Below are 67,114 nucleotides of genomic sequence, written 5' to 3'. Positions count from 1 at the left end.
TTGTTGATTTTTTTAAGATCAATTTTCACAAAAAGCGATGAAAATAATAATGAGTAAAATCGAGTTGGGCTGTGTAACTTATCATTTCATAAAAAGGAAAGAGTTTTTTTTACCAGAGTCCATCGAAACATCCTGCACATATTTGCACTTTTCGTTTTTACGTGGCATTTTGTCTTGCAGATATGTACAGATTTTCTTTGATCCAGAATGTCAGAATATAGTTTAGTGTCACTTTCTGGTGTTTGGGTATAATTTAGAGTTTTGATGTATTCTAGGACCTATAGTAAAATTTTATGGCGAACAAAGTTCTATAATATTTTGATCTGATTCCATCACATTTCATAGAACTTTTTAAATATTTGTGGAAAAAGAGACCCTTTATGACTCGCACGAGGGTTAATTTTTTTAAGAAAAATATTCCTCACATTCTTGTCAGTAAAGTTTCCAAATACATTATACACCTAAAGTGCAAGGATTCCAAGTAATCTCAACTCGAATATTTTCAAAACTGTAGAAATGGTAGAAGTGTGCAACCCCATTTTAGTTTCTTGGTTTTTTGGCAAAATTGATACCGACATTTCCTTGGTATGTAATGGAAATAGAGCTTTCATTTCTTTGGTAACTTATAGTGGAATTTAGGGGAGAACATTTTTGTCTTTGACGCCATTCATCTAAAATGATGCTTTGTATGACAATTTAGCCAAAACTCACATGAAGTACGGCCTTAACCCTAATTTTTTTCAATTTTGCATATTTCTGGAGTTTTAGTAAGGTATAGAGTTTTGGTGTATTCTAGGACCTATAGTAGAAATTGATGGCGAACAAATTTGTAGAATATTTTGATCTGACACGATCTCATTTTATATGAGAAGGGACCAAAAAGACCCCTTTAATGACCGTCTAAGGGTTAAAAATAGGAAAAATGAAATCAGCGACCCGAAAAACATAAGAACCATTCATTTTTGCAGTTTTGGCCAGGTTTTCGGAAAATTGGCCTCAGTGCGGTGGGCGCATTCTGAGAGCAAGGGAGCGTAAATGTCACTGTGAAACACATTGAAATGTATGCTCACTTGCTCTCAGCAAGCGCTCACTGGCTATTTCTAACATATATAAACATTTCTACCTTGAGACAAATCCTGGAAAAGACCCAAGAAATGCAGATCGACACCTTCCATCTTTTCGTCGATTATAAAGCAGCATTCGACAGCCCTATACGTTCAAAGATGTTCCAAGCCATGTCTGATTTTGGTATTCCTGCAAAGCTCATTCGGCTTTGTAGAATGACATTAACTGAGACGAGATCCTCAGTTAAAATAGGAAAGAACCTCTCCGAAGAGTTTATTACCAAAAGATGTTTCAGACAAGGAGACGGCCTGTCGTGTGATCTATTCAACATCCTGCTGGAAAAGGTCATACGAGACGCGAAGGTCAAAAGAAATGGAACGATATACACGAACAGCCATATGTTCCTGGCTAATGCCGACGACATTGACATCATGCGTCGATCGGTAAAGGAAGTAACTGACACCTTTACAAAAGTCGAAAGAGAATCTGCTAAAGTTGGTCTGGCAGTAAACGGCGAAAAAACCAAGTTGATGGTATCGACGCGTAATTTTACCACAAACCCCGCACCATTTGTGAATGTTGGTACCTACAATTTTGAGGTAGTAAAGGACTTTGTCTACCTCGGCACCGCCATAAACACAACAAATAACATCAGTTGTGAAATACGAAGAAGAATAGTGTTGGCTTACATATGCTACTTTGGGCTGAGTAAACAGTTTAGGAATAAAGCCACCTCTCGTCAAACAAAAGTAACACTTTATAAAACACTGATACTACCCGTGCTAATGTATGGTTCCGAAGCATGGGTACTTGCTCAAGCAGATAAGGCAGTGCTTGGTGTGTTCGAGAGAAAAATTCTTCGAAAGATCTACGGGCCAATCTGTGTTGACGGCGAATATCGGCGTCGTATGAACAACGAGCTGTACCAACTATACAATGACATCAATGTAGTTGAACAAATCGAGATACAATGATTGCGATGGCTAGGCCATGCTATAAGAATGAGTGATGATGAACCCGCTAAAAAGGCGTATAAATACGGGCCGCATGGAGGTTCTCGCAGATCTGGAAGGCCAAAGCTTCGTTGGAGCGAACAAGTGAAACGAGATATCAGTAAACTACATATCCCAGATTGGGAAAATACAGCAGCAAACAGAGAGGATTGGAGATTTTTTCTTAGTATGGCTTATGGAACAAATGTTCTATAAAAGGCCAGCTAAGTAAGTAGTAAACATTTCTAAATGGTGGTTTTTTTTTATTGAAGGACATAGAAAAAAGGCGAAACAACAAAGACACATAGGTACATACAAAATTCCAAAGAAATACATAACACACTTTCATAAAAGAAAAACTGAATGAAATAACTTATAAAAAGTCGCGCTTTTAAAAAGAAAAAAATATATAAAAACATCGTTGAACGCTTCTCCTTGGTTGTGAAATAAAACACATTTTCCTCAAAGTTGAAATCATCAGCGGAAATCGGCATCTGTAGTGCGATTCTGTAACTCCTTAACGACAGAATTAACGACGAATGTCGGTAGTTAACGATAATTTTCGGTAAGTGCTATTCTGTATACCAATTTTAACGATTTTTGTCGGTAAATTTTGTCGTTAATTACCGAAAATTATTGTTAAGTTAACAACCAAAAAAAAGTAGTTGTTAAGTCTTAACGACAGTACATTATTGCAATATTTCTTTTAACAACGGCGTTTTATATGAACATATGCCATGTCAATAAAGACGGTACACAAGGTAAATTCCGCCTTATTGAGAAAAATCTTCTTAAGACATTTACATAAGGGTTAACTATGTAGAATAACAGGAGGAAGCTTCGTCACTGTTGTACTTTCGCCGGCGCCGATTTTATTGAAGCAGCATAAAGATCACCAAAGAGCAAGTTGTAGATCTTCGATTAACTCATAACTTTCCCTTAGAGGATCTACATGTAGCATCAATTAAATTGGCGCTGACGAAAGCGCAACAGTGGCGAAGCTGCCCCATGCTACCCTTTCCTTATTATTAAAGAGGTAAACCGTTAGCTAAATCTTCAAAAGAACTCAAGGCCTATACCAATGCCCTTAACACTATTTTTCGACGAGGCCAAAACGTGTATGGTGTTCCTACAACCTACTTTGTTCTGTGGTAATATTATAGATTTAAACTCAGCATCACTAATAATCAGAATGCTAAAAATTTCATATATATTCGGATTTTCGAACTTTTCATACACTACGCTATAAGAAATTCCATTTGATGTGGGCGTGAATTGAATATGTGAATTTATAAACTCAAATGATGGTAACGTGGATCCACGTACATCATTGTAGGGGTTTAAGTCATGTCAAATTTCAAAGCTAAATATTCATATGGCAAAAATAACTCTTCGTTTTATTGCGGTGTTAAAAATTTATTTATCTGTACATTCATAAAAATACAATTAACTACAAAGTGACCTTTTGACCAATGATTCTGATTACACTGTCCTGCCCACTTCAAACTTATAATCCTGGAATAAAACCACGAAAATCTATGAGATTTATTTACCTCCTAGAAGTAAATACATACATACACACTTGACGCTTTACAAGTTGAAAGTAGACTTGTGTTACGCCTTGTTGGAATACTTGCAGATACTTACAGTGAGTGTCAAAAATATTCGGTTTTCAATTTCACCAATAATAACACCTCAGTATTTTAGAACTCCATACCCAATATTCAAAAAACCAAATACTTAAAAAATGTTGGTCCTGGGGCAATTAAAAAATGTATGTAACATGGATCCATGGTAACCCTATAAGCGAGAATAACAAAGAAGAAGTTGTTAACCCTGTTTTCTATGCGTCAAAAATATTCGGTTTTTCTAATTTTTGTTAAATATTTTGACAAAAAACCGGTCAATATCGAAATTTTTCCGCAATATGAGTATAAATTTCAATAATTGCGAACAGAATCTTTGTTCCTATGTGCAAAAATATTATATTTCAAAGCAAATTATTTCAATTTAGGGCTAAGGAAAAACGCTATCCTAGAAAAGAGAAAATTGTTTATATTTCTTTATAAAAACGGCAGAAATAAAGGAAATTTTTGCTTATTTTTAAATATTTAGTCGAATATAGTTGATATAATGTGCAAAAGTCACGAAAATACAGAAATAATCGATTTCGTGAAACAAATAAGCCAGCCAAACCAAGGACGGGGAGGGAAGGTAGAGGAATCTCCTGAAAATTTACGGCTAAACCGCCCTTAATTTTCTCGAAATTGGTCACCGAGTCCTAAATGACTTTCAGAAGATAGAAAATATGCACTTACATTCCAAAAAATCGAAAGGATAAAGCCTTTCATGGCCTTGTAACACATCACACACCATCGGCTTATTTACATAACCAAAAATCTAGTTCAAATTTCGCCTTAATGTACCTACAAAACTTGATGTACATCAGAAACTTGGTGAAATGGAGTTAGTTTTGAATGTCTGAGCAGGAAAATCAATATACCACCAGGTTTCCGGCCTTTCTGTGTACTCCAACACAAAAAGTACGGAGGAACTTCTAGGAGACATGTATTTATCAATGACTTATGATGTGTTACAAGGCCATGAAAGGCTTTATCCTTACGATTTTTTGGAATGTAAGTGTATATTTGCTATCTTCTGAAAGTCATTTAGGGCTTTGTGATCAATTTCAAGAAAATTAAGGGCGGTTTAGCCGTAGTTTTTCGGGAGATTCCTCTACCCTCCCTCCCAGTCCTTGGTTTGGCTGGCTTATTTGTTTCACGAAATCGATTATTTCTATATTTTCGTGACTTTTGCACATTATTTCAAATATATTCGACTAAATATTCAAAAATAAGCAAAAATTCCCTTTATTTCTGCCGTTTTTATAAAGAAATATAAACAGTTTTCTCTTTTCTAGGATAGCGTTTTTCCTTACCCCCAAAATTTTAATAATTTGCTATGAAATATAATATTTTTGCCCACAGGAGCAGAGATTCTGTTCGCTATTATTGAAATTTATACTCATATTGCGGAAAAATTTCGATATGGAACGGTTTTTTGCCAAAATATTTAAAAAAAAGTTACAAAAACCGAATATTTATCACGCATATAAAACAGGGTTAACAACTTCTTTGTTATTCTCGCTTATAGGGTTGCCACGGATCCATGCTACATAAATTTTTTAATAGCCACAGGACCAACATTTTTTTTAGTATTTGATTTCTTGGTTATTGGATATGGACTTCTAAAATACTGAGGTGTTATTATTGGTAAAATTGAAAACCGAATATTTTTGACACTCACTGTATGTTAGGCGCATTTCTTCAAAAAACGGACCTTTCTCCCCCTTACGCGTTTTTTGCCTGTATTTGCGAAGAAACAATATTTTTAATTCAAAAATACATTAATAAATATCAAAATATAATATTTGACAATTTGTCTTTCCATCGATATTCGTCGGTATGTGCTAACGATTTCTACAATCGTTAACATAAAGTTACAGAATAGCACATTCGTTAACTCAACCGAATATTTTTGCTAACTACCGATGTCGGTTCGTTATTAAAAAAAGTTACAGAATCGCACTACTGGAATCAAATGATTATATAATGCAATAAATAGGTACATTCATATCTCAATGTATATTTGAGAAAATCGGAATATCCTTACCCCACATATGAAGTAGCAATACTTCATATACAAACTTTATTTCATAAAACTCTTCAGATTTTTTAATCAAATCGAGTAATCTATTAAACTGAATTTATTGTCCCTAATTAGCTGGCCGCCACTGTATGTATATGAAAAATGTATTGATGTAATTACCAATATTAAATGCGATTTCTTCCTTGTCCAATAAAATATTTCCATTCACCTTTTTGACACAAAGAAATTATGTTCGGATCCAAACATATATTTGTTTGCAATCAATCCCAAACAAATATTTGTTTGGATCCAAACATATTTCTAACATATATTTTTCAGCGTGTACACTCAGCATTTATGCTAAGAAGGGTATATACACTTTCTTAGGGCAAAACGTGCCTCATCGAAATAGTGGTTTTAGACCCCAAGTATGTTTGGACTAAATCCGTTTCAGACAATTTGGAGTCGATTTAGCAATGTAGGATCCGTCTGTCCGTCCGTTTGTCTGGCTGGTGCCCACAATAACTCTCAATCGAATCAATCTATTCGCACCAAATTTTGGGTATTGTAATATTTTCTCCAAACTTAGTTTAAGTTCGAAGATATCGGGGCACTCCTTCACGTACCTCCCGCACAAAAGTTCCAAAATGTTCGGAAATATTGTGCGCACAATAACTCTTGAATTGAGTTACCGATTTGGTCCATACTTTACATATCCTAATATATCTACCAATTGGATCAGGTCCGAATATGGACTTTCTGTCCACTCCTTCGGGTACGTCCCACACAAAATTTCGGATAAGGCCTGCTCTCGAATCACTTTGATTTTTGTTGAAGCAACCTGCATTCGATGTCTCCATTACGGCGGTAATTTTTTTTCAGGGCCAAGTCCATACTTCTTGAGAAAACAGCCCGAAAGTTGTAAAAAACCCTATGGCACCACATGAAGTGGCTGGAGTGCACGGTAACTCTCGAAGCTTTGAGCTTTTATCCTAGTCCATATTTTGGTCGGGAAGTTCATACGCCCAAAATTCCGAAAACCCCCTAAATACAAAAGTTTTCGAGAAAAAAGTATTTCAACTCACACAGGCCGAGGGTATATCTCTGTCGACAAAGTCGTAAAAGTATATGGTATGTTCCAGAACTGCAATAATCTACTAATTTTTATACCCTTAGCCTTTAGGCTAAAGAGGGTATCTACACTTTGATACGACCAAAAATGTGCCTCATCGAAATAATGGTTTTAGAACCCAAGTATGTTTGTACGATATCCGTTTCAGACAATTTTGAGTAGATCTAGCAATGTCCGTCCGTCTGTCTGTCTGGCAGGCTGGTGCGCACGATAACTCTCGAACGGATCAATCGATTCGGTTTAAATTTTGGGTATCGAAATATTTTGTCCAGAATCGATTTAAGTTCGAAGATGGGCCATATAGGTCCACTCCTTCAGGTAGGTGTAGGGAATAACCGATTTGGTCCATACTTTGCACATCGTGTAATTTCTACCAAACTTAGATGAGGTTCCAATATGGACTCAATCGGTCCACTCCTTCGGGTACCTCCCACACAAAATTTCGGAAAAGTACAGTTTAGGACCTGGTCTCGAATCGCTTTGATTTTTGTTTACGCAAGTTGTATTCGCTGTCCTCTATACGACGCTGTAAGTTTCATTAGGGGCAAGTCCATACTTCCTGAGAAAATAGCCTGAAAGTTACAAAAAACCCTATGACACCGTGTGTAGTGGTTGGAGCGCAAGATAACTCTCGAATGGATCTGCCGATTCGGTCCAAAATTTGGCTTTCGTAATATTTTGTCCAAACTTAGTTAAAGTTCAAAGATGGATTATATCGGTCCACTCCTTCCGCTACCTCCCCGACAAAATTTCGAAAATGTTCGGAAAATTTGTGCGTAAGATAACTCTTGAAGGGAGTAACCGATTTGGTCCATACTTTGCACATTATGAAATTTCTACCAGACTTAGATGAGGTTCCAATATGGACTCAATTGGTAAACTCCTTCGAGTACCTCCCACACAAAATTTCGGAAAAGTTCAGTTTAGGACCTGCTCTCGAATCGCCGTGGTTTTTTTGTAACATCTTGTATTCACTGTTCCCTATACGAAGGTACAAGTTTCCTCAGCGGCAAGTCCATACTTCCTGAAAAAATAGCCTGAAAGTTGAAAAACAAACCCTATGACACCATGTTTATGGGTGGAAGCGCAAGATAATTCTCGAACGGAAATGCCGATTCCGGCCAAAATTTGGCCTTTGTAATATTGTTTTTAAACTTACTTTAAGTTCGTAGATACCCCACAAAATTTCAAAAATATTCGGAAAAATTGTGCGCACGATAACTCTTGATGGGAGTGACCGATTTGGTCAATACTTTACACATTCTCATAATATCTACCAAATATAGGCCAGGTTCGAATATGGACTATAATTGTCTACTCCATCCCGTACCTCCCACACAAAATATTGGATAAGTTCACTTTATGACCTTCTATTGAATCACTTTGATTTTTGTTGAAGCAACTTACATTCGCTGCCTCAATAACGATGGTAAAAGTTGTTTCAGGGGCAAGTCCATACTTCTTTAGAAAACAGCCCGAAGGTTGTAAAAACCCCATTATGGCACCCCCATGGTCTATGTCGGTCCATTCCTTTAAGTACCTTTTTCGCAAAATGTTTGAACTTTAATCCTAATCAACATTTTTGTCGGTCGACCAAAATTTTGAAACCCCCTAACTACATAAGTTTTTTGTGAAAACAGTGTTTCAATTTGCACAGGCTGAGGGTATATCTCTGTCGGCAAAGCCGACTGATACTTTTTTACTTGTTACTATTTTTTTCGATAACATAAGGGAAAAAATGTTATCGTAGTAAAAAGTAGTAGCTTCTTGCAGGTTCTGGTACAGAGCAATACTTGTTCCTTTATGTTATCGAAAAAAATAGTAAAAATTAATAGATTATTGTAGATTCAGTTCAGGAACAGACCAGTGTCTACAGAAGCAGCCTTTCTTTCAGAATAGGTCTATAGAAGCATCCTTTCTTTAAGAAAGGGTCTATAGAAGCACCCTTTCTTTCAGAATGGGTCTACAGAAGCACCCTTTATTTTAGAAAGGTTCTTCAGAAGCAACCTTTCGTTCAAAAAGGGTCTAAGGAAGTAGAATTTCTTTCAGAAAGGGTCTAAAGAAGCAACCTTTCTTTCAGAATGGCTCTATAGAAGCATCCTTTACTTAAGAAAGGGTCTATAGAGACACCCTTTCTTTAAGCACACTTTCTTTTAGAAAGTTTCTTCAGAAACAGTCTATCAGAAAGGGTTATAGAAGCAGCCATTCATTAAAAAAGGGTCCAGAGAAGCCTCCTTTCTTTCAGAAAGGGTCTATAGAAGCAGCATTTCTTTCGGAATGGGTCTATAGAACCAGCTTTTCTTTCGGAATGGGTCTATAGAAGCATGTTTTCTTTCAGAGAGGGTCCACAGAAGCACCCTTTCTTTCAGAGTGGGTCTACAGAAGCACCCTTCCTTTTAGAAAGGGTCTTCAAAAGCAGTCCTTCTTCAGAAAGGGTCGACAGAAGCAACCTTTCTTTCAAAAAGGGTCTAAAGAAGTAGCATTTCTTTCAGAAAGGTTCTAAAAAAGCAGCCTTTCTTTCAGAATTACTCTAAAGAAGCATCCTTTCTATAAGAAAGGGTCTACAGAAGCACCCTTTCTATCAGAATGGGTCTTTCAGAATGGCTATATAGAGACACCCTTTCTTTAAGCACACTTTCTTTTAAAAAGGTTCTTCAGAAGCAGTCTTTCTATCAGAAAGGGTCTACAGAAGCATTCTTTCTTTCAAAAAGGGTCTAACGAAGTAGCGTTTCTTTTAGAAAGGTTCTAAAGGAGCAGCCTTTCTATCAGAAGGGGTTTACAGAAGCATCCTTTCTTTATGAAAGTTTATATAGAAGCATCCTTTCTTTATGAAAGGTTATATAGAAGCACCCTTTCTTTAAGCTGCCTTTCTATCAGAAAGGGTTATAGAAGCAGCCTTTCTTTAAAAAGGGTCCGCAGAAGCATCCTTTCTTTCAGAAAGGGTATATAGAAGCAGCCTTTCTTTCGGAATGGGTCTATAGAAACATGTTTTCTTTCAGAGAAGGTCCACAGAAGCACCCTTTCTTTCAGAATGGGTCTACAGAAGCACCCTTTCTTTTAGAAAAGTTCTTCAGAAGCAGTCTTTCTATCAGAAAGGGTCTACAGAAGCAACCTTTCTTTCAAAAGGGTTTAAAGAAGCAGCTTTTCTTTTAGAATGGATTAACAGATGCAGCCTTTCTTCAGAATGGTTCTATAAAAGCATCCTTTCTTTAAAGAAGGGTCCACAGAAGCATGTTTTCTTTCAGAGATGGTCCACAGAAGCATCCTTTCTTTTAGAAAGGCCCTTCAGAAGCAGTCCTTCTATCAGAAAGGGTCTACAGAACCAACCTTTATTTCAAAAAGGATCTACAGAAGCAACCTTTCTTTCGAAAAGGGTCTAAGGAAGTAGCATTTCTTTCAGAAATGTCCTAAAGAAGCAGTCTTTTTATCAGAAGGGGTTTACAGAAGCAGCCTTTCTTTCAGAGTGACTCTATAGAAGCATCCTTTCTTTAAGATAGGGTCTATAGAAGCACACTTTCTTTAAAAGAGGGTTTATAGAGACACCCTTTCTTTAAGCACACTTTCTTTTAGGAAGGTTCTTCAGAAGCAGTCTTTCTATCAGAAAAGGTTATAGAACCAGCCTTAAAAAAGGTCCGCAGAAGCATTCTTTCTTTCAGAAATTGTCTTTAGAAGCACCCTTTCTTTCGAATAGGGTCTATAGAAGCAGCATTTCTTTCAGAATGGGTCTATAGAAGCATGTTTTCTTTCAGAGAGAGTCCACAGAAGCACCCTTTCTTTTAGAAAGCAGTCTTTCTATCAGAAAGGGTCTTCAGAAGCAGTCTTTCTATCAGAAAGGGTCTACAGAAGCATCCTTTCTTTCAAAAAGGGTCTAACGAAGTAGCGTTTCTTTCAGAAAGGTTCTAAAGGAGCAGCCTTTCTATCAGAAGGGGTTTACAGAAGCATCCTTTCTTTATGAAAGGTTATATAGAAGCATCCTTTCTTTATGAAAGGTTATATAGAAGCATCCTTTCTTTATGAAAGGTTATATAGAAGCATCCTTTCTTTATGAAAGGTTATATAGAAGCATCCTTTCTTTATGAAAGGTTATATAGAAGCATCCTTTCTTTATGAAAGGTTATATAGAAGCACCCTTTCTTTAAGCAGCCTTTCTATCAGAAAGGGTTATAGAAGCAGCCTTTCTTGAAAAAGGGTCCGCAGGAGCATCCTTTCTTTCAGAAAGGGTCTATAGAAGCACCCTTTTTTCGGAATGGGTCTATAGAAGCATGTTTTCTTTCAGAGAGGGTCCACAGAATCACCCTTTCTTTCAGAATGGATCTACAGAAGCAACCTTTCTTTCAAAAGGGTCTAAAGAAGCAGCTTTTCTTTTAGAATGGATTAACAGATGCAGCCTTTCTTCAGAATGGTTCTATAAAAGCACCCTTTCTTTAAGCAGCCTTTCTTTAAAGAAGGGTCCACAGAAGCATGTTTTCTTTCAGAGATGGTCCACAGAAGCATCCTTTCTTTTAGAAAGGCCCTTCAGAAGCAGTCCTTCTATCAAAAAGGGTCTACAGAAGCAACCTATCTTTCAAAAAGGGTCTAAAGAAGTAGCATTACTTTCAGAAAGGTTCTAAAGAAGCAGCCTCTCAATCAGAAGGTGTTTACAGAAGCAGCCTTTCTTTCAGAATGACTCTATAGAAGCATCCTTTCTTTAAGAAAGGGTATACAGAAGCACTCTATAGAAGGATCCTTTCTTGAAGAAATGGTCTACAGAAGCACCCTTTCTTTCAGTTTAGTAGCATTATACCCTAATACTGTATTACTCATGCAAAGACTTTTCGTGACTGTATACCAAAATAATTTTATTACTGCAGCGATGTCATATCCCACAAGGTAGGTGTTAATCCCACGATGGCGGGTTCTTCAATACCGGCTTGACCAGGAACCACACAACACCCGTGTTCCGGCCAGCGGTTGCTCCGTGACGGGACGGAGGAAAATCCAGGATCAATTTATATGTGCTCAGTTTGTCGCATCCACCACACTCAAACTTCGGTGAGATGCAATAGATGCCGGGAGGGGGCATATATCAGGGGTTGTTCTGGAACGTCCATGCGACGGACAACGACGGGGACTATGTTGCTGCATGCTGCGTGAACGAGACTGCCCCGCAGTCACCACAACAGCAACCGCATACACAGCACCTAACACCAGAATTTGTTGTTGCTGCTGGTTTGCAATTTAATTGCAATGAACTTCTAAGTTATAATAGCTTTGTTCCAGAACTAAAAAGTTTTTACAATTTTTACGACTTTTACACATTTTACCCGAAAACCCGTTCCCGTACACAAACAAGTTGTAAAATGTTCACTTCTCTTTAAATGAAAATGGCGCTGAATGACTTTAAAAACTTTTATCTCGACAAATTTGAGCGTGTAAAAAAATAGTAACATGGATGCCGGCGTCTAATTGGCTGGTACGCCGACTTTGACATTTGTTCCAGTTTTATTGACGTTTTTTTTCCATTTTTGCGTTCCCGAACTTTTTGAAAAAACTTTTGTGTGGCAACAATTTTTCTCTCTTTTACGAGTTTTACAATTAAAAAGTACGGGAACAAAGCTAATAATAATTGTTCCACAAATATCCCAGACGGGACAAGGGAGACTTCTCACAGAAGTTAGATCGAGGAAATAGTGCACCTCATGAGTCGGAAGAATACCTTGGTCGCAACGCTGCAGTAAACCAAGTTTAATAACAACTGCGGCTTACAGCGTTGTGATGGTTGTGGATGGCACTGTGGAAGGATCGCACCAGAACCCAGCAAAAATCCCCATTACAAACCTCCTTTCCCACCCATTATTTTAACAAGGGCATGTCGCGCGAAATATCTGGTTATTTTGTAACGACTGAAATAGGTAGATGGTAACCACTGAAATAAGTAGATACTGAGTAGATTCTGACTACTTATTTCAGTGGTTACAAAATAACCAGATATTTCGCGCGACATGCCCTTGTTAAAATAATGGGTGGAAAAGGAGGTTTGTAATGAGGATTTTTGCTGGGAAGTGAATGTGGGGAATTAGATTTCCTATTGCACCTGTCTGTTCAATACAGACCTATCTCGCTTGAGCCTGTCTTCTAATGACCCATACATAAAATGTATGGGGGTAGCAGTCAGGTGTAGAACTGTAGAGATAGAGTTGTTTAACGTATACATCCCGCTGATAAATACCTGTACTCCAGTTTATAAGCACAACATTAACATTAGCCCGCTTTATGGAACATCATAACCAGACAGTTGGGGGACTTTAATGCTCATCATGAGTTGTGGCATCTGGTTCTCGGAAGTGATCAAAGGGGTATATTGCTGGCCGAGCAGATTGATAGCTCTAAGTTTTGCACAATCAATGGGGATACCCCTACCAGACTTATCGGTGAGTGTCACGGCTCGCCAGAAATAACCATCGGGACACCTGGTGTGACAAATGACGTCACCTGTCAACCTGTCGTTTCTCTTGAACCAGACCATCTCCCCATAATTGTCTCCATCAGTAGACAGACCGATTTCATCACCTGTGAAAGCCGCACTTTCATAAATCATGGGAAAGAGCTTATATACCTAGTTTCAGAAAGTTCGATAATAACCACTTCAGATTATTGAACTGCCCAACACTTCTGATGCTCGTGTAGCAGAAAGGACGTTCCCAGAAACCATTACTGCTGCAGCCGCTCTTCATATATGTACGTGCTGGTCGAATATACGAAGTGAGACCAAGGGGTCGATTATGGATAGCAACTCAACTTTAGTTGCGTTTCCAGAAGAGAAAATCATGCGATTAAAACGAGCAAAAAGACGGAAATTTTTGTCAAATTCAATCAATATCAGTGTTTTAAACCTTCAGCTATTAATTTATTTGTAAAAACTTTTTTTATACTTATAAATGTTATTGCGGAAACAGAAAATCGTATTACTAAATTTGCTGTGGGCAACGCAACTGGAATTGGGTTGCTATTCATAATCGACCCCCAAATTTCCCAGCAGAGGCGACGAGATTAGGAAATGGGTGTGACGAGCTTCGTCGAGCCAACCCCAGTAACCTCAGAGTCAGGGAGCTGACACTGGAAGTTACCAGGTTGGTCGGTGACCATAAGTGGAACAAGTGGCTAAAATCATCTGAAGAGTTGCAACATTAGAGCCGGAATACGTGAATTGTGGGCAACGGTTAAGTCACTCTCGAACCCTGGAATAAAAGAAGGTTGGACCTCAGTCACGTTTAGTGACGTTACACTGAATGATCCGAAAATGTGCGCAAGTTATCAATCGACAGTTTATCGAACAACCCGGGAGCAACAGGGCGAAGGGAAGAGTATTACTTCGCATTAGGTCTCTTCCTGCCGAGGATAAACAACCACAATTTAATGCTGAAACAGCTGTAGGTGCCGTGCCGTGTTCTCAACCTGCCGCTAGACACCGACATCGTTCCCGAAGTCTGGCGTCAGGTACGTTTGCTGAAATCATTTGTGAAAGGCTGAACTCCTATATGACCGATCTTACGACCTTTTTCCACGCGAGGAATATGCAAATATCCACCACTAAATCTACATAAGTGCAACGCGATTGAAAAGTATTCAAAACTGTCATGTCTACAGTAGACCATCTACATGAGGAGACAAATATTCTTCCGGTACAGCAACACATTGACATACTTTCATCCTAAACACTATATGTTGGATAGGACTCCCCCACCCACACGCATGCAATCGCAGATGCCATAAACAACTATCATGTGAATTCGGTCCTCGGAGAACAGCCATCTATCGCAGCTGAGGAACGTCAGCTGCCACGACAAACCGGAGTAGTTTTAGCTCAACAACGCTCGGAATGGTGTAGTCGTCTAAATTTCTATAGGGCAAGGATCGATGACACCGTGCAAAATATCTGTCCAGCAAGCGGCACAGGCCCGCGCAACACACTGCACCTTTTTAACTGACCAAGGAATTTGAAAGAATTGAAGTTGAAACGTAGCGGCGAGATGACACAGCCTTGTGGAACACCCACTTTTAATTTACGACTCTTCGACTTCGTGACTCTGAATTCCACATATGTATGTCGGCCTGCCGTTAATATACTTACGTTTGGATGGCTTAGCCTTAATTATCGTTTCGCTTACGTCATCTGGTATGACGTGAATGGGAGCTTCTTTTTTAAAAGGTTTTATTTAGCTCACCCCGTTTGTTTTATTTATTCTTGGGTCAAATTTAGTAATTCAAATTTCACCCTCTTCCTGTCAACCGATTAATCTGAAATTTTGTATACACTTTGGATTTTGGTGACAATACAATTATGTTTATTCATTATCATTATAAATTCAAGATGGCGGCCGCTACAAAATGGCGGATAACGTAGGTTTTATCAAACCCATCAATATGGGTATCAAATGAAAGTGCTCAACCAGTAGAATACAATGTACTATATAAAATTAAAATCCAAGATGGCGGCCTCTACAAAATGGCGGATAACTTAGGTTTTATCAATCCCATCAACATGGGTATCAAATGAAAGGTCTCAACAAGTAGAATACAATTTATTATGCAAAATTGAAATCTAAGATGGCCGCCACTACCAAATGGCTGACAAAAATTTTTTATCAATCCCTCCAATATGGGTATCAAATAAAAGGGCTTGACAAGAAGAATACAGTGCACTATACAGTACATTTTATACACCCGAAAGCCATACAGTTTCTAGCTAAGTACAATTACGGGACGGCTGAAAGAAGAATGTTGCCTTTAATACTATCATGGGCTTCTACAATACATAAAATGCAGGGCAGCACTGTGGATCACGCAGTCGTATACTTAGGTGCGAAACTGTTTGAAGAAGGTCAAGCCTACGTGGCTCTTAGTAGAGTAAGATCTTTGCAGGGACTACGTATAGAGGAGTTGGACTGCAATAAACTAACGGGCAAGAAACCTTGCAATAATGAAGCACTAAATGAATTAAACAGAATGCGAAATAAAAACTAAAAACTAGAAAATAAAAATAGGTAAAAAACTTTTTAAGTTAAACGGTTTTATGTTAAACATACATTGCAATGTTTAAGATAAATGTACTAAAAACCAAAAAATAATAAAATAGATACAGTCGTGGGAAATATAAACATATGCATAGACTAAAATAAAACCGTGGGGCACGTCAATTGTCTACAAATTATCGACTTAATGTGCGATAGAAGAATCGTTTAATTCGTCGTTAGGCAGTTGACCCGCAGCAATTTGAAACGCTGCTCGAAAAAATGTAAGCCCACCCAAACGTAGCTCGTGGAGTCAGACTTTTGGGCGAAACTAAAGCCACTTCTGACGAGGTGTGAAAGGATGTTGCGGAGCAATTAAATAGTTGTGTGCGTACACCAGATGAATGGCACAGAGTATGGACTCATTTTAAATCCAAACTAAAGAAAAACATGTCTCAAAAAAATTTCTATTCAGATATAAATGACCCATTATATGTACGTGTGTTCCGTCAATGCATCCGACAACGCCCGGGAAATTTGTTTATACCCTCAGCCTTTAGGATAAAGAGCTATTTACACTTTGATACGACCAAAAATGTGCCTCATCGAAATAATGGGTTTAGACCCCAAGTATGTTTGGACGATATCCGTTTTAGACAATTTTGAGCAGTAGTGGGATTCTGTAACTCATTTTTGCTGTTACCGACAAAAATCGGTAAAATTAAATCACAAAATAATGAATAAAAACATAAAGAAAAGTTGGAATCGCTGTTTGTGTCGGTAGAGGCTAGCGACTACTTTTTATTCATCGTTAACTTACCAAAAAAATTTCGTTAATTATCGAAATTCTAAGCATTTTAATTTTACCGACAATTATCGATAACAGCAAAAATGAGTTACATAATCCCACTACAGATCTAGCAATGTCCGTCCGTCTGTCTGGCAGGCTGGTGCGCACGATAACTTTCGAACGGATCAATCGATATTTGGGTATCGAAATATTTTGTCCAGATTCGATTTAAGTTCGAAGATGGGCCATATAGGTCCAAGCAACTTACATTCACTGCCTCAATTACGATGGTAAAAGTTGTTTCAGGGGCAAGTCCATACTTCTTGAGAAAACAGACCGAAGGGTAAAAAAAACCCCTATGGCACCCCCATGGTCTATGTCGGTCCATTCCTTTAAGTACCTTTTCCACAAAATTTTTGAACTTTAATCCTAATCAACATTTTTGTCGGTTCATACGACCAAAATTTGGAAACCCCCTAAATACATAAGTTTTTTGTGAAAAAGTGTTTCAATTTGCTCAGGCTGAGGGTATATCTCTGTCGGCAAAGCCGACTGATACCTTTTTACTTGTTTTGAATAAAATAAGTTTTTATTAAGTTTTTTTGTTCTCTAAGACGTCCATTAACTGTTTAGAGGTTATTTATACAAGAGCCATCTGCTGTCGTTTGGCGTAATAGATCTCTTTGTTCAGCTAGACGGGCTGTAGGTGTTAGGAAATTGGGCCTCAAATTTGGAGTTCATCCTGATGGGATGAATTTATTTATAAAGCCAGGCTAGTTGGAGACAGTGCAAATTGTGACGTAACGATTTCAATGCTGTCTGGAGGGGGCGGAACACAGGAGAGGTAGAGTTTAAACAGTTCCGGAGATATCACCCCACCTTGGGGAACTCCCTGTTTCTCTCTACGGGGCTCGGACTTATTGTTCCTGAATTCCTCGTACCATTGAAGTCCACACATGTAATTTATTATACAACGTCTCAAACTTGGCCGGAGGGTAGTCTGATCGTTGTCCCCAAACACTATCAAAGGCTTTTGATATGTAAAGCGCCGCCATCACTATTCTATCACACGGCTTGCTCTGGTTGAGTCCCCTACTAATATACATATGTATGTGGAGATGGCGTGCAGCGCTGTTGCTCTGCTGTGCTGCTTACGGAACCTATGATGATGATCGGCAACTGGATAGCTATTTCTAACGCTGGGGAGGACTAAAGCCTCAAGGGTCTTTGCTACGGGCAAAAAAAGCGAAATCGGTCTGTACGATTCAGCATGGCTGGCATCCTTGCCTGTCTTGCCAGACTTCGCTAACGACAGTTTGGGAACTTTAGCGAGATACTCGACTCCCGGAACATCCAGCTGTTTAAGCATTACCATTGAGATACCATCAGGGTCCAACGCTTTGGATGATTTAGCGGTCCTGATGACATTCGCAACATCATCCATTATTAATTGTGGTGGTTCATCCTCGGCAGGAAGAGATCTAATGCGAAGTAGTACTCATCCCTTCGCCCTGCCACAACCGGGGTGCTCGACAAACTCTTTGGATCAGTCAGCGTGACGTCACAAAATTTAACCAAGGTCATATCTCCCTTCTTTCCAGGGTTCGAGATTGACTCAAACGTTAACCACAATTCACTTATTTCGGATTCAATGTTGCAACTATTCAGATGCTTTAACCACTTGTTCTACTTATGCTCACCGACCAACCTGTTAATTTCTAGTGTCAGCTCCCTGTCTCTGGGGTCACAGGGGCTGGCACGACAAAGCTCGTTACGCCCATTTCCTAATCCCGTTGCATCTACTGGGAAGTTTGGTCTCACTTCGGGTAATATGGCGAGCGGCTGCACCGGTGATAAGGTCTCGGAACGTCATTTCTGCTACCCGAACATAAGAAGGATTGTTCAGGTTACAGAAGCTGTGATTAGTGAACTCTCTGAAACTAGGTCAATTAGCTTTCCAATGATTGATGAAAGTACCGTGTACAGACGTGATGAAATTGGGCGGCCGCATGATGGAGATAATTATGTTTAGATGGTCTGATCCAAGAGAAACGACGGGTTGCCAGGTGGCGTCATTTTTCAGACCAGGTGACACGATGGCTGTGTCTGGGAAACTGTAACACTCCGTTAATTCTGGTAGGGATATCCTCATTGACCGTGCAAAACGTAGAGCAATAAATTTTCTCAGCCAACATTATACCCCTCTGGTTGTTTCCTAGGATGGAATGCCACAACTCATGCCCCAAGATCAAACAATTATGACCTTCTAAAAGCGGACTAATGTTGGGCCTATAACCTGGAGTTAAGCTATTTAACGGAGAGCTGTATACGTTCAGCAACTCTACCACGGCAGTTCCACATCTGACGTTCTATACTTCCCCATATTTCTCATATACGGGTCATTAGAGCCAGGCTCAATCGAGATAGGTCTGTATTGAACAGACCCAGTCCCTCGCATGAGCGAGTCCAGAACAATCCCTAAAATGCACAAAATCCCGGCTACTATTGTTCTTATCGAAGTTTGAGTATGATGGATGCGGATGTGACATTCTGAGCACTAATAAATTGGTCCTGGGCTTTCCTCGGTCCCGGCACGGACCAAAAGAATCCGTTGCTGACATTCCGGGATATGCTGCTCTCAACACAGAAAAACGATAATAATACAAACATGTTTACACTGAGGTGGCAGCCGCTGGGCGGAACACGGGTGTTGTGTGGTACGAAAAAACGCGCCGCCGTGGAATTGACGTCCCTGCTTAAAGATTTCACTGCGTCAACCAGGAGCATAGAAGCGGCCGCCATGGGATTGATTCCAAATCCGTTATTTCGATGAAATTTTAGAATGTAAAAAAGTACCACCATGGTGCAATGGTATGCACACCCAAATTTTCAACGGTAATTATACCCTCAGCATTTATGCTAACGAGGGTATATACACTTTCATACGGGCAAAATGTGCCTCATCGAAATAATGGTTTTAGACCCCAAGTACCTATGTTTGGACGAAATGTGTTTCAGACAATTTGTCCTTGGTCACACTAGCTGGTTTCATTGAAACAATTTCATGAAATCCAGGGTTCCTAGGTCGATTTCCATACTAGAGTAAAATCATAATGTTGCTGTAGTGGGGAACTCGATTTAAGAATCCCTAAAAGTTTCAATGAAACCACTCTAGTGTGACCTTCGACTTTGTAGTCGATTGAGCAATGTCCGTCTGTCTGTCTGGCTGGCTGGAGCGCACGATAACTCTCGAACGGATGAACCGATTCGGTTCAAATTTTGGCTTTCGTAATATTTTGCCCAAACTTAGTTTAAGTTCGAAGATGGGCTATATCGGTCCACTCCCTCCGGTACCTCCCCCACAAAAGTTCGAAAATGTTCGGAAAATTTGTGTGCACGATAACTCTTGAAGGGAGTAACCAATTTGGTCCATAGTTTGCACATCGTGAAATTTCTACCAGACTTAGATATGGTTCCAATATGGACTCAATCGGTCCACTCCTTCGGGTACCTCCCACGCAAAATTTCGGAGAAGTTCAGTTTAGGACCTGGTCTCGAATCGCCTTGATTTTTGATGTAGCAACTTGTATTCACTGCCTCCCATACGACGGTACAAGTTTCATCAGGGGCAAGTCCATACTTCCAGAGAAAATAGCCTAAAAGTTGCAAAAAACCTCCATGACACCGTGTGTAGTTGTTGGAGCGCCAGATAACTCTCGAACGGATCTGCCGATTCGGTCCAAACTTTGGGATTCGTAATATTTTGTCCAAACATAATTCGAAGATAAGCCATATCGGTCCACTTCTTCAGGTACCTCCCCCACAAAGGTTCAAAAATGTTCGGAAAAATTGTGCGCACGATAACTCTTGAAGGGAGTGACCGATGTAATCCATACTTTGCACATCCTAATATATCTACCAGATATAGATCAGGTTCGAATATGGACTATATTTGTCTACTCCTTCTGGTACCTCTCACACAAAATTTCGGATAAGTTCACTTTAATACCTGCTCTCGAATCATTTTGATTTTTGTTGAAGCGATTTGTATCGCTACTTTCATTACGACGGTAAAAGGTTTTTCAGGGGCAAGTCCATATGGGAAAACAGCCCGAATGGTGTAAAAAACCCCTATGTCGCCATATGTGGCGGTCGGAGAGCACGATAACTCTCGAACTGTTCAACGAATTTGGTCCAACATTTGGTCTTCGTCATATTATATCCAAACTTAGTTTCATGGGGCAACACCGGTCCACAACTTCTGGTACTTCTCAATAATATTTAAAAAATGTCACTAAAATGCTACGATATCACTTGATGGGACAAATTTGGTTCAAACTTTTAGTTTAACTTCTAAAATGGTCCATATCGGTCCTCCCTAAGGGTACCTACCGCACAAAAATTCAACCGCACAAATGTTCAAATTTCCAAAAAGGGCCACAAAATTCTGAAGGGACCTTAAATACATTCGATCTGTCCGTAGGTGAAAGTTTCACTTCACTTTGGCTGAGGGTATATATCTGTCGGCATCTGTCGACTGACACATTTTTACTTGTTTTAATGAGTATTTCAGCCAAGTAAAACTTCTGTACAAGTGGTCTCTTAGACATGCCGTTCAGACTCGGCGATAAACAGTAGGCCCCATATCATTGAGCTAATATGAATCGCGGTGCACTCATTGATATGAGAAAAGTCTGCCTTAACCCTTCTGGGATGTTTGTGAAACAATTATATATAAGTTCCATGTAATATTTTTGACTATATGATTTGCATAACTTAAATAAATTTCTTCCCATATCTATTAAAACAAATAAGGTTATGATATTTAAAAAAAGGATGTTGTAGAAAATTTTATTTTCAGTTTAGTACTGAGAGATGTACTATGTATTAAGATTTTATTCAATTTAATATTTTTATTATAAATATAAGATTTAAAAGATTAAGTATCTAACCAAATTTCACAAAGGGTTTACATAGAAAAAGTACCAGCTTTTTGTATTGAATACATGTTTTTGTTTGAGAGAGTCAAGTTAAATAAAATTAAAATTAAAAAAAAAACTTAAAAAAATAATTTCATGTATTAAAAAATTAAAGCAAAAAATCCTATTTTTAAAATAAACTATTTCAACAGTTGATATAAATTATTTTCTTGTTGTTTGTCTGCTTTGTTTCAATTAAGGTTTTTTAGTTAACTTATTATGGCCTCTTGCGGATTTGTCAAAAAAACAAAATTAAATTAATTTTGTGTATCAAAAAACGAAAGAAAAATTCACCTTTTAAAATAAAAAATGTCCACAGTTGGTACAAATTATGTTCCTGTTGTTCGTCTGCTTTGTTTCAATGAAGGTTTTTTTTTTTTTTTGCTAAACCTCTTTTTTAATAAACCTCTCTTATGGTCGGTCTCTTTCGGATTTGTTAATAAAATAAAAATTTAATTTCATGTATTAAAAAAATTCGCCTTTTAAAATAAAAATTTTCGTAGTTGGTTTTTTCCTTTTTTGAAACTTATTATGTACGACATGGCCTCTTGAGGATTTGTTAAAAAGAAAATTTAAATAAATAAAAATTAATAATTCACGATTTTTTTTTTTTTGTAATGAAAATTAAAATTAATTCAATTTATCTTAAGGATAATAAGGATTTTTAATATCCATTTGATGCTGACCAAATTTTATTTTGCCATTTGATTTTCGAATTAATTCAAAACTAATGCCATTTATTTCCAAAGTAATATGGAAGTTATTACCATCATCATGCGAATGGACAATAGACCAATCATCCGATATGAGATCTTGATTTTGTTGTTTTAACAATTTTAATATCATATCCAATTGTAATTTTGGTGGTGGTATTATTAATCCAATAACTGTGCGTTGCGAGATGTTACAGTTCGTTAATAGCTCAATGTTCTTGGCAATGGGTCCCACATTTTTTAGGGCATTCTCAAGAAATTCTATGACTTTGGGATTCGCGTCACATTCAAGTACTTTGATATTATTTTCCAATGTGAAGCCGCCATTAAATGCTGTGAAAATTGCATTCATAGTTGGATTCTGAATGTTTACAGTTAAGACTTTCAACAAATATCCCTCAATGACTTTCCATTTTTCATTTGATATCGTTCCTTTTGGATTGGAACGATCAATAAAGACAATTTTTCGTTGTAATGGAGAATTGAAATTTCTTTGTGAAAGAAATTGTTGACTAGCTGTTGTCGAACTTAACTCCCTGTTTTTATTGGGAAGTTGGGGGATATTTGATTCGTCACTGCTACTGCTGCTGTTCGAGGCGATATATTTATTTCTTTTGGTTTTAGTAACAAAGCATAATGACGATTCACTGCTGCTACTGGGTGAATTGTGTCTTCGTTTGTGTATATTTATCATAGAAGAAGATGGTAAAACTTTTTCCGGATATCTGTAATACTTATTCGTTGCTATTATCTGATTAAAACGATTCGAAGAATTCGAAGAGGGAACTAGCGGCATGCGTCGATCGTACTGCATATTGACAGAGGATGCTGGCCATTCACAAGAACCAACATTTAGATCAACTGTTGAATTTGTTGCAAAAGGTTGAATGCTTTTATTAGGTTGCAAAGCGGCAATATTTCGGAAAGTATTTTGAGAATCATTGGGCGGTGATACAATTGTTTCTATAGGCTGCTGCAGATAATCATTTGATTCCATTTCTTTTCCAATCTTCTTTTCAGTCGCACAACGTTTTAAAGTGGTTTCTTTATTACTACTCACGGACGTGGAAGGCTTTTCAGTTTCCATATAAGAGACGTTTTCATTGTCAGTCTGTGATAAGCTTTGATGTCCATTAACATCTTCAACGGCCTCCTTTGGGGATATTTTAAATGGATTACTAAAATTTGATTGCTTAACTTGTTTGGAACTTTTGCCCTTGATATTCTCATTGGTATTTATAGATGCAGTGTGCTGGTGTTGGCTAACGGAATCTTCCTTTTCTGGAATAATTTCATTTGCATTTGAATCGCTTGAAGTTCCACCTTCATTTGATTTGGTTTTTTGGACTTTTTTGCGATTTTTCTTCTTCATCTTATTCTTTGAACCTGAAATGAGAGATTTAAACATATAATAAACCCAAATCAAATTTCTGTCAGTCGTAGTTCGCTATTTATGAGTATATACCTAATATTAAAGATGCAGTGTGCTGGTGTTGGCTAGCGGAATCTACCTTTTCTTGAATAATTTCATTTGCATTTGAATCGCTTGAAGTTCCAGCTTCATTTGATTTGGCTTTTTTGACTTTTTTGCGATTTTTCTTCTTCATCTTCTTCTTTGAACCTGAAATGAGAGATTTAAACATATAATAAACCCAAATCAAATTTTTATCAGTCGTAGTTCGCTATTTATTAGAATGTTCCTAATCATTGAAGGATTTCCAAAAATAAGTTACTTAGATATAGAAATACAATAGTTTGACAGAGTAGACTAAGGTCGATACGATCATATCCAGCGACCGAAACATGTCTGACACGCTTGTTGCCAACACCATATCACTATAAAACAAACTCCTGAAACTTCATCCCGCAGCTGCGTTCTGCATGCAATTTATAGGGCATCACCGAAAAACCAAACCCCCCTAAAAGTTAAAAAACCCTTCTATACAATCAATCACACCATTATTTTAAGGGACATTATAGCTGGTAGACAGTTCTACGTCGAATTTAGGGGCCACAGATCTTTCCCAAGGAAAACTAAGCGGTCTTGAGTCAATGAATTATCTTGGTCCCTAGTTTATCTCAAATGAACACTGATTTCATATGGTGTTACACCCAATGGCTTGAAGTCAAAAAGTCCCAACGAAAATAAGCGAAATATACGATTAAATTTCAGCAACAACCGTCTTCATTGGCCTAATCATGGCAAAGTCAATGACCCACCGTGGTCCATCTTTTGTCTCAAATGGCATGAGGTTCGCCCGTAGTGTCATTTGGTTGTTAAAGCTAACAAGTAACATTTAAAACTCCTTAACGATAATGAGCGTTCTTTATTACGTTAGTTTTAAGCTTTCGGAGTAGTAACTTTGGGTGCACTTTCGGGGCTGATCTGTTCAAAGACGCCTTCAGTGCTACTGCGAACACAAAATTTCGGATAAGTTCAAATTAGTACCTGCTCTCGAATTGCTTGGATTTTTGTTGCAACAACTTGTATTCATTGCCCCCATACGACAGTACAAGTTTCATCAGGGGCAAGTCCATACTTCCTGAGAAAATAGCCTGAAAGATGCAAAAAGCCCCTATAACACCATGTGTAGTGGATGGAGAGCACGATAACTCTCGAACGGATCAACCGATTCGATCCAAATTTGGCTTTCGTAATATTTTGTCCAATCTTAGTTTAAGTTCGAAGATGGGCTATATCGGTCCACTCCTTCCGGTACCTCCCCTACAAAAGTTCGAAAATGTTCGGAAAATTTGTGTGCAAGATAACTCTTGAAGGGAGAGTAATCCATACTTTGCACATCCTAATATATCTACCAGATATAGATCAGGTTCGAATATGGACTATATTTGTCTACTCCTTCTGGTACCTCTCACACACAATTTCGGATATGTTCACTTTATGACCTGCTCTCGAATCACTTTAATTTTTGTTGAAGCTATTTGTAATCGCTACCCCCATTACGACGGTAAAAGGTTTTTCAGGGGCAAGTCCATATGGGAAAACAGCCCGAATGGTGTAAAAAACCCCTATGTCGCCATATGTGGCGGTCGGAGAGCACGATAACTCTCGAACTGTTCAACGAATTTGGTCCAACATTTGGTCTTCGTCATATTATATCCAAACTTAGTTTCATGGGCCAACACCGGTCCACAACTTCTGGTACTTCTCAATAATATTTAAAAAATGTCACTAAAATGCTACGATATCACTTGATGGGGCAAATTTGGTTCAAACTTTTAGTTTAACTTCTAAAATGGTCCATATCGGTCCTCCCTAAGGGTACCTACCGCACAAAAATTCAACCGCACAAATGTTCAAATTTCCAAAAAGGGCCACAAAATTCTGAAGGGACCTTAAATACATTCGATCTGTCCGTAGGTGAAAGTTTCACTTCACTTTGGCTGAGGGTATATATCTGTCGGCATCTGTCGACTGACACTTTTTTACTTGTTTTAATGAGTATTTCAGCCAAGTAAAACTTCTGTACAAGTGGTCTCTTAGACATGCCGTTCAGACTCGGCGATAAACAGTAGGTCCCATATCATTGAGCTAATATGAATCGCGGTGCACTCATTGATATGAGAAAAGTCTCCCTTAACCCTTCTGGGATGTTTGTGAAACAATTATATATAAGTTCCATGTAATATTTTTGACTATATGATTTGCATAACTTAAATAAATTTCTTCCCATATCTATTAAAACAAATAATGTTATGATATTTAAAAAAAGGATGTTGTAGAAAATTTTATTTTCAGTTTAGTACTGAGAGATGTACTATGTATTAAGATTTTATTCAATTTAATATTGAATTTAATATTTTTTGTTATAAATATAAGATTAAATAGATTAAGTATCTAATTCAATCGCACAAAGTGCTTACATAGAAAAAGTACCAGCTTTTTGTATTGAATACATGTTTTTGTTTGAGAGAGTCAAGTTAAATAAAATTAAAAAAAAACTTAAAAATTTAATTTCATGTATTAAAAAATTAAAAAAAAAATCCTATTTTTAAATAATAAATAAACTATTTCAAAAGTTGGTATAAATTATTTTCTTGTTATTTGTCTGCTTTGTTTCAATTAAGGTCTTTTAGTTAACTTATTATGGCCTCTTGCGGATTTGTCAAAAAAAAAAAATAATTTTGTATATCAAAAAATGAAAGAAAAATTCACCTTTTAAAATAAAAATGTCCACAGTTGTTATGAATTATGTTCCTGTTGTTCGTCTGCTTTGTTTCAATGAAGGTTGTTTTTTTTTTTTTTTTTTTTTTTTGCTAAACCTCTTTTTTAATAAACCTCTCTTTTGGTCGGTATCTTTCGGATTTGTTAAAAAAAAAAATAAAAATTTAATTTCATGTATTAAAAATTCGCCTTTGAAAATAAAAATTTTCGTAGTTTTTTTTTTTCCTTTTTTGTAACTTATTATGCACGGCCTGGCCTGGCCTGCTAAGGATTTGTCAAAAAGAAATTTTAAATAAACAAAAATAATTCACGATTTTTTTTGTAATGAACATTAAAATTAATTCAATTTATCTTAAGGATAATAAGGATTTTTAATATCCATTTGATGCTGACCAAATTTTATTTTGCCATTTGATTTTCGGATTAATTCAAAACTAATGCCATTTATTTCCAAAGTAATATGGAAGTTATTACCATCATCATGGGAATGGACAATAGACCAATCATCCGATATGAGATCTTGATTTTGTTGTTTTAACAATTTTAATATCATATCCAATTGTAATTTTGGTGGTGGTATTATTAACCCAATAACTGTGCGTTGCAAGATGTTACAGTTCGTTAATAGCTCAATGTTCTTGGCAATGGGTCCCACATTTTTTATGGCATTCTCAAGAAATTCTATGACTTTGGGATTCGCGTCGCATTCAAGTACTTTGATATTATTTTCCAATGAGAAGCCGCCATTAAATGCTGTGAAAATAGCATTCATAGTTGGATTCTGAATGTTTACAGTTAAGACTTTCAACAAATATCCCTCAATGACTTTCCATATTTCATTTGATATCGTTCCTTTTGGATTGGAACGATCAATAAAGACAATTTTTCGATGTAATGGGGAATTGAAATTACTTTGTGAAAGAAATTGTTGACTAGCTGCTGTCGAACTTAACTCCCTGTTTTTATTGGGGACTTGGGGGATATTTGATTCATCACTGCTACTGCCGCTGTTCGAGGCGATATATTTATTTCTTTTGGTTTTACTAACAAAGCATAATGACGATTCACTGCTGCTACTGGGTAAATTGTGTCTTCGTTTGTTTTTATTAACCAAAGAAGAAGAAGAAGATGGTAAAACTTTTTCCGTATATCCGTAATACTTATTCGTTGGCATTCTCTGATTAGAAAGATTCGAAGAATTCTTTAAACGTGGCACATCGGAGGGAACTAGCGGCATGCGTCGATCGTACTGCATATTGACAGAGGATGCTGGCCATTCACAAGAACCAACATTTAGATCAACTGTTGAATTTGTTGCAAAAGGTTGAATGCTGATATTAGGTTGCAAAGCGGCAATATTTCGGAAAGTATTTTTAGAATCATTGGGCGATGATACAATTGTTTCTATAGGCTGCTGCAGATAATCATTTGATCCCTTTTCTTCTTCTCCAATCTTCTTTTCAGTGGCACAACATTTTAAAGTGGTTTCTTTATTACTACTCTTGGACGTGGAAGGCTTTTCTGTTTCAATATAAGAGACGTTTTCATTGTTAGTCTGTGAGAAGTTTTGATGTCCATTTACATCTTCAACGGCCTTTGGGGATATTTTAAATGGATTACTAAATTTTGATTGCTTAACTTGTTTGGAGCTTTTCCCCTTGATATCCTCATTGGTATTTAAAGATGCAGTGTGCTGGTGTTGGCTAGCGGAATTTACTTTTTCTGGAATAATTTCATTTGCATTTGAATCGCTTGAAGTTCCAGCTTCATTTGATTTGGCTTTTTGGACTTTTTTGCGATTTTTCTTCTTCATCTTCTTCTTTGAACCTGAAATGAGAGATTTAAACATATAATAAACCCAAATCAAATTTCTGTCAATCGTAGTTCACTATTTATTAGTATGTACCTAATATTAGAATCATAGAAGGATTTCCAAAAATGAGTTACTTAGATGTAGAAATACAATAGGTTGACAGAGTAGACTAAGGTCGATACGATTATATCCAGCGACCGAAACATATCTGACACGCCTGTTGCCAACACCATATCACTATAAAACAAACTCCTGAAACTTCATCCCGCAGCTGCGTTCTGCATGCAATTTATAGGGCATCACCAAAAAACCAAACCGCCATAAAAGTTAAAAAACCCTTCTATACAATCAATCACACCATTATTTTAAGGGACATTATAGCTGGTAGACAGTTCTACGTCGAATTTAGGGCCACAGATCTTTCCCAAGGAAAACTAAGCGGTCTTGAGTCAATGAATTATCTTGGTCCCTATATTATCTCAAATGAACACTGACTTCATATGGTGTTACACCCAATGGCTTGAAGTCAAAAAGTCCCAACGAAAATAAGCGAAATATACGATTAAATTTCAGCAACAACCGTCTTCATTGGCCTTATCATGGCAAAGTCAATGACCCACCGTGGTCCATCTTTTGTCTCAAATGGCATGAGGTTCGCCCGTAGTGTCATTTGGTTGTTAAAGCTAACAAGTAACATTTAAAACTCCTTAACGATAATGAGCGTTCTTTATTACGTTAGTTTTAAGCTTTCGGAGTAGTAACTTTGGGTGCACTTTCGGGGCTGATCTGTTCAAAGACGCCTTCAGTGCTACTGCGAACACAAAATTTCGGATAAGTTCAAATTAGGACCTGCTCTCGAATTGCTTGGATTTTTGTTGCAACAACTTGTATTCATTGCCCCCATACGACAGTACAAGTTTCATCAGGGGCAAGTCCATACTTCCTGAGAAAATAGCCTCAAAGATGCAAAAAGCCCCTATAACACCGTGTGTAGTGGATGGAGAGCACGATAACTCTCGAACGGATCAACCGATTCGATCCAAATTTGGCTTTCGTAATATTTTGTCCAATCTTAGTTTAAGTTCGAAGATAAGCCATATCAGTCCACTCCTTCAGGTACCTCCCCACAAAAGTTCAAAAATGTTCGGAAAAATTGTGCGCATGATAACTCTTGACCGGTAGTGACCGATTTGGTCCATACTCTACACATCCCAATATATCTACCAAATATATATAAGGTTTGAATATAGACTATATTTGACCACTCCTTCGGGTACCTCCCACACAAAATTTTAGATAAGTTCACTTTAAGAACTGCTCTGGAATCGCTTTGATTTTTGTTGAAGCAACTTGTATTCGCTGCCTCAAATACGACGGTAAAAGTTTTTTTCAGGTCCATACTTCTTACATGCACCGGTCAATATGATCCAATATGGCTTAATCGGTCCACTCCTTCGGGTACCTCCCATATAAAATTTCGGAAAAGTTCAGTTAAGGACCAGCTCTCGAATCACTCTATATTTTATAGATTTTGATGCCCAAGATGGAGTTTTTCGTATGTGGTTTCTTCAAAAGATAAGTTCTACTAGTTTAGGGCTACAGTATTGCTAAAGACAGCAAGACCAAATTCCTATTCGTTACTGAGATTAAGGTCTGATAAATGCAAAAAAGTGTAGATTTATGCCGGTTTAGATGAGGCCATAAAATCCGAACTGGATCTGACAGGACAAAACCCAACTAGGGTTTTTGTAGTCTAAATATTTACTTTCAAAAAATCCATACTAGAAGTTGTTTGCATTTTCAGTGTTGCATAGTGTAATCCTAGATCAAATTTCAGTCTGTCGTATTTCGACATTTTGTTCGTAGGTTTGTTCGATAACCCAACATTTTGTACAAACTTTTGCAAAATGCTGTTCGATAAGAAACTTGTTCTGTAAAAGTGAGCTTAGAATTACTTGCAAGTACTTTTTACTTGCTTAGTTATCCAACACACCTATTATTATTGACCTATAAAACATACGAAAAGATATTTTTATTTTAATTACGAATTAAAAAAATTACCTGTATTTACTTGGTCCTTCTTGGGTTCTTTTTTATCTAAGACCAAACCATGAGGTATAACTCTATCTGGATAGCATTTCTCGAATTTTGTTATATATGCAATACGCCATCCTTTGTTACGGTTATGTTTTTCATTTTTTAACTCATCGCAGTAACGTTTATACTTTTCAAAATGTTCTTGATTTAGTGATGTGCGAAATTCAGCTATTTCTCCTTCATCTATTTTAATTTCTCTCTCTTCAAGTTCATCATTTTTTATTGAAGAAGATTCTTGGTTTTTGCCAAAATCATTATCAATCGCTATTGGGGTCTCGGGTTGCTTATCTTCACTGGAATCACTTAAATTCTCTACACTTCCTCCTGTATCTAATAACGTTCCATCTGTAATTGTAGAAGATAGTGTAAGAGACATATGATGTAATTTAATAGGTTTTGTTACCTGTAATGAGCGTTCTGTTCTCCAATACTAATCCATGAGGAATGATTTTAATTGGATTTTTCTTTTCAAAATGCTTGATAAATTTAACATGTTGGCATCGCCAAGTTCGATCAAAATGTGTCAGATCTTCCGTAGGAAGCATATCAAACATCTTAACCTTTTTACAATACTCTTGGTAACGTTCACAGGATTTTTTGAAATTTTTCGATTTTCTTTTCTTTTTTCTTTCTGTTTCCAATTTATTTGGTGAATTTTCTTTCTTATATCCAAACTCCAAACCATGAGATATAACTTTATCTGGATAACATGTCTCATAGTTCTTTATATATGTCATTCGAGCCAAAAGCCATACTTGGGGACGATCCTTTTTTTCATTTTTTATCTCATCACAACAACGTTTGTAGTGTTCAAAATGTTCTTGATCCAGAAACTTTCGAAATTCAGATATGGATTTCTTTGACGGAATGGAATTTAATTCAATTTCGTCTTCTTCTATTTTAATATTTCCTTCTTTAAGTACATCATTGTTTATTATAGAAGTTGCTGAGCTTTTGACAAAATCATTGGCAATAACATTTGCAGTATTTGGTTTTTCATTGTCACTGGAGACACCTAAATTCTCTTCATTTTCTCCAGTTTTTAATAATGATCCATCTGTAATAGAAGATGATATGAGTAAGCTACATTCATATGTGTTTTAGTAAGCTATGTGACCTGCATTCATTTCAATATTATCCAAAAATAGACCACGAGAAATAATTTTATCCGGGTTTAACCTTTCATAATGCTGGACTTTTTTTACAAGTTTGTGTCGCCACATTCGATCAATATGTGTCAATTCTTCGGTAGGTAGCATATCAAACTTCTTGATATGATGACAATGCAGTTTGTAACGTTCATACATTTGTTTGTTTTTTTCTATTTTTATTTCAGTTTCAGATTTATCTGTTGGATTTTCAATATTTTTATCAGAAATATTTTCCAAATCATTTTGATTTGATTTTCCTGCTGTTGTATTTTCCATTGCATCCACTTGTTTATCTTTGTGTCCTTTTTTAAATCCTAACTCCAAACCATGAGGTATAACTTTATCTGGATAGCGTGTCTCAAAATTTCTTATAATTGAAATTCGACTTATCAGCCATCTTCCGGAACGACGGCGTTTATCTTGTTTTACCTCATCACAACATTGTTTATATTGTTCAAAATGTTCTTGATCCAAAAACTTTCGAAATTCAGATATGGATTTCTTTGACGGAAGGGGATTTAATTCAATTACGTCTTCTTTTATTTTAATGTCTTCTTCTTCAAGTTCACTATTGCTTGTTAAAGAAGTTCCTTGTTTCACACTTGTAGTTTCTAGTTTCTGATGTCCATTTCCTCCACTTTTTAATAATGATCCATCTGTAATAATAAATGATACAGTAGTAGTAGATATACATATTTTATGTACTTTGTTAAGGTTCCATACCTGTAATAGGCTTTCTGTTCTCGTGATATCTCAATAATAAACCATGCGGAATAATCATCTCTGGACGTTTTCTTTCAAAATCTATCACATTCTTAACATGTTTACGTCGCCAAGCTCGATCCAGGTATGACAATTCTTCAGTAGGGAGCATATCAAATTTCTTGATATTTTCACAATACTGTTTGTAACGTTTATACGATACATTGTTTTTGCCTTGTTTTCTTTTCGTTGCTGATGAATTTCCATAATTTTTATCAAAAATATTTTCCAATTCATTTTTATTTTGGTTTCCCTTTGCCGTCGTTATATTAGAATTAACATCCACTTGTTTATCTTTGTCATTAGCAGTTTGTTGCTGAGGTATTAAGTCTTCCCCATCACCCACTTCATTGTCGGATGATTCTGTCTCAATATCATCCAATGATTCATCTTTATTTTCAATGTCTTCTAGCGAATCGTTAGGAGTCAATGCTTCATTTGTAACCATATCCAATTCTTGTTTAAAATCATCAAGTATTGAAAGTAAAGTGTCATCTTCTATTTCAGTTTTTATCTGCGGCATTGTAGCAGATATATTTTCACACGAGTTTTTAGTTTCAATACTAATGGAAACATTTTGGGTGCTTTTATCTCTTGGAAGCGGAACATCTAAATTGGAAAATGAAAATGTTATAAATTAATTGAAATAAGTGGATTTTATACATACCTGTAGGTTCTTCTTGTTTTAGGTGGGTAGTTTGGTCAGTCCAATTTTCTGCCACATTATCATTATCCAACGAATGGATATGTTCAGATGGACCGCTTTCGTTTGGAACAGTTTCGTGCTCATCATTTTGAAAATCTAAAATTATAGAAGAAGAGAAAAGTTAGGATGTTATGAAATGATTAAAGGAAACTATTAGAGATATTGACGTGGATTTGAACATACGAAAATTTGCACCTTATTGCGTGCGTGTATGATTATCGCTTGGAATCAGACACCATTATTAAAGACATTTGACATTTAGGTAGTTGGCTTCACCGTCCACTGAATATGCTAACGCCACACATCTTGTGACTGGTAATCAGATTTTTAAAATAAAATTCTGCACGTAGTCGAATACTTGGCCTATATTCGAACATCCAGTAACCGTTACAAACAAACTCAATTCAATGCAGCATCAACCAACCAAACGAAGCATAACCCAACATGCCTTGCAAGGCGCTGTGTTATAAGATCAAACTGACCACCTGCTTTGCCATATCCCATATCTCGGGAAGTATGGACTTCCCCGGAAAAGCTGTATATCGTTGTGATCAGGGTCCCAAGGACTACCAATGGTACAATTTTAAACCCGTTCCGAGAGTTGCCCATAAACAAGACATCGGTGTTAAAGTTAGACATTTGCGAAATGTCAAGACCCATATCTCGGGAAATATGGACTTCCCCCGAGAAAGCTATATATCGCTGTGATCAGGTTGCCAAGGACCACCTATGGCAAACATTTTAGGCCGATCCGAGAGGTGCACATAATCAAGACAACGCACAGTGGTTCCAGCCCGCGAAAAAAATACAAAAATCGATGTCTGCAAATTATGATTGTAACTATTCAAATCTATCGTAGACACATCCAATTTTAGTATTCCGGCTTTCTTTATACAACTTCTAACGGTACATGCTAAAGCAGAGCAAAATAATTGAGCATTTCCATTTGAAGAAATCGAGACATTGAAATTTCCATTAACGTAGTGACAAGTTACAAGTGATATCACAATAAAGTATTGTGTACAATTACTATAGTAAGAAATGGAAGTTAAAGTTAATGGTATTGTTATTGTTTTTAATTGATAACATCATACATTTGTATCTTTATTTAGTAGTAAAATTGATCTGTTTTGAAATGTATTTTTGTGAGTGTTTTTTATTTAATATTGTGAAAAGAAATAGACTTTTAGTACTTTGGATCCTCGCGGATCCTCACGTTATTTTTATTTAAATGTTCGTGGAAGTGTCCAGAATTAGAAAAAAATTATCTCGTCTGCCGAAAGTTGCCGAGCGGTACTCAGTTTTCATTATACTGAGTATACTCGAAGTTTTGTGAATGTTTAGTGTAGAGTTTTTGGGTGTTTTCAAGCAATCGGTGTTGTTGTTTTGCATTTTGTTTCGATCTTATTTTATAAAAAATGTTGTTTTTAGGATTACAGTATGAAAGTGCGTTTTCACATATGTATGTTTTTGAAATATCGTGTTCAAAAAACTTTGTCAATGCCACCATGGGGCGGACAGTATTTGAAGAAATTATAGCAATCCTTCAGGTGGATGTTGCGGAATATGATTTCCCTAAGTTGTCAGATCGTATAAACTATCTCTGCAAAGGAATTTCTAAAATCTGGATACAGAAAAATATACAAAAAATGATAAATATAATGCAAATTGGCTTGTTATAAAAGACACCATTATTTTTGAAGGATACATGCCATTTCAAGAATTATCTGCTGTTGAAAGTAAAAACTCGGAGAGCCTGCCGTAGATTTAAGCTCCACACAGAAAACTAAACAACATGGAATGGTTAAATTGGCAAGCAGGCCCACATGTGTTGTTTTGTTTACTGTTTATATATCCAGGTACATTTTAAGTCGATATGGGAACTCTCCTAATCGAGATATCTCATACCTAGCATTTATTGTAATATATGCAAACCCTAATATAATCTGGTACGCCCTTGGTTCATATGTTAACTCACTTAGTAAGAATATTCCGTGCCTCACATTGTTGATGTTAATCCTTGTCAAGACTAAAATTCATAAAATATCATGCCTCACAAACGTTTTTGTAGAAAATTTAGGCCAAATACTTAAATATGCCAAATATCAGGAGTTAACATGATATAGGAATATACCAAAATGTGGACATATCTATTATATATATTAAGTTGGTGATTGAAATTTGACTTCCCAACATAAAAAGAATATTACAGAAAGAACAAAATAACAAGATCAAGTGCTAAATTTCTGTGCAAGATCAAGCATGATTTGAAGTATTTTATTGCTTCATAAACACCAAAAACTTTTGTATTCAATTATGCGGAACTCGTAGTAAATCAGCTGTAACTCGTCGAGTTTTAGAGGTATCAGCATGAAAATTTGACACAAGATAAAGCAGAAGTCGTTGAAAAAATAGAAATTGCTAACTAAGAAGACGCATTTTTTGAGTTATGTCACTCTTTGAGTAAATGAGCGATATATTGATGAATTCTGGCAAGAATGTTTGATACAGATTATAAACTCGAAATTTCAAATTGCAGCACATTCAGTCCAAAAATATGACCAAAATCGTGAAATAATAAAAAAAAGGGAGGTACGTCTATATGGCGGATATACCAAAACATGGACCTCTATCGACCATGGACCTATGCAAGATTTTTAATACCACCAAAGAACACAAAATGTCGAATTACAGCGAATTTACATTGAAAATATAGAGAAAATCTTGAAATCAATAAAAAAAACTGGAGGTACCGTTATGGGAGGTCTATACCTAAAAGTGGACCAATCCTGAAGATTTTTGGGGAAAATTATCTTCTAGTCACTACGAGTTTACGGTAAAATTTTCAAATCGATACCTTGATTAGAAATATTTTTGTCGCTCTCTCCCATACAAGCTAAACCACAGTGCAACGGTGTAAAAGTTAAGACATTTCCGAAATGTCAAGACTCATATCTCGGGAAGTATGGGTCACTAGGACTAACTATGGTGAAAATTTCAGCCCGATCCGAGAGGTGCCCCTAAACTAGACTTGTTCCTCTGACTTTTCCATGTGACACACATACTCCAAAATCTCCCTCCTGTCAATTCGTGGGGTTACTATTTTAGACCTCCCATGTAACGTCTTTAGTTTTAGCCTGCCATTTCTCTCTATGTGGTATATGATGTATACAGTTTTCAGCTTATGAGTGGTGATTTTATTTAGTGGACATCACAAAAACCATGTACAGTAGAACTTCGATAATTCGTACCTCGATAATTCGTAATCTTCGATAACTCGTAACAAACTGCCGGTCCCTTGAAAAAATCGCGATATTTCGTAAAATTTACACGCATTTTGGTCCCCTTGATAATTCGTAATTTTTTCATTTTAAAACATTTTCTAATTTCATAAAAATGTTATAATTTTGTTGCTATTATCTTTTTATTACAAATGTTTACGCACCAAATGCATAGCATCAATATGATGAACCGATTGTAAATATCAATAACGAGTTTTAACGTATTCCTTTTAATTCCGAGAATGTCGTTACCTTTGAAAAATACGTAAATGTGGATAATGACGTTGGTGTTACTGGAAATCTGGGAGATGACGATATTTTGGAACAAGTTTCCGGGGAATATGAAGAAAGTGATGACGATGATGGTGACAATCACGAAGAAGTTTTGACACATAAAGATGCAAAATCATCAATTCAAAAACTACGCTCTTTTTTATCAAATCATGCTGTTGACGAATCATTATTTAACTATTTAGTACATATATAAAACTCAATAGATAAAATACGAGAAAATAGCATTAAACAACTTCATATCATAGACTTTTTTCATTTTTAATTTCATTTATTTTAGTTTTTAAAGCTATATGAATAACTGGTTTTTTTTTGAATTTTTATATAAGTTTTTCAATAAATGAAAAACCTCGATAATTCGTATTTTTTTATTTTAACCTCGTTAATTCGTAATCTCGATAAGTCGTAATCTTCGATAATTCGTAAAAATTGGCTGGTCCCTTGAATTACGAATTATCGAAGTTCTACTGTACCTTACCTTTTTGCCCATAGTTTTTGTTATTTCCGACCGACTTCTGCATTTATTGGCTTGATGTTGTCATTAACAGGTAAATTAACGTACAAAAAAACCCCAACATTATTGAAAATACATTATTGTAGTAATTGCGAATTAAAAATACTATAAATTTTTACAAATTCATCGTTTGCAATAATTAAGTTGACTAACTGTATGTTCATTTTAGTTGTGAATGGGTGTTTCACATCTCCTCGTCATCTTCCAGTGAGCGGCAACAACGCAACAACTTTTTTTGTGTATGACGCCAATTGTCCAATTGTTTGTACTTCATAAAATAGCAATAAATGTATGTGAAATTTCTTACCCATATTTTATATTGGATTTTTCTTGTAATATTGCAAATTAATCTATAGACTTCATGTAATCTAAAGAAATTAACGAAAGTTTAAATTGATTGAATACTCATTGAAGTTACTGCGCGTTGTTCTTGTGGCGACGTAGTAAAACACCGGCCAGCACCACTTTAAATTCGCAAAAAAAAAGTTACTGCGCCAAGCTCTATGAAGTTCAAATTGGTTTACATTGGTGAATAAGGAGTTCACGAGTAGAGCAAAACAGATTAAAAGATAAACGAAAATAACCATAAGAAAAGTTAACGTTCACGTAATTCACAATAACATTCTACTTCTGTGATATTCACAATATAACACCATTAAATGAACGCCGTTATATTAGATGTGGTTATAGGGTTGCCATTCTTTGTTTATTGTTTAAAGTACGTTAATAATTAAAAAATATGCTTTTCAAAATAGTCTGGCTTAATCCCATAGTCGTTGTTTTGGACGCCATGTTTTGTGATATCTTCTTCAACTTGGTCTTTTGGCCTTCCTACTGTTAAACTGTTTATTTAGACCAAAGTAGCATCTGTTGGCCAATATTATTCTTCTCTTTATTTCAAGGCTTATATTGTTGGTTTTATTTATGGCGGTGCCGAGGTAGATAAAGTCATTGACTACCTCAAATTTATAATTATCAACATCCACAGTTGGTCCGAGTCTACTGGACGACTTGCGTGTTGATAGCATAAACTTCGTCTTATCGCCGTTGACTGCCAGACCCACTTTGGCAGACTCTTTTTCAATTTTTGCAAAGGTGGCTTTTACGGCTCGCGCTGATCTACCTATTATGTCTACGTCATCTGCATATGCAAGCAACATTACATCTTTATTGTATATCGTGCTGTTTTTGTCTCTGGCCGTATATATATTCGCATTTCGTATGACCTTTTCCAGTAGGATATTAAATAGGTCACACGATAGACTGTCACCTTGTCTGAAACCTCGTTTTGTGTTGAAAGGCTCGGAGAGGTTCTTTCCTATTTCAACCGCTGATCTTGTGTCAGCAAATGTCATCCTGCATAGTCGAATTAGTTTTGCAGGGATGCCAAACTCAGACATGGCTTGAAACACCTTTGCTCTAATTGGGCTGTCGAACGCGGCCTTGTAGTCGACGAATAAGTGATATGTGTCGATCTGTCTTTCGTGGGTCTTCTCCAATATTTGGCGCAGTGTGAAGATTTGGTCAATTGTCGACTTACCAGGTCTAAAACCGCATTGGTATGACCCGATTATTTCATTGACCATGGGTTTTAACCGTTCACACAGTATGCTCGACAACACTTTATATGCGATGGGAAGGAGACTTATACCTCGGTAATTTGCACAAACCGTTTTGTCTACTTTCTTATGTACGGGACATAGTAGGCTGAGGTTCCAATCGTTGGGTATGCTTTCTTCCTGCCAAATTTCGCAAATTAGCTGATGCATACTCCTTACCAGCATTTCGCCACTGGTCTTGAACAATTCGGCGGGAAGTCCATCAGCTCCTGCTGCCTTATTGTTTTTCAGCCGATTAATGGCTGTCGTAACCTCGCTTTGGCTAGGTGGTAGACATTCAACATTGTCATTTACGATTGGTTCTGGGGTATCTTCATCCCCATCCATATTCGATACCAAAAGCTGCATAAAGTACTCCTTCCAGATCCTCAGTACGCTATCTGTATCAGTTACCAGATTCCCTTGGTCATATTTGCAGGAGAATGTGCCTGTACCATATCCTTCAGTCTGGTGTTTTACACTCTGGTAAAATTTTCGGACTTCATTCTGAGTCCTGAACATCTCGAGTTTCTCACACTCACGTTTTTCTTGCTCCTTCTTTTTTCTCTTGAAAATACGCTTTTCCTCTCTCCTCTTCTCCCGATAAGTTTCTTTCGTTCTTCGTGTTGCTACTGAATGCAGTGTTGCTCTATATGCCGCGTTCTTTTCTTCTTTAGCTTTACGACACTCCTGATCGTACCATAAATTTTTAGGTGGAGGTTTTTGGTACCCAAGTATGGTTTTTGCGGCAGTCTGAAGGGAGTGGGCTATTCTTTGTCAACGTGCTTCTACATTATCGGGACAAGGAGTGCTGTTTTCCAGCATGCGAGTCAGTTGAGCGGAGTAGGCTTGTGTTGTCTGTTGTGTTTGCAGCTTCTCGACTTCCAGCTTCCGTCCTGTGTTAGATCGCACTTTTGCCGCAACATTAAGACAAGTGCGTACCTTGGCTGCTACAAGAAAATTTTAATTTAATTTATTAGTAGGAAAAAATTTGCGATATTTACAAAGGGGTAAGGCAGGGAAGACTATAGTTTCAGATCTCGCTACAGATCTTCATCAGTTCCATTGTTTCTTGTTTTTCAACAAGAAACTGTTTATACCCAAGTGTCAATTGCTCTCTCAATTAGATAAGTGTCCAATTTCGATGAGCAGACTATGAAAAAGTTGCTTTTAATTAGGCATTCCACAGTCGACTTCCACGCTAGAGTAAAATCATAAAATTACAGTATTAGAGAGGTCGATTGTGGGTACCTAATTCAGATATGAACAAAGCAGTACTCTAGTACTCACCGCCCCCCATACGATGGCATAAGTTTCATCAGTCCATACTTCCTGCGAAAATAGCCTGAAAGTTACAAAAAACCCTATGACACCGTGTGTAGTGGTTGGAGCGCACGATAACTCTCGAACGGATCTGCCGATTCGGTCCAAAATTTGGCTTTCGTAATATTTTGTACAAACAGTTCAAAGATGGATTATATCGGTCCACTCGTTCCGGTACCTCCTCCACAAAAGTTCGAAAATGTTCGGAAAATTTGTGCGTACGATAACTCTTGAAGGGAGTAACAGATTTGGTCCATACTTTGCACATTATGAAATTTCTACCAGACTTAGATGAGGTTCCAATATGGACTCAATCGGTAAACTCCTTCGAGTACCTCCCACTCAAAATTTCGGAAAAGTTCAGTTTAGGACCTGCTCTCGAATCGCCTTGGTTTTTGCTGTAACATCTTGTATTCACTGTCGACTATACGAAGGTACAAGTTTCCTCAAGGGCAAGTCCATACTTCCTGAAAATAGCCTGAAAGTTGAAAACCAAACCCTATGACACAATGTTTATGGGTGGAGGCGCAAGATAATTCTCGAACGGAAATGCCGATTCCGGCCAAAAATTTGGCCTTCGTAATATTGTTTCCAAACTTGCATTAAGTTCGTAGATAAGCCATATCGGCCCACTCCTTCAGATATCTACCCCACAAGAGTTCAGAAATATTCGGTTCGTTAGGTTCGAATATGGACTATATTTGTCCACTCCATCCCGTACCTCCCACACAAAATTTTGGATAAGTTCACTTTAAGACCTGTTATTGAATCACTTTGATTTTTGTTGAAGCAACTTACATTCGCTGCCTCAATTACGATGGTAAAAGTTGTTTTAGGGGCAAGTCCATACTTCTTCAGAAAACAGCCCGAAGGGTGTAAAAACCCCCTATGGCACCCCCATGGTCTATGTAGGTCCATTCCTTTAAGTACTTTTTCCGCAAAATTTTTGAACTCTAATCCTAATCAACATTTTTGTCGGTTCATAGGACCAAAATTTTGAAATCCCCTAAATACATAAGTTTTTTGTGAAAAAAGTGTTTCAATTTGCACAGGCTGAGGGTATATCTCTGTCGGCAAAGCCGACAGACACTTTTTAACTTGTTTTAATTCCCTATTAATGTCCAAAAGGAAATATTTTTGTCGATTAGGCGAGAATTTTTTCAAAATTAGGTGATTCTAGTATTTTTCCACGTTTTAAAATTGATTTTTAAAGAATTTCACCTTTTTAAATTATTTTCCGTGCGGAAAAATTCCAAAGGTAATATTCATGATTACCCTTATTGTTTGCGTATATTAATGTGGATTAGGATATTTTTCCTACCCAGTAAAATTTTAAGGAAGGTGTTCCATGCGATGACGTGATTTCATGGCATCTTTTGCATTGGTTCAAACAAAGTCGTGAAAGATCCGATCTTTTCATCAGCATTTGAACCCATGCAAAGGAACGATCCGATCTTTTCATCAACATTTGAACCCATTTCATCGATCCAATAGAGATGAATTTTGTGTTTTTATACCCTCCACCATAGGATGGGGGTATATTAAGTTTGTCACTACGTTTGTAACTACTCGAAATAATCACTGTAGACCCCACAAACTATATATATTCTTGATCAGCGTGCAATTCTACATCGATATAGCCATGTCCGTCCGTCTGTCTGTCTGTGGAAATCACTCTAGCGTCCGAACGGATTGACGTAGGTGGATGAAATTTTGGGAAAATCTATTATTTGTACGTAGGACTTTTGGTATTGAAAGTGGGCTATGTAGGTCCACGCTTTCGTATAGCCCCCATACAAAATGACGCGTTACGCGTCGTCGTTTTAATGCATTTTTAAGATATTTGGCCCATTTTACTACCGAATTGGTTGTAATTTGGTATTTTGTGTTTTCAGAGGCAGAAAGACGAAACTCACGGTGAGTTGACATTCATGATTGTCCTGAAAATGTTTCGAATTAAACTATCGAGTATGTTCTGAAACGCACTTCACCTCTGACTTCACGCCTCAAGCATTTTGTTCATCCAATTTACGCTTATTTTTCGAGTATTTTATGGATGTACTAGGGTGTACTCTTCTTTTTAAATAATCTAATGAATCTTATGGGCCGATTCCGTACAGCGAGGCGAGTCATGTCGCGTCGTCTATCGTCTCTGCGACAAAATTTAAAAAATGCACTACGTACAGCGATAGAAAATAATCGTCGATAACAAGTTGTTTTTATTTTATTTTATTTTTATTCGTTAGTAAAAATGAACGGCGACAGCTAATTTGTTGTCGCCGGAAAATGAACATTACGGCGACAAAATTTGACGTCGTCGTGCGACTTTTGCCATACGTAATGGAAAAATTGCAACTGGCAACGCGACACGACTCGTCTCGCTGTACGGAATCGGCCCATTAGCCCCAAGAAAGAGGCAACAAAATAGGAAAATGCTTGAGGCGCGAAGTGAGAGGTGAAGGGGTCGTCTATGGATAGCAACTCAACTGTAGTAGCGTTGCCAGAAGAGAAAATCATGCAATTAAAATGAGTAAAAAGACGGAAATTTTTGTCAAATTCAATCAATATCAGTGTTCTGAAACTTCAGCTATTAATTTAATTGTAAAAAATTATAAATTTTAAAGCGGAACTAGAAAATTCTATTATTCTATAACTCCATTCTATTCTATAACTCCAAAAAATGTCTTGATTTTAACTAACCGGTGCTGGACGCTATTCATATACTAGAGGTCAAAGTCAAAATTCCGACGGAAGTCACACAAACACTTTTAAAATTGTGAAGGGAGATAAACCCCTTAGGCCTTGTCAGATACGCTCGCTAAATTTCAAGTATTCCCAACCCCCATCTCCATAATGTCCCCAAAGAACAAAAGAATCTACAATCAAAAAAGGATTTCAATTATTTTTTAAAGTTTGTTTTTTATTGACAAATTATTACAATTTCATTGATGTTTTCACTTCATTTCTTTTTGCATTCATAGCTTTTTTCTTCTCGCTGTTATGGTTGTTGTGGCTTTTTTATTTATTTTTTTTGCAAAATTTTCATTTAACACGATATTCAATATTTTTGTGATACTTTTGAGTAGAGATCGTGTGTCTGCTGTTGTTGTTCTTCTTCTTGTTGTTATACATTTAGGTATAATAGTTAGGTTGTAAATTAATAATATAGTTGTTGTAATTTGTTTGCAAATGTTTTCTGAAAACACTCTTCTTTTCCGTTTTTTTGAGAATTTTTGGCATTTCTTTTAAAAATGTGTGCGATTTTTTCCATTAGAAAAAAAAGAGTGCAAGTTGTTTTTTTATTAAACAAAAGGACAATAGTATGACTATTTTTCCTTTGTAATTATTTATTGAAAAAAATCATAATTAAAAAATTCATTAATATTTCTTAGTTTGAAAATTGAAGTCTTTTGTTGTTTGTTTGGGGGTGGTGGTGGTGTTCTTGTGTTTTAAGACGTTACAAAATTAGTTTCTTTTTTTTTCAAAAAACACAAATTGGGGAGCTGTGAGATTTTATGATTGTGATGGAAATTTGATTCATTCCTTATACTCTTAAAAGGTTTATCAAATCAATTCCCTTAATTAAAGACTTTGAGGGGTAATACATCTATCTGTTCACCTTCCTGTGGTTTTGAAAGGGAAGTGAGTTGATTTACAAGGTATTCTTTTAAAATGTAATACATACTTGGCTCTTCTAGAATAAGAGTGTGAAATGTATGCATTTTTAAGAGCTGTTACTCTCCTATTCCAAAAGAGATGAGAGGAGCTTATGAATTTAGTGGTTGATGGTGGGGGATGATGGTTTTGGTTTGGATGATTGATGGTGATTTGTAAGGAAAAAGACATGTTTTTTAAGGGTTTTTTCATCTTTTTTATATAATTATATAATAATAATAATTAAGAAATAATAATACATTTGCGAGTTGTTTTCAAAAAATTAAAATAAAATAAAAAATAATAAAAATTATTATAATTTGCAAATTAATTATTTGTTTTGTTTTTGGGATGTTCTTGTAAATGTATGTTGTTGCTCTTGTGTGTAATAGTTTTTTTCTTTGTTTTTAGGTGTGTGGAACGTATGGTTTTCTTTAAAAAATGATTTTTTTTGGAATTACTTCTTCATCTTCTTCTTTTCATCAAACACTGGACCAAAGAGAATTTTCATTAAAAATATGAAAATTTCCTTAGTAGAGCATTCTCTTGTGTTGTTGTTGTATATAAAAACCTCCTCTTTATCCTCTTGTTGTTGTTGGTTAGATCTTAACTTCTCCTTATAATTACTACGACTAATACGGCAGCTACTAAAAGGGTTTCTACGCTGTTGACATACACCGCAGCTACATCAACAGCCACCATACAACTGATGATGCAGTTGTCGAGGCAGCAGTGGCGTATATTTTTGGTTGTAAGAAGAAACCGCTTAGAAGCACTTTCTGTGCACAATGGATGGGCCGGATTCGTCGTATTCTTGCTTGGAGATCCACATCTGTTGGAAGGTGGACAAGGAAGCCAAGATGGAACCACCGATCCAGACGGAGTATTTGCGTTCTGGGGGAGCAATGATCTTGATCTTCATGGTGGATGGAGCCAAGGCGGTGATTTCCTTTTGCATACGGTCGGCAATACCAGGGTACATGGTGGTACCACCAGACAAGACAGTGTTGGCGTACAAGTCCTTACGGATATCAACATCGCACTTCATGATGGAGTTGTAAGTGGTTTCGTGGATACCGCAGGCTTCCATACCCAAGAAGGAAGGTTGGAACAAGGCTTCTGGGCAACGGAAACGTTCATTGCCAATGGTGATGACTTGACCATCGGGCAATTCGTAGCTCTTTTCCAAGCTGGAGCTGGAGGCAGCGGTGGCCATTTCTTGTTCAAAGTCCAAAGCGACATAGCACAATTTTTCCTTGATGTCACGAACGATTTCACGTTCAGCGGTGGTGGTGAAAGAGTAACCACGTTCAGTCAAGATCTTCATCAAGTAGTCGGTCAAATCGCGACCAGCCAAATCCAAACGCAAGATAGCGTGAGGCAAGGCGTAACCTTCATAGATGGGTACAGTGTGGGAGACACCATCACCAGAATCCAACACAATACCAGTGGTACGACCGGAGGCGTACAATGACAATACAGCCTGGATGGCTACATACATAGCGGGTGTGTTGAAGGTTTCGAACATGATTTGTGTCATCTTCTCGCGATTAGCCTTGGGGTTCAAGGGAGCTTCAGTCAACAAGACGGGATGTTCTTCGGGGGCGACACGCAATTCATTGTAGAAAGTGTGATGCCAGATCTTTTCCATATCGTCCCAGTTGGTGACAATACCGTGTTCAATGGGGTATTTCAATGTGAGGATACCACGTTTGCTTTGGGCTTCATCACCGACATATGAGTCTTTTTGGCCCATACCGACCATGACACCTTGATGGCGAGGACGGCCGACAATTGAGGGGAAGACAGCACGGGGAGCATCATCACCGGCGAAACCGGCTTTGCACATACCGGAACCGTTATCAACAACTAAGGCAGCAACTTCTTCGTCACACATTTTGTTTGCTGCAAAAAGAAAGGAAAATGGAAATTAGTAAAATATAAGAATTGGGGGAAGAGATAAAAGTGGCGAGACATGAGACATTGTGGCTTGAGAATTTTTTATGAAAACTTTGAAGTGGCAGGAACTTTAAACAAATTAAGAAAATGAAGAGATATCAACGGAATAAAGTATGTTATGGTTGGGGCCTGTAAGCCAGATTGCTTAATTAGTAAATGGGCCTAACAGTGTTGTGTGGGAATTAAGCCCTTGGCTAGTCGTAATCTAATCGTATATTAATTAAATAGAAATTGAAAATTTATTTATTTGTTGTTTATTCAGAGAAAAATGCGTAAATAAATCGGATTTATTTGTTTTTATCTTCGTAACGCGACAACAAAAATAAATATCATCGTTTATTTTATCGTTCGTTAATGCTTCGTTCATTGTTTATCATAGTGTAATGCTTCGTTCATTGTTTATCATAGTGTATTTTTTAATCAAAAAATGGCTTAATCATTTTTTACAATTACTTTTTAATAATTTATTAATTTAAATTTAGATCCAAAGAATTTTAATCGGTTTTAAGTTATTTCTTCTTAAAAGAATTTAATTTGTCATGTCACACCCCTTATGACAACTGGCAATGCCATGTTAAGTTGTATGTAGTTGGCAACACTACACTCTCAACGAGATACTTCACATTTTGACAACCAGGGGAGCCGCCATAATTTGCGAAGTACAAAACGAAGCAAGAAGAAATGGAGAGAATGTACTAAAAAAATCGCAGCGGCTTTTAGCAAACCCAGCCGGCTTTTTGTGTAAAAGAAAATTCAAGAAAGAAGGGCACACAAAAATTTGCAAAAGAAAATGGCGTAAAAGCCAGGCAGGGTAACACCACCACTAGATTAAATTATTTTTAGAAATTTACATAGCAATTTTCTTTAGAATTTCGATTAAATTTTACAAAGGCGTTTAGATGTTACACGAAAATGTTTTAAAAAAAGTTTTTCTTTTATTTTAAATTTAGTTGAAAAGGAAAGAAGCCGAGGAGTAATCTTTATAATTCTTTATGGGAGAAAAAACAATTTCGTTTTATTTATTTCCACTATTTTATCCAGAGGGAAGGAAGCACACAATATTAAAAATATTTTATTTACATTATTTTTAGTTTAAAAAATTAACACCAAAATTAGAATTGCACCCTTTTTGATATTTTTTTCTTTTGTAATTGCCACAAAAAATGAAAGAAAATTGTTAAATACCGTACCGTGTTTTACTGTATTGATGAACTGAAGAACAAACGAACCACAAAGCTTGACAGCTGAACTACGAATGAACTGAAGCAAGCGAACAAGTCAGTTAATTTGTGACAATGCCACAGAGGAGGAGGAAAAAGCAGTAAAGAAAGATATGCGTTTGTGCAAATATGGGTGTGTGTCTGTGTGTGTGCAATATATACAAAAAGAGAGTAGGCAGATAATGGACAAATTTAGAAATAACCACCAAAACCCACGTTTCAAGATACTCTTTTGTTGCCACACACTCTCTCCCGTTTTTTGTTATCTTGACTTGACAAAAATCGTAGCATATATAGCTGTTTCATTCACTCCCATGGTGTTGCATATGACAAACTCTCTTTGGGTTGTAACAACTCTTTGTAGCCAGTTATTTATGAGGAGAAAACGTTGGAAACGCGAAACGCAATCGTGTTTTTTCAACGTTTAACCATTTTTGTGACCATATATGGTCATGTTTTGTGTTCCAAAGCTTGGTTGTTCACCAAGTGAAAATCATTGAAATGAGAATTTCCCCCGACCAATTGTTGTGTTGTTGGTATAGTGAGGGGGTCTGAGAGAGAGAAGAGGGAGTGTAGTAGATAACAAATAAAGAGAGTCACACCCAAACCATTTCTAGATAAAAAAACGATTTCCCAGAAATTCTTTAAAATTGTTCTTTTTTGGTAATGACAACCGGCATTCTTTACTGAGTAAAGTTTACTGTGTTTGAATGTGTATGGGTGTGTATCTGTGTCTCTTTTGGTGCGGAAGCAAATGTTCTATCAGTTGCAAAAAAATGTTGAAGAAAAACAAAATGAGTCAAGTTCAAGTTGTCATTTTCTCAACTTAAGAGGTATGAAAAGTTATTTTTGATATGCCCTAATGTGGTGTGTGTGTTTTATGCAGTCAACACCAGAAAAAAGAAGGTTTTGCATGACGTGTTCATTCTTTTTTTTAATAAACTGAAATTTTGATAAGTTTTTTTAATGGTGGGAACTGGTTTGGTGTTTCGTTCCAAGTGGTGGAAGTGACGTTAAAAAATAGGAAGTTAGGAACCATAACATAAAGGTTAAATTCTAATTAGAAACATTTTTGAAAAAAACAAAAACCGTTACAATTGTGGGGTGGGACGTATGAATGCTGCAGTTAAGGGATATTTTAAAAACTACAAAAAAAAACTCAACTCAAACTCTTATAAGAAAATTGTTTAAAAAACCATTACTATAATGGGGTGGGTCGAGTGGAGTGCTGCTGTTATGGGATATTAGGTCTGTACCATAACCCAAATGTTTGTACAAACTTTTACAAAATGCTGTTCGATAACAAACTTGTCCAGTAAAAGAGAATTGAGAAGTACTTGCAAATACTTTTTACTTGCGAAGTTATCGAACAGGCCTATTATTAAATAAACATCAATAATAAGGTGGCTCGAATTAAATGCGATATTGTAAAAATTACCAAAAATTACCTTTATTTCTTTTGAGAACAAATTCTAATAAAAATTACACCGTTACAATAATGGGGTGGGTCGAATGGAATGCTGCAGTTATTGGATATTTTGTAAAAATTGGAAAAAAACGTTTTATGGTCAAACTCTAACAAGAAGATTGTTTGAAAAACGAAAAACGTTAAAATAATAGGGTGGGTCGAATTAAATGCTGCAGTTATGGGATATTTTTTATAAAAATTGTAACAAAAATATAGAAATTTTAAATGAATTATTGTGAGAAATTTGTATAAATGTTTGGGGTCATGGGAAATTTTCAAAATAATTTTGGAAGCAGTTTTTTTTGGTCACAAAAAAGGTTCAAAATAATTTTGGAGCAATTTAGAAAGACTTTTAAGCATAACATTTTTGGGAAAATTTTGAAAAAATATTTGCAAAAAAATTGAAAAAATTAGGATAATTTAAAAAATTATTAAAACAATTGTGAAAATTTTTGAAAACATTTTAAAAAATATTCTTTAAATAAATATGAGGAAAAATTATGGAGCTTCAAAAAAATTGTGGTTAAATTATTCCAAAAAAATATATGCAATAATTTTAAAATATTATGGTATACTGTTTTTTGAAAATAGTCAGGCTTAATCCCATTGTTGTTGTTTTATTATTTTAAAACAACTAATTTATTCGTGGAATAATTTTAAAAAATTATGGTATAATTTTAGAGCTTTTTTAAAAAAAAATATAGAACATTTTTAGAAAAAAATGAATAATTTTATAAAAATTCGTCAATAAATTTGAAAATATAAGGTTTTTTTTTTTTTTGAAAATGTATTAGTCTTTTTGAAAAAAGTTCTGAAGTTATATTAAAAATATCTTTTGGGTCAGAACAAATGTGAGTGATAATTTTGACCAACATTTAGGAATAAATAAGGAAATTTCAAGGTTCAATGTCCCGGAGATTCATTAAAAGGACTTCCAATACAATCAGTCTTGAATGTGATGTTCTTCAACACCTTAACCTCACGTTGGTTGGTATCAGCCAAGAAGAAAGGAGACTGGATTTCAAAGCAATAGAGTTTTGCATTAAAAAAGCTGAAATTTTTTACGATTCGGAAAGGTTAACGCCCTAAAATTTTTGTTAAATTATTCCAAATTTCATTAAAACAGCTTCTTTTATTTTCAAAAAAAAAAAAAAAAAAATCTTAAAATGTTGTTGATTTTTCAAATTTGCAACTTTTGCTTCGAATTAATTGAATAGTTTTTCTTTTATTTTCCAAAATTATTTTAAAAATTTTCATTGCAAATCTTTAAAGAAATGTGAAAGTCTGTCTGTGCAGTAGTATCAGGTGGAGAAAGTGTGCGAATTTGACACATCAATGGTTAGAGGAGGGGAGTAACGGTTTGCATCAAATTGTTGTTAAGAGTTCGGCACACACACGCACGCCATTAATGATTTAGACGTGGATCTCATGGTAATAACTTATTTAAAATGTAACGGTTTTTTGTACTTCAATGATGACATGTGACCAGCATTCCAAAATCTTCAACAGTGAAGCCTTCACTTAAAACCACTAATCAACGACCGTTGGCACCATTTGTAATCTTATCAAACAATTTTTTTTATTGATTGATTAGTTTGAATCATTGAAATTGTTTTTTTTTCATTTTTTGCAGATAACAATGTTATGTAATATTTTGAAATTGTTTAGCACTCAAGTGTTCCGTTAATTTGTTGATATCTTTGGAAATTTATTACAATTTTTATTATCAGTAATCCACTTATTGAAGTTCTTTTTTTCGTTGTTGGTGTTCTTTAATTGTCAACTGTTCTTTTAATTAAACACAGAATGACTCATTTTTTTTTTTGATATTTTTAATTATTTTCTTCTTTAATTGTTCATTTGTTTTTCATTTTTCCAAAAAATGTTCATTGAGCCACTGTTGCTTGATTTTTTTATTATCATAAAAATTCTTTTTGCCACTTTTTCTTCAAATGTCTGTTGCTTTTTCTTCTATTTGTCGTTGGTGTTTCACTTGAACAAATACTTACTTTTTTTTGTTTGTTAAATTACTAAAAATTAAATAAATAAATTAAGTCTTTTTGTTGGTTTGGGAGGTCTCGCGATGTATATCCAACACACAGCACAAGAACGCAAACTGTAATGATACTAAAACTCGTTGTGACGACGCTTATAAAGGCTGCCACCCTTAATGCTCCTTTCGTATGGGTTCTCTATGGTTTGGATTTTCAGACATTTTACCATATATGGAAATGGATGCACAAAACCCATATTTCCAGAGAATTTCATACATTCGTCGCGCTCTCTCACTGGCAACGTCAAAAAAGCAACAACAACAAATCAACAGAAATAATAAGCCCGCATTTTTCAGATACAAAATATTGCACTGGGTTTAGTTCATGTGTGTGTGTGCCACACACAGATACTTGGCTTTGCAACACACGGCTGATAAAGTCACAACTCTCTTACTAGTCATTTCTCCAACACTCTCTTCTATTTACTCACCAAAAAAAGATAAGCAACAACGAGTCGAGTCATCCACAAACGGCGGCGACGACTTTGGGGATTGTTGTTGGGTTTGTACATGACTGCGTATGACTGACTTTGGGTGTTGTTGCGTCTTGTGTTGTTGTTGTTTCCGAAAAAAGGTTTTTTCTTTCTCTCCCCCAAAACACTTTGTTGTTTTATTGTTGTTGTTCGTGGTGCCTCTGATATCAAAACAACAACAAATTTTTGTTTGTTTGAACAATGAGACGACTGAGACTCGACTCTGTGGTAATTGTTGTGACTCAGTCGTTTCGTTTTTGCTGATAAGATTCGTCGTTGAGGATTTTAAACCACCAGAAAAATTCGTTTTAAATTTAATATTATTGTACAATTTTTTGTATTTTTTTTTATAAATTTTTATCAATAAAAAAGGAATTTTTATTAAACCCAGAAAATAATCATGCAGTATTAATAAGTCATTTGTTTTCCAAGAAGATTTACTTTATTTTCTTGAAAAAAAAAGTAGTAATAATAATGGAGAAAATGGTCGACAACAACAGGCAGTTGCCAATAATAAACATACAAAATATACAAAATTTTCCCAAAAATAACGACTAAATAATAAAAATTAATAGTAAATAATGGCGTAATTTTTTAAACGAAAGTCATACCCACTTCATGAAAAAGGACTCTTATATAAAAATTCTAACAAATAATAATATAAAGTCGGTTAACAAAAATAGGCGACAATGGACTCGATAAACAATTTAAAAATAGAAAAATCGTGAATAAATAAAAATAGAAAAATCGTGAATAAAAAATATAAAAAACAAAAAAGTAAAAAAATAATAAAAATCTCATTAAAACGGTCAACTTGGGGAAAAATAAAATTAAGCAAATGCGAAGAAAATAAACAAGACAATTTTTTTGAAAATACTAAATACTAACTACTATAATTAAAATTTTATTTTCATATTGAGTTTTTAAAATTTTCTAAAAAAAAAAAAACTAAAATCCAGCTTATTTAGGTTAAAGTCACAATTTTTAATAAACAAAAAAAAAAAAAAAATAATAATAATAATAGGTATATTATTAATAATAATAAATAATAAAAAACTAAATGAATAGCTGTTCCGAAAGATGGGATAAAAATTATGTACCTAAATAAGCCCAGTGCCGGGTTTTTGTGAAAATCTAAAATGATATAAAATTGTCTTTATAAAAAAGAAATACATAACTAAGTCTCACAACCGAAAAAGCTAAAGTTATTAATTTCAATTAAAGAAAAGTAGAAAACTTCCCGGACGATGAATTTCTTATTGAATCAAATAATAAATTTATACATCGAGAAATTAAAAAAATGCGATGAAATACCGAGGAAAATTAAAAATTTCAAATCATGTCCACAAAAATTTTTCATTCACTTTTTTCTAGAAAATAATTAAGTCACCGAAGTCGGTAATTTAATATAGGGGAAAAATAATGCTCTGTTCCAGAACCTGCAAGAAGCTACTATTTTTTACTACGATAACATTTTCTCCTTTATGTTATCGAAAAAAAAAAAATAGTAAAAATTAGTAGATTAGATTTTTGCAGTACTGGAACAGACCATAGGAATAATAATGACATTTGCCAAAAAATGAAATTCATAGAATTTCGAAAATTAAATAAATACATAAACCAATTCTATGTTTCAGAACTGCAAGAATCTACTAATTTTCATTATTATTATTTTTTATATATATTTTTTTAATAACCCAAAGGATTTTTAGATTCTTTCAGGGCAGATTAAAAATATAAAAAAGAATAAAAAATAAAAGAAAAGTAGCTTTGTTTAACAAAGGGGAAACTAGTATGTGAAAGGCATGTACCCAAAATAGGAGCTATATTGTTGAATTAAGAACATTCAAAATTTCAAATGATATCAATTTGTTCATTCACATTTTCATACAAACGGAAATGAATCCGAAGTCGATCAATCAACAACAAACAAAACAAAAGTTAAAAATTTCAATAAAAACTTGTAGAACATTTCTCGGCAGATAAAATTCACAGAATTTCGAAATATAGGAAATTAAATAAAAAATAAAGGCTTCAATCTAAAAAATCTCTTAAGACTGAAAAAGTTGAAAAATTTGTGTATTTTTGTTTTATGAAACTAACAAAAAATTTTTCATTCACCAAATTTATATAAACCAAAAATAAATAATAAAAATATTAAAAAAAAAACTAAAAATAAACGGAATAACAACGGAAAAATAAAGAATACTAAACAAACATATCGCTCATTTACTCAAAGAGTGACACATCTCAAAAAATCGAGTTTCGAGAAAAACGGTTTTTAAGTTGGCGATTGAAATTTGACTTCCCAATTTAAATAGATTATTATACAAAAAATTCCATAACTACTTGGACCATATTTTGCAAACAGCTAGCCAGACATCAGTTCTAAATTTTTGGCCAAGATCAAAGCTGATTTAAAGTGTTTTAGTGATACAGAAACCCGAAAAACTTTTTTGTTGAATTATGTTAAACTTGTAGTAAATGAGCTGTAACTTTTTGAGTTTTAGAGATATTGATATGAAAACTTGATACAAGATAAAGTAGATGTCGTAGAAAAAACAGAAATTGCTAACTCAGAAAACGCATTTTTTGAGTTATGCCACACTTTGAATAAATGAAAATAGTCTGGCTTAACCCCATTATTGTTGTTTTATTATTATTGTAAAACAACTAATTTATTAATGGAAAAAGTTTGTTCGCCAAGGGGTAAGGCAGGGAAGACTAGTTTCGATCCACGCCACTGGATCTCATTGTTTGTTTCTTGTTTGTGAATATTCTCCACCGAAGTTATTCTTCTTCAACAAGAAACTTTTTATACCCAAACATCAATCGTCAGCTCGAAGCATAAAGGTGAACAAAGAAAAAACTTCAATAACAAGTTTTTCTTTGGCTACCTAACACAACTCCGACGAAAGTGTTTGCGAAACAAACCAAACCTTTTTCCACTGCTATCTATCGTTGATTAATTTTTATATGGTCTGTTCCAGAACTGCAAGAATCTACTAATTTTTACTATTTTTTCTGATAACATAAAGGAAAAAATATTATCGTAGTAAAAATTAGTAGCTTCTTGCAGGTTCTGGAACAGAGCAATAATTACCTATATTGTTTTTTTTGAAGTGAATATTGTTTGCCTTGCTTGAAAGTTTGTGTGTTTAGGTATCGTTCGGCTACAGGCTTTTTTAATAAAACTAGTTGTTTATTTCAATTTTGTTTTTATTATCCAATATTTCGATTCAGGGAACTACGAATAATAATTATGTTAATGGATGTAATTACAAAATTATTGGCTGTTAAATTACTTGAAAGAGAGTTTGGTTTAATTGCTTTCTTCAACTGAAGTTTGTCTCGTCCTTATTTGTTTACAGTGTGTCTATACATTTGAGCACAATTATCTGTGTTTGCTTGGAGTGTTTATGATGTGCAACATCTCTAGAGTGTAACGTTTGTTATAATTTGCATCCTGAGCTAATATTTTAATATTGTTAAAATCTGGTGTGTGATCTGTTACGGCACAGTGGGCTGCTAATGCAGTTTTTTGTTCCAGGGGTTTGTTAGTGGATTTTTGGTCTGATCTGTGTCCCGATACTGGGGTCTTAAGCTTACTTTTGGTGGTGCCAACATATACTTTCTGGCATTCGTTGGACTTGTCCCCTTTACAGTTAATTTGGTATACTATATTGGATTTATCCTCGTTCTTAATTTTATCTTTTAGTTTACTGAAAACATTATGGAGAGTGTTATGGGATTTAAATGCCAGTTCATATATGGAATCGTCATATATATTGGATGCTTTTATTCTCTCCGAGAAAACCTTGTGTATGTCATTGTTTTGTAGATTTTTGGCTCCTTCTCTGTGGCTTGCGTTCTGTCTCTTTTTATTGCACGTGAAATCAAGTTGTCAATGGTTTTTATGGGAAATTTCTTTTTCCTAAGAATAGTTTTAATTATTTTGATGTTCTCGATGTGGAAGTCGTTGTCGCTGATGTCTAGTACTCTCGTTATAAAATTCGTTGCTGTATTAATAATGGTTTTCCTAGGGTGTTTTGAGGTGAAGTTAATTAATCTACCCGATGCGGTGGGCTTTTGGTACCAGTTCACTTTAAGTTCATCACCATCTCTTATTACTATTGCATCTAGGTATGGCAATCTATTATCTACCTCAGTTTCCATATATATTGTTTTGATAGTTTGATCCTATAGTGATCTATTACCTATCCTAGCTAGTGGCACATTGAATAGGTTTGAGCAAAACATCCTTATATGTTTACCTATTGTAACTTGACTGCTTGATGGGCTATAACTGACACTTGTACTTCCGTTTTCTGTAATAGGATATTTCTGACAGTTATCGGGAAACGCAGTATACAGATTGACATATGCAGAGCAAAGGAAAATAAGCATATTTAAATTTATATATCAGATTACTACAAGTTCCTGGTGCAAAAACTTGATAATATGTCCGATAGTAAGTCCCGGTGGAATTAGAATTTAAACTAGATTTATTTTAATGACATTTTGAACCCAATAAGTAACACTTCCCTGGGTGGGTGCCACCGTGGTGCAATGGTATGCACACCCGCCTTGCACGCTAAAGGTCGTGGGTTCGATTCCCCGGCCAGTCAACATCAAACACTTTTCAACGGTGGCAAAATACCCCTCAGTAATGTTGGCGACATTTTCTGAGTATTTCAGCCTTGTACAACTTCTCTACAAGTGGTGTCTTAGACACGCCGTTCGGACTCGGCGATAAGCAGTAGGTCCCATATCATTGAGCTAATATGAATCGGGGTGCACTCATTGATATGAGAGAAGTCTCCCCTGTCCCGCCTGGGATGTTTGTGGAACAATTATATAAGTAACACTTCCCTATTTTATGTCAGCGTTCTAATACTAGAGATGTACTATTAGATGAAGAGTTCAAAGTAGACGAAATTAAAGAGCAACTAAGAATTAAAAAAAATAATAATAAGGAGCCCTGAGATGACCGTGTCCCCTATGAGTTCTTGGCGCATGTCACATATGATTTACTTAGGCGGTTATGTGATTGTTTTACCAGGATACTAAATGGTTCTGATGAATATGAAATGTTTCGTACTGAAATAATATTTCCAATACATAAAAAGGTGATATGAATGAAGTGAACAGCTACAGAGGTATTAAGTCCATGATTGGTATGATTAACAAAAGAATAGTAAGTTGGATGGACAGACACCATATTCTAAATGAGTACCAGGCGGGTTTCCTTGAGGGCTATTCAACTGGCCATAACATCTTTAATCTTGCCGCAATTGTACATTTACAGTTCAATGAAAACAAAAAAAAGCGTATATCTATTTTGTTGATTTTAAGGCTGCCTTTGACAGAGTACCAAGGGATCTTTTTACATATAAGCTGTGTGAGATAGGTCTGTCTTCCAGAACCATATCTTTTGTTGATGCGATATAGAAAAATACAAAGTCAGCAGTGTGGTACTGGAGTAAAGCAAGGTTGTTTATTGTAGCCATTTACCTTAATGACCACCTGAAACGAGGGCTTCAAAAGAAACATTCGTCTTCTTAAGTGGGGTACACATGATCGGTTTTGACGGTCAGTTTTGCTCAAATAATCGGTTGCTTGCCAGTGTGGCCGCTAATTTTTGTCAGTCATCAGGCAAACACAAAATATTTTGTGGTTGCTGGACAGTTTGACATTTATCGATATTTCCGAAAAATCGACAGTCAAAACTGATCGTGTGTACCCCGCTTTATGTACATCGATGATATCGAGATTATGGCTGATAACCCCACAAATTTACAACAAATGATCGATAAAATATATATATACTGCGAAAGATGAGGGATGGAAGTAAACCAAGCTAAATCCGAAATAATGGTATTTAGAAGAGGAGGCAAGAGAAAACTGGACATACAAGGGTGAAATGTTACGAATTGTTAATGAATACAAGTAATACCACGAGGCCAAAAATCGTTGTTTTGCATTCAGATTTTATTTTAGAACTAACTTGGAAAATATAAAAAGTATACCATGGCACAATTACCCAGGTAGTGGCATCGTAAAATTTTGAATATGTTATGTCAAAACTTTCTTTATGTTGTTGGGGAAATTACAACAAAAATAATTTTTTTATAAAGGGATTTGACTTTTCATATTCGATCAGCTGGTGTGATACCACTACCTGATAGTTCTGCCATGAAGTATACACAAAAACTTCTGAAGTATAGAATACAAAACTCAAATCGTTATTAATGTAATTTAAACAAGTGAATTTTTTAGTAAAGAACAACAAAGTGTTTCAAAGTATTCAACACTCCTCTTCATTCACTTTAAATTGCATTTTTGACAAAGAGTTTCATATTTCGGCCTTGAAGGACATTTCTTCTGTAGGACAGTATCTGCATGTAATGATCCCTTTCTTAACATAATCCTTTGTTAATTTATACTTGGTATCCATGTGTTTTGTTTGAAAGAAAACTTATCATCATTCACCAGGCGAAGACAGCTTTGGTTGTCATTAAAAATGGGTGTTGGTTGATTAACTGGTCGTCCTATATCATCCAATATTTGTCTAATTCATTTAACTTCTTTAGCTGGTTCGGAAAGTGAAATATACTCTGTTTCACAAGTTGAAGATGCTACTAAAGTTTGCTTTTGACATGACCATCCAATTGTAGAAAACTGTTCGTCCGCTATTTGATTTTCTCTCTGTGCGTTCTTCAGCCCAATTTGCATCCGCGTGTCCAATAAGACTTTGTTCTTTTTCCTGGTTACTTAGTAATAGTTTCATAGTTGCGTTTGTTTTCAAATATTTTAAAACTCTTTTGCATTGAGTCCAATCTTCCAAAGTAGGCTGAGAAACCTTTTGTGCCAATATACTTACGGCTGCCGAAATATCTGGTGTTGTGTTAACAGATATATGGTAACATAGGGCGCCTTCGCCACTGGGGCGGCTATGCCAGCGCCGATTTTCTCGCAAAATACAAGTGCTAGAAAAAATCCGTTAAAGGTAGAATTGTGAGTTTAATGAAAGTTGGCAGTTGTATCATAGGTATGATAGCGGACGCACTCGGTTTTGTGTTTTCGGGGTACTGGGAAAAATAATTATGGTAGGTATTTTTTGTGATATCTTCTTTACCTTTAGTGATATCAAAAACACATTTTATACCGTTAGAAGACAACTACTGAAGAATGTAAATCCCAATAATTCGCATGAAAGAAGCAATTGCAAATGTCAATATATTAATATTATGAAATATGTAAGGGTTTGGGCGCCTACGCCATGATAGGGGCGTGGTGGGTTAATATTAGAAATTTGTCATGTTTAACATAAATTCTTTATATCATAGATATACAACACTATAATATCAAGTTAAAATCAAATATTATCCAAAACGTATCTTGTTTTAGTTATATTATGATTTTTGTACCTAAATTCAAGGCACCTACTTCAATTAACCGCTAGAATCGGTTACTTTTTGTCAATTTTAAAATCATTTTTGATTATTCAATAGAAAACATTTTCCTTTTTTGCATAATGTTGATATTTAAGGATGAAGTATGGTAAATTACAGTTTTAGAGTCCGTTGGAGAATGTTCAATATCGATGACGAAGCTGCCCCATAGGTGGGGAGGCTTCGCCACATTTTAGACATTTTGTAAATTCTCAAAAATAATGTTTTAAAAACAAAATAATAACCATTTATATATCAAAAGTTATAGTCAAGATATGCTAATATTTATACCAAAAATAATATTTGAAAAAACTTTAACGGTGTCGGTATGAGATCATTTTGAACAAAAACGTGACGAAGGCGCCCCATGTTACCATATATAAAAGATGTCCTATAAGCTTTCGGTATTTAGTATATGTTTCTAAAAGTTTTGAATTTCCTCCTCCTTTTTCATAACTTATGTCCATTGGGGTACTTGCTGGCTTTGAGTTACTTAGACCATATTCATCCACAACTCTTTCAATTCGTCTGACAAAGTTGAAAATTTCCGAATTGATCTTTCGATACCTCAATTCCTAGATAGTGTTTTATTTCGCCCATATTTGTAATAGGGAAACGACTCTGCAATTATACACGCAATTATAATATCATCTACGTATACTAGTATGTAACAAACTTTTCCTTATTCAATTCCAGAATATAAACACAAATCATTCATACTCTATGTAAGACCCAATTATTTAAGGACATCATGCAAAACCGAATTCCATGTTCTAGCTGCTTCTTTCAACCCATATATTCTTTTCTTCAGAACATACCAATTCCTCGTTTTCATTTTTGAATCCAGGTGGTTGTTGCATGTATGTATATTGTTTCGGTTAGCTTACCTTTTAAGAAAGCTGTCTTGGCATCCAAATGATTAACAATGAGATTTTCCTTTCCTGCGATAGACAGTAAAATTCTGAAGGAAGTATGAGTCGCAACTGGTGCAAAAACCTCATCATAATCAACACCGTACTTTTGGGAGAAACCTTGAGCCACTAGCCGAGCTTTGAAACGACATATGTCACCATTTTCATTTCGTTTCAATTTGTAAATCCATTTACATCCTATAGCCGATCGTCCTTCTAGAAGTGTCGCAAGTTCCCATGTCTTATTGTTTTTCATCGCCTCAATTTCTTCTTGCATAGAATGTAACCACTGTACCTTTTCTTCGCTTTCAACGGCTTCTTTATATGTTTTTGGTTCCTTAATCTCGTTGACTGACCAAATTTCATCAACAAATCTTTTTGGTGCTATACCTTTGTTGGATCTGGATGACGTTTGTTCAAAACCCTTTAAAACTTTCTTGGGTCGTTTTTCATCTAACGCATTTTTATAGAAGTTCTTCATAGATTCAGCTTGAGCTATTTTTATAACACTACTTATTTTTTTAATCTTCATTTGAATATTCATATTATTATATTTTCTCCTCAACTCCAAATTTTTTCTATATAATCATAAAAATGCACTTTGGGGTTCTGAATTGTACAGGAGTTTACCATTACCATAAATAGGTACGTTATTAAAGATGGATTAGTGTAGGCTAACAAATTCTTGGCATATACACAGTCTTACATAAGTATACGTACGCCCCATATATCTTGGGTTTTAGAAAAAGTAATGATATTTATGAAATTCCAAGTACACATGTTTATTTTGTCTCACTAATAAACAATATTTAATACAACAAAAGTATATTTCATAATATAAATAACGGTAAATTTTACAAAAACCCAAAAATGATACTTACAAAATTATACATACGCCCCAAGGAAATATGAGTATTATCGTACAATTTATGGAACTAGCAGCAAAATTTATACATTTTATTGTTTTGGCGAATGTGTCTGGTTGTCCGAGATATATTTTAGAGAAAAAAAAATAATTTTTGGGTGTTAAGTGCCGTTATTTAATGCCAAACTTCTTGTATAGCTCGTTAAAGCGGACCCTTGCTGATTTCTTTCCGTTTTAGGTATTTGAGTATACAAAAGCCACAATATTAGTGTCAGATTATAGATTTTGAGATCCTAGAAAGCTTTTTAGTTGACCTTGGTCATAACACACCTTCCTGGGTGTCGATAAATTCACATTTTTCCTGGGATATCTCAGGAAGTTAATAGATTCCTCGGAATTCTTGGCTCAAATTACATACAGAAGACCTTGAATTGTGTTTTAATATGGCGTTATATAATCCTTGGACACCAATTGAATCAGAAATGTGAAATATTCTGTTAAAAACCTGCTCCCAAAGCATCAAAATATAATCACTACCAAAAAGCATGAAATTTACACTGTAAACAACGTAGTTTTCGTATTATAACCATTACCGTCAATATAGGGTCGGAATGTATCGGATAATTGTACATTTCTGATTCAATTGGTGTCCAAGGATTATATAACGCCATTTTAAAACACAATTCAAGGTCTTCTGTATGTAATTTGAGCCAAGAATTCCGAGGAATATATTAACTTCCTGAGATATCCCAGGAAAAAAGTGAATTTATCGACACCCAGGAAGGTGTGTTATGCACAAGGTCAACTAAAAAGCTTTCTATGATCTCAAAATCTATAATCTGACACTAATATTGTGGCTTTTGTATACTCAAATACCTAAAACGGAAAGAAATCAGAAAGGATCCGCTTTAACGAGCTATACAAGAAGTTTGGCATTAAATAACGGCACTTAACACCCAAAAATTATTTTTTTTTCTCTAAAATATATCTCGGACAACCAGACACATTCGCCAAAACAATAAAATGTATAAATTTTGCTGCTAATTCCATAAATTGTACGATAATACTCATATTTCCTTGGGGCGTATGTATACTTTTGTAAGTATCATTTATTGGTTTTTGTAAAATTTACCGTTATTTATATTATGGAATATACTTTTGTTGTATTAAATATTGTTTATTAGTGAGACGAAATAAACCTGTGTACTTGGAATTTCATAAATATCATTACTTTTTCTAAAACCCGAGAATTATAGGGCGTACGTATACTTATGTAAGACTGTGTACCTACATAAATTTAGTTACAATTAGGTAGGTATGCTCTGTAGAATAAAAGTAGACCACTCTATTGTCTGCTCTCAACGATTCATACTCCAAAATTGCCATAGGTATATTTTTTACACATTTGAATTGAAATTCACAAAAGTTCAAATTTTGTCCATTTTATAAATTAAAAATCCTAAGGTAAGATTTACGCTGACAATTAGGTAGACAGTTTTGTACAAGTTTTTTTTTAAAGAAAATCTATCCAATTATTATTGTACCTATTCAGAATTAAAGTCGTCTGTTACTCCCGGTCCACACTAAGAGTAATTTCACAAAAATTTTGACATGAAAGTAAAAAAAATTAAAAAAGTCAGTTTGTTTTATACGAATATTGCAACAAAGCAAAATTGCAGAGCACATGAAACCGTGTACACTAGTTTCATGAAATTAAGTGTTTTTCCCAAAAAATGGAAAATTTCATTGAGATTACTTTAGTGTGGACCGGGACTTAGAAAAACTAGGTCCCTCATATAAAGCATTATCCTTGATATCCTATATTTTGCTAATATTTGTTATAAATATGTATAAGCATATTATTAAAGCAAAATTTTCTAATATTATTTCTAATAGTATTTTTCATCCAACCACACACATAACACCACCCCACTTGAATCATTTCCTATGAATCAACAGCATTTATTTCCTAAATTAGAATTTTTATTTCCGATAACTAACACACAGCTTATCTCACGACCAAACATAAAAATACACTATATTGTCGCTCTAACTTAATGTACGACAATTAATCATTGAAAATTATTTTCAATTTCTCCATAAAAAAATACGAAACAAAAACTATAGATGACAATCATTAAAAGGAACATAAAAATTCGACGACTTTGTTCAAAAATTCATAAATAACTACTAAAATTTTGTATCGAATTTCTTCCAGAAAGAAAAAAATACACACATAGAGACAGATAACAGCACAAAGAACAGCTGAAAATAGGTGTGTGCGTAGCTTGCTTTGTTTTGCAGCTTAAAAACACTACTAATTTTCCTGTTCTGTTTCTATGTTGTCCAAAAATAGTTTGCCATAATTTTTGTGCAATTTATTTTTCCTTTTTCCTATGAAAAATTCAACTGAAAAAGTAGTTTATTGCAATTATTTTACTAAATAAAGAAGAAGATACAGTGCATTTGAGAGAGAAAAAATACTATTTTCTTTTCAGTGTGAGAGAGCATAGTTTGAATTGTAAACATAAGCCGGTTTTTGTCAAACAGCAACAAATATGGTTTGGGTGGGGGGAGGAAAGAGGGTGTGTGTTTATCTCATTTATATGTGAGATAAATGGAGAACTCATCATATGATGACTCTCATCTTTAATTAGGGAGGGGTTGTCAAGAAGAGAAAACCAAGCAAGGAGAAATAAAACCAAATGAGATGTTGATGATGACGTTGAGAGCGCAATATGTGGTATATAGAGTTTTTGTTGTATTAAAATGCCGGCTTTGGACTTTAATTAAGAAACATATCCCAAAAAAACAAAAAGTATATAAAAAGCAATAGCAACAACAACAAAAGGGGTTTAATGTCTGTGGTTGTACTTAAAAACTGCTACTTTTTTGATTCGAAAAAAAAAATACTTTTTGGGCATTTTTTTCTTGTTGTTTGCTTGTTAATGACTCATGACTGTTTATGGTAGAAGTAGTCGTCATTTCAAGCTGTTTATGGTGATTTTTAGTAGAAAAAAAAAATAGCAAAAAATTGGAAAACACCCATACAAAGAGACGGGGGATAGTCTTTCTCTTCATTGACGTTTTTTAAACATACACAGACGTATTTTAAAATAACGTATTTTTTGTTGCTTTTATTATTTTATTATTAGTAGATTTGTTTATTCCAGCACAAATATTTTTCTAGTTTTTATAAAATTTTAAAATATGACGTGTTCGTATTATTTACAATTTTCAGTTTTATGACTGGAGTGTAAATATTGTGCAGAATTTTTTTTATCAAACACGAGTGGGTTGGAATTTTTTATTTTATTTGAGATAACTTAAAGATATGAGCCAAATCATAGCATTTTTATGACGTTTACCCAGAACTAACGTCAAATGACAAATTAAAAAAACAAATTTTGTTGGTACCTAGTTAATTTTTTGCCACAATAATTTGTTATTCGTTCTATCTTTAAAGCGTGAAGTCATTTCAAATTTAAGTTTTATCTTATCGTGTTTATCTTATCGCTGATGGTCGACACCGGCCGTTCCAATTGTCTTCGATTAGCTTGTAAGCAAACATCCAAGAAAGCTGACTGGTCTAAATAAAAAAAAACTTAAACTAGATTATTGTGCTGTTGCTTCTGTTGTTATTTGCCACAAGGTAACGGTTATTCCCATTTTATTTAACAGCTTAGGAAATTATGTTTTCAATATTAAGAAAGAGGAGCACAAAAACTTTTCCCCCTTATTATTATTCCCATCTAAAAAAAGAAACAATAATTTAACTGTTTTCTTTTATTCAAAGCACAAAAATAACACATTCTTCTTCTTTTTCTTAAATTTCGCATGGAAAGAATTTTGTAAAAAGAAACAAAAAATAGAAATAGAATTCTGCCGGTTGTTATTCATCTTTTAGATTTCTTTGTGGTTCAATGTGCGAGAGGCCTCTCCATTCTTTTGTTAAATTAAGCTCCGCTTCATATTTCTCCTTACAAGAGAAAACATGGAGAGTTTATCTCTCTCATGTTCTCATTACCCAGTCTCTTGCATTATTTTTTCTTGTAGTTGTTGCTGGTTAACGAAGAAACAAATTTGCATGTTTATGCTTTTTTTTGCCATGCCACAACCGAACGCCGACTGTCATACGCTCTGTCTGTTGCTTGACGTTTGCGCCTTGTTGTCAAATTTCACTTAACCAAAGAAAACAAAACTCTTGAAAAATACCTTGATTTGGATTTTAAAGTTTATGGTTTATGTTGTACTAAATCAATGGAAATACAAAAGTGAACAAGGTTGGTTATGGGAAGAATATGTTGCCAATAATAGCGGGAGTTACCACATTGGTAGTAGTAATTGTTATCCTTTAATGGGAAGTTTTTTTGTGGATGCTGTCGGCACCTGGAGAACATGTTGCAGGTGGCGAATGCCTTCCAATGTTCACTTTATTTTTAATAAATTCGATCAAAATCCTCGAGTCAATCCAAAAGATTGGCAACAACATCCTTCAAAAACTATTCGAAGAGCTTTGAAGAAAAATTTTACATTAGATTTTACATAGGACAAATCTGTCACTTCGCTTAGAATTTGAATCAGGAACATTTTGATGAAGGGGGGAATACTTTCAGAAGCTTTGTTCCTTTACCTTTTTAATGGTAAGGGTGGTAAAAGAGAAAAGTGTCAAAATTGCTTTCTCATGAAATGAACATTTTTAACAGAAAATTAAAGGAACGGAAAAATGGTAGATCTGGCAGCAATGTCAAAAGAAAACATTAAAAACCAATTTTCGTCTTTTATTTCACAGTTTTTAATATAGTTTTGTCAGCGTTCGACTTTTTCGTCCATTTTCTTCTTCATTGAAATAATCGTCAAACAAAAGTCGAAAAATCAGTTCTGCCATTTTTACCTGCAGAAATTTTGCTGGTAGCCTCTCTCAATCTCTTAAGAATTGCTTCCAGTTTTGCCAATTTTCGGGGTTAAGGAACGCTTTGCAGGTTAAAAATGGTAACAAATGGTAACCTCAGGTAAGTAAAGGAACACAGCTTTGAATAGGACTCCGACGCAAATGTCATCATTGTTTTCGCACAAGACAGCACGTGTTGTTAAATAATTAAATAATTTTAATTACTTTTCGAAAAAAATGGGGCGAGCAAAATCGTTAAACGACGAAGAAAAACTAAAAATTCAAATTTACAAAGAATCAATCCGGTCAATCTATTCACCAAATCGCGAAAAAACTTGGTCGAAGCCGAAATGTGTAAAATTTTGTCAATAATGAAACAAACTACGTTAAAAATATGAAAGGTCGAACAAAAAGTGTGCTTTCGGCCGCAGATAGGCGTGCTATTCTGAGAAAAGCATCCAATTCTCACGATTCGGCAGCACAGATTTTGGCGAAAACGGTCGTAGCAGTTAGTGTAAGAACTGTTCAGGGTGTAATTTCTAAAGCTGACCACCTTCTATACGAAGACCCATTGTCTTCTATACGAAGACCCATTGTCTTCTATACGAAGACCCATTGTCTTCTATACGAAGACCCATTGTCTTCTATACGAAGACCCATTGTCTTCTATACGAAGACCCATGGTCTTCTATACGAAGACCCATTGTCTTCTATACGAAGACCCATGCCCTTCTACACGAAGACCTATGGTATGCTACGCGAAGACCTTTGGTATTCTATAGGAAGATCACTGGTGTTCATTAAGATCCATGATCCTCTTTAAGAGGACCTCTGGTTCTATATTAGAAGGCCTCTGGTCCTCTACTAGAAGACCTCTTATCATCTACTATATGCCCTCCGGTCTTTTATTAGATGTCTGCACCTTTGGAATTCTAATAGCAGACCTCTGGTCTCTATAAGAAGACCCCAGCTCTTCTATAAAAAAGACTTTAGTCCTCAATAGGAAGACCTTCGATCGTCTATAATACTAGTGTAAGAACTGTTTAGCGTGTAATTTCTAAAGCTGACCACTTAAAGCGGTTAAAACTGAAGAAAAAAACACCACCTAACGATCCACGCAAAAAGATACGCCTCAAAATTTCTCGGTTTCATATGACGGGCAATACAAACTGACATCGTTTCGTATTCTTTGACGAAAAAAAATTTAATTTTGAGGGTCCAGGCGGTTTTAATTATTAATTTCACGATATTCGAAAAGAAGAACATTATTAGGATCGCTTACATAGCAGAGTTGGTGGTGTAACGGTATAGGGGGCAGTACGACAATAGGTCTGTACGATAACCCAAAAATTTGTACAAATTCGTACAAATTTTTACTGAATGCTTTTCGATAACAAAATTATCCAGCAAAAGAGAGCGAGTTTGGAGAAATTTTTGGAGAGCTTTATGACTGGGAACTTGCAAATTTTTGCTGGGAAAATTTGTCCCGCAAAAATGTGCAAGTCTGATCAGCTGACTTTTAATCGCCTGTTCAATGTAAACAACTCGAAATGTTAACATTTTTGACCAAGAAAATAGGTGTGTTCGTTTACTCAACAATTTGTACAAAGTTGTACAATTTCAGTAACTTCTTGCAATCGGCTAAGCTCTTTTGCATTGTACTGTAGAGTAAACGAATAACATCCAGCAACAATTTGTACAAATTTTGAGTAAACGAACACATATAATTCCACAATTGCATATTTTATTAGATTCTTAAGCTTTGTGGATAAGATTAAAGCATTTAATATGTAAACTTCAATTTTAAAATTTATAGCTTCGTTTCCGTACTTTTTAATAGTAAAACTCGTAAAAGAGAGAACTGTAAAAATGTTTCCTCACACAAAAGTTTTTTGAAATAGTTCGGGAACGAAAAAATGGAAAATACGTCAAAAAAACTGGAACAAATGTCAAACTCGACGTATCAGCTAATCAGACGACCATGTTACTATTTGGTCTGTTCCTTTACTTTTAAAAATGGTAACAGTGGCAAAAAATGGTAAAAGTGGTGAACTGCTCCCATATAAATTGCGTGCTTTTTAAAGTAAAGGAACACTTTACAGGTTAAAAATGGAAAGGAATGGTAACCTCAGGCT

The 67,114-nt window shown here is 35.3% G+C and overlaps 3 protein-coding genes across 4 annotated transcripts; all 3 read right to left on the bottom strand.

Annotated features, from left to right (window-relative positions):
• Positions 1-21,964: 21,964 nt before the first annotated feature.
• On the bottom strand, positions 21,965-24,050 carry LOC141399094 (uncharacterized). Its single transcript, XM_073977168.1, has 2 exons — positions 23,775-24,050; positions 21,965-23,695 (listed from the first exon to the last, which is right to left on the bottom strand). The coding sequence occupies exons 1-2, from the start codon at positions 23,950-23,952 to the stop codon at positions 22,242-22,244; spliced, it is 1,632 nt and encodes a 543-aa protein (XP_073833269.1). The 5' UTR covers positions 23,953-24,050; the 3' UTR covers positions 21,965-22,241.
• Positions 24,051-26,562: 2,512 nt separating this feature from the next.
• On the bottom strand, positions 26,563-37,716 carry LOC141399093 (uncharacterized). The gene is made up of 7 exons (XM_073977167.1): positions 37,418-37,716; positions 32,986-33,120; positions 32,280-32,927; positions 31,523-32,212; positions 30,809-31,462; positions 30,370-30,750; positions 26,563-28,322 (listed from the first exon to the last, which is right to left on the bottom strand). The coding sequence occupies exons 1-7, from the start codon at positions 37,419-37,421 to the stop codon at positions 26,848-26,850; spliced, it is 3,987 nt and encodes a 1,328-aa protein (XP_073833268.1). The 5' UTR covers positions 37,422-37,716; the 3' UTR covers positions 26,563-26,847.
• A 5,743-nt stretch (positions 37,717-43,459) lies between these two features.
• Positions 43,460-50,979, bottom strand: LOC141399092 (actin-5C). 2 transcript variants are annotated; one of them, XM_073977165.1, is made up of 2 exons: positions 50,342-50,979; positions 43,460-45,590 (listed from the first exon to the last, which is right to left on the bottom strand). In XM_073977165.1, the coding sequence occupies exon 2, from the start codon at positions 45,580-45,582 to the stop codon at positions 44,452-44,454; it is 1,131 nt and encodes a 376-aa protein (XP_073833266.1). In that variant the 5' UTR covers positions 45,583-45,590; positions 50,342-50,979; the 3' UTR covers positions 43,460-44,451. The 2 variants fall into 2 exon arrangements, with proteins under 2 accessions (XP_073833266.1, XP_073833265.1); XM_073977164.1 differs by lacking the exon at positions 50,342-50,979 and adding an exon at positions 46,835-47,106.
• Positions 50,980-67,114: the final 16,135 nt, after the last annotated feature.

The sequence above is a fragment of the Musca autumnalis genome, unplaced genomic scaffold, assembly GCF_047663935.1.
Source record: "Musca autumnalis isolate F117 unplaced genomic scaffold, ASM4766393v1 scaffold_3, whole genome shotgun sequence".
Classification (NCBI taxonomy): domain Eukaryota; kingdom Metazoa; phylum Arthropoda; class Insecta; order Diptera; family Muscidae; genus Musca; species Musca autumnalis.
Note: the sequence above shows the minus strand (reverse complement) of the source record. Positions and strands in the feature narration are given on the sequence as shown.

Excerpts from the sequence above, each read along its gene's own strand:
- LOC141399094 (XM_073977168.1), bottom strand. The coding sequence starts at position 23,952 with ATGTTTAAATCTCTCATTTCAGGTTCAAAGAAGAAGATGAAGAAGAAA. Across the intron at positions 23,696-23,774 it reads CACTGCATCTTTAATATTAG|GTTCAAAGAATAAGATGAAG; the intron begins GTATATACTCAT and ends CTCTCATTTCAG.
- LOC141399093 (XM_073977167.1), bottom strand. Across the intron at positions 32,213-32,279 it reads GAACAGAAAGCCTATTACAG|ATGGATCATTATTAAAAAGT; the intron begins GTATGGAACCTT and ends TTATTATTACAG. Across the intron at positions 30,751-30,808 it reads GAACAGAACGCTCATTACAG|ATGGAACGTTATTAGATACA; the intron begins GTAACAAAACCT and ends CTACAATTACAG.
- LOC141399092 (XM_073977165.1), bottom strand. The coding sequence starts at position 45,582 with ATGTGTGACGAAGAAGTTGCTGCCTTAGTTGTTGATAACGGTTCCGGT.